Genomic DNA, 72,089 nt, shown 5'->3' on the forward strand with positions numbered 1-72,089 from the left:
GAAATCTCATAATCTTGCTATTAGAAATAATGGGTATGAACCCTAATTTAAATCTCATGAATAATCATTCAAAATCATATGAATTTTAAATAAAAGCTTGGTTTTGGACACAAGGATAGAAGAAGATCCTTGTTCATAAACCCCACATACCTTGATTGATGATTAGATGAAGAAACTTGAATTATTAATTCTTTGAGTTCTTAGATATGGATTCTTGATTATCTTGCCTTGGGAATCCTCAATATTAAGCTTTCTTAAATAATCAATGGAGGATTTTGATTTCTTAGAGAAGAGGCTTTAGAGCTCTAGGGTTTTGCTTTTGAAAAGAATGATGAATAATGGGCACCAAGTGCTTTGAATATGTTTAATCTTCTGTTTTGGATGGATTGAGGCCTTGGGGATTTACCAAAATACCCCCTTTAAACCCCTAAATGGAAATGGAAAAGAAGACTGAAAATCCCAATTTAATGGGCCACCACAACGCGCCATTATCGCGGTAGCTCACTGGAAATTAACGACTAGAAATTAGTGGTCTTCGACGTGGAGCTATTGCGTTGGACCATTGGATTTTGACAATTAGGACCTGTAACTTTAACGTAATGGACCACCATCACGGTGCCCTATAGAAATGCCATTTTTGCCCCTAGTGTGATGCTCGTGTTGGGCTACTGGAAATCGACAATTGAAAAATTGGCCCTCTTCGTCATGCGGGGTTATCGTGAAAGGCCACTGGAATTTGACAATTATGAATTTACCTACCTTCGTGCCGTGCCAAGTGCCCAGGTGGCACACTATCAACTTAAAAATGCTCTAACTCCTCAATCGACTGTCGAAATTGGGCGAATTTGATATCGATGGAAAGCTTATTCAATTTTCCACTCAATGGGAGGTCTAAATATGGAAAATTCCACACTAAATAAATATCATTCATTTTGTAAGCTATTTCTTAACATTCTAGGAATGAATTTAGGCTAGGAAAAGTGCGGGCTATTACAATATCTCTCCTTTAGGAACATTTATCCTCGAATGTGGCTAGATAAGCTAAAAATACTGAGGAATCTGAGGCTATAAGCTATCATGCACAACTGAAATAAAATTGAATAACTTAATCTCAATTAAAATGAGCTACTGAACTTATCTAAAAGTGCATGAATTCTCATAAAGATAACTATATAGCTGAATTTGAAACTAGAAAAGAACTGAACGAAGGAAAACCATTACCTTCGGCTAAATCTGAGTTCGTAGAGAAGAGATGTGGATACTTGGTTCGCATGTCTGCTTCTGTTTCCCAAGTAGCACCCTCAATGAACTGATTTTGCTATAGAACTTTGACCAAGGGAACTTTTTTGTTCCTCAATCTATGCACCTGGCGATAAAGAATTTCTACTGGGACTTCTTCATAAGAAAGGCTATTCTGAATGTCTATACTTTCTAGAGGAACTATAACAGTTGACTCATACATGCACTTCTTCAACAAGGACACATGGAACAAACACATGGAACACTGGATGAACTGAGGATAAATCTGCAGGTAGCTCAAGCTCATACGCTACCTTCCCAACACGGCTTAAAATCCAAAAGGGACCAACATAACAGGGATTAAGTTTCCCCTTCTTTCCAAATCTCTTCACCCCTTTCATGGGTGAAACTTTCAAATACACAAGATTATCAACCTCAAACTCAAGATTTCTTCTTATTACGTCGGCATAAGATTTTTGATGACTCTGAGATGCTTTCAATATCTCTCTCTCTGATCAACTAAACTTTCTTCATGGCCTCAAACACCATGTCTGGCCCAATCAAAGAGGCCTTACCTACTTCGAACCAACCAACTAGCGATCTTTATCTCCGCCTATAAAGAGCCTTAAATGAAGCCATCTGAATACTAGCATGATAATTGTTATTATAAGCGAACTCAATCAATGGCAAATGATCATCCCAAATACCTTTGAAATCAAGAACACATGCCTTCAACATATCCTTCAAAGTCTAAATGGTCCTCTCGGCCTGACCATCAGTCTGCGGATAAAAACCTGAACTAAGGTGAACTTGGGTACCAAGACCCTTCTGGAAGGCTCTCCAAAACTAAGAGGTAAACTGAGTACCCCTATCTGAGATGATGGACAAAAGAACTCCATACAATCTGACTATCTCTCAAATATACAACTTAGCATAGTCTTCAGTCTTATAAGACGTGTGAACTGGCAAGAAATGCGCTGAATTTGTCAATCTATCTACAATAACCCAAATCAAATCATACTGGAGACACGACTGGGGTAAGCCAGTCATAAAATCCATATTCACCTCTTTCCACTTCCAAGTAGAAATACCAAACTCTTGCAATGAACCACTAGGTCTTTGGTGCTCTACCATAATCTATTGACAAGTTAAACACTTGGCTACAAATTCTGCTATATCTTTCTTCATACCACTCCACCAATAGATTTCCTGCAAATCGTGTTACATATTGGTAGCACCTGGATGAATAGAATAACGCGCACCATGTGCTTCCGCCATAATTCATTGTCTTAAATCATCAACACAAGGCACACACAATCTACTTTGGTATCTCAACACACCATCTCCCCTTGGGAGAATACCTCTAGCTTTTGATCTTTAATCGACTCCTTTAATTTGACCAAACTAGAATCCTTATCTTGCTTCTCTTTTACTTTTGAAACTAGAGAAGATTTAGAACTACTCTGAACCCAAACATTCCCTTCAGCGGAATTAACTAACCTCACACCCAATCTAGCTAATCGGTGAACTTCCCAAACAAGCTCTTTCTTATCATTCTCCACATGAGCAACACTGCCCATAGACAGTTTACTAAGGGCGTCTGCTACTACATTGGCCTTGCCCAGCAGATACAACACACTCATATCATAATTCTTCAACAATTCTAACTATCTCCTCTGACAAAGATTCAACTCCCTCTGAGTAAACACATACTGCAAGCTCTTGTGATCCATGAACACATCAACATGCACCCCATACAAATAATGTCTCTAGATTTTCAAAGCAAACACAACAACGGCTAACTCAAGTTCATGGGTTGGGTAATTCTTTTAATAAGGCTTAAGTTGTCTAGAGGCAAAGGCTATGACCTTACCTATCTGTATCAAAACACAACTCAAACCAACTCTGGAGGTATCACAATAAACCACAAAACCATCTGTACCATCAGGTAATGCTAAAATTGGTGTTGAAGTGAGTCGAGTCTTCAACTCCTGAAAACTCTTCTCGCAGGAATCTGACCACTGAAATTTAACTTTCTTTTGGGTCAATCTAGACATAGGAGATGCAATAGACGAGAAGTCCTCAATGAAGCATTTGTAATAACCATATAGACCTAAGAAACTCCTAATGTCTAATGGGGAAATAGGTCTAGGCCAATTTCTTATAGCTTTTGTCTTTTGGGGATCAACTCTAATACCCCTACTGGAAACAATGTGACTAAGGAAAGCTACTGACCTAAGAAAATTTCATACTTATTGAACTTGGCAAACAACTGGTGATCTCTAAAAGTATGCAACACAATTCTAAGATGGTTTGCATGATCATCCTTACTATGAGAGTAGACAAGAGTATCAACAATAAAGTCTATGATAAACATGTCCAGACACTATTTTGAACACTCTATTCATCAAGTCCATGAAGATTGTTGGGGCATTAATTAGCCCGAAGTACATGAGTAGAAACTCAAAGTGACCATAACGGGTTCTGAAAGTTATCTTGGGAATGTCACATTCCCTTACTTTAAGTTGATGATAGCCGGATCTCAGGTCTATCTTTGAGAAATAACTTGCACCTTGGAGTTGATCAAATAAGTCATCAATTCTAAGAAGAGGATATATGTTTTTGACTGCGACTTTATTCAAATGATGATAGTCAAAACACATACGTAAAAGACCATTTTTCTTTCGCACAAATATGATGGGAGCGCCCCATGGAGAAACACTAGGCCTTATAAAACCTTTATCTAAGAGATCTTTGAGTTTATCTTTCAACTCTTTAAGCTTGGTGAGAGCCATACGATATAAAGGTATAGAAATAGGCTGAGTATTTGAAAGAAGGTCATTACTGAATTCTATTTCCCTATCAGGAGGTATCCCTAGCAAATCTTCGGGAAAGATGTCTAGAAACTCATTAACTACTCTAACTGACAAAACTATTGGAGTCTCAAACTTAGCATCTTTAACTCAAACAAGATGATAGGTACACCCTTTGGAAATCAACATTCTGGCTTTAAGATAAGATATGAAATGACTTTTGGGAGACACTTAATTACTTGACCACTCAAACTCTGGCTCACCTGGAAACTGAAACTTCACCACTCGGGTAGACACTAAGAAAGGCTCAGGAATCTTTTCAGAACTTATCTCGAAATTTACAGCAACTAATAGGGTTACATAAGAGAAACTCAACCCAGGGTCTAACAACACATAGACATCAAAATGAAAGATACAAAGCATACAAGTAACAACATTTGGTGAATCCTCCTGCTCCTGATAGGATAGTAAAGCATAGAATTAATTCTGGCACTGGCCGCCACTGGTACTAGATGATACGCCCTGAGGAGGGACTGGGCGATCTACAGGAGCTGGTGTACTAGTAGTCTGAGTCTGGGGAGAAACATCTCTGTTTCCCTGCTTAGCATACGGGCAATCTCTAATACCATAGCCCAACTTACCGCAACCAACACAACCCTTTTGGCCAGCTAAACACTCACCAGGATGACTTTTACCACACCTAGCACATGGAGGATAACTGGACATACCACTCACACTGTTTTAGAATTTGGACATAGAAGACTTACCCCACTGCTCCTGTCTACCTCTGGGAGCAGAAGCACTAGCTGAAGATGGTGCTGGCACAGATGAACGATTCTTAAACTACGAACGATTCCCTTCATGAGACCTATTCTGACCATACTTAAACTGCCCTATTCTAGCCTTCTTATTTTCTCTCTCTCTTCTCTTTAATTTCTCTGCTTCAATCTATTGAGCATGCATTATTAATCTCGCAAGATCTATGTCACCAATGAGCATGAAAATCCTACACTCCTTGACTACCAATCTAGACACTCCTATAACAAACCTACTTAAACTAGCCCTAGGATCAGCCATTGTATCAGGGGCATACTTAGACAACTTATTGAACTTAAGATAGTACTCTTTCACTGTCATCAAGCCCTGCCTCAAATTCATAAACTCTTCTATCTTAGCCTCCCTCATCTCACGTGGGAAGAACCTATCTAGAAAAGCATCCTAAAATACCTGCCAACTCATAGGAATAACATTCTCACCTCTACCATTCTTCCACATCACTACCCAATCATACGCTACATCCTTCAATCTATAGGATGCTAACTCCACACTCTCCTCCTCAGAAACATACATAATCTAGGTGATTTTCTTCACTTTATCTAGATAAAGTTATGGGTCCTCACCTGCCTTTGACCCAAAGAACTCTGGCATATTCATTCTCATGAAGTCTCTTATTCTAGCTGCTGCTAAATCCCCATTCTACTATAGTGGGACTGCATCTTGATTCTGATGATTGCCCTGGACATTGGCAGTCATATCTTGGGCTAATACCTAAAAGGCAACCCTAAACTTAGCATGGGATACATACTCATTCAAAGGATCTGTGGGCTAGGGTGGCTGGTCATCATTTCTGTGGGCGTTAGCTTGATAACGAGGCATATTCAACTGTCATGTAAGAGCATGAGTTAAAAGCAGATAGAGATACTGTAAGCACAAGAGATCATGAAAGAAAGAGATAATTTCCTAAAAATATCTCATAGACTCTTGTTCATAAATGTTGCTCGCTTCACACCCATGACCAAGATTCTATGAAACGTGGCTTGTTTGACTCCTTAGGACTCTTAAAAACCTTATGCTCTGATACCAAGTTTGTAATGCCCCAAAACCTAGTCTCAGAATGTCACACGGTGCTCAAGACTACGAGTAGCCTTAAGCTAACCTTGTCTACATACTACTAAGCCTAAATCTCATAATAATGGAAATATAGACAAAAAATGTCATACTAGAATGCAGAAACTGTGTAAATATAATGTCTGAAATAATATTTAAAATGTTAATACTAAATAATCTGAATCAAAACTAGCAGTCTGACAAGCCTCTACTACTAATAACTAGGGAGTCACTGGGACAAACCCCTTGCTAACTCTAACTGTCTGAAAGAAATGCTAAATCTCATAGACTGATAAGATGCAAAATGAAAATGAGTAAGTCCCCGAACTATGAGGACTCACCAACTGAAGGATGTAGATAGAGATGCTCGAACTACTCACGCTGCTTATATTGAGTACCTGAACCTACATTATGAGACAATGTAGCGCATAGATGTATATGTGGATCGATACTTTGAGGATGTACTGAGTATATGGGGGTGAATGCATAAGTAAAACATCATCTCATAATCATCATTTATAAAACAATGCATGCTAAATAGAAATGACTCACATAAGCTGGAATATCCGAAATCATGAATAGCAATTCAAGCTTTATAAATCTAGTGAGTCAAAACATTTAGTTCTAAAATTTGTACTTGTATTCTCTCTTTAAATCATACTGTCTAAGTGTAGAAAGGACTCACTTCTATGTCTGAAATATGAAAGCTAAAATTTGAAGCTAATATATTTCTATAAAGCATAATCTGAATAAAATTGTGAGCCTTTACACTTAATTTTCTTAAAAGCTTTTCTATTAATCTTTTACTTTAACTAGCAGGGAAAATACTTTAAAAATCTTTCTGTAAGGAAAAATACTTTATCTTTTATCTGAAGGGAGGTTCTCCTAACCAATATAAATCATTATAGCTAACATGGAGTCCAACATCTTGTCCTTTTAAGAAAGAAACTTCATGTTGGAGAGAGGTGTCATACTCTTGCCAGGGAGTATGACCTACTTTCCATGTGATCGATCACAAGCTAAATCTATCATCCATATAGAAATGGGAATAATCTCAAAATTTGTACCTATATTTGACTACGTACTTCTATGGAAGATAGGGCACGCTAATCCCATACTTCCTGCTCATTGATAAATACTACTCCCTCTTAAATCTATATGCTTATACCATTGGAAATCTATTTTTTAAACTAGCATAAGGGTTTATATAAAAAAAAACAGGTGGCACATTGTCAACTTAAAAAATAATCTAACTTATCAACCGAGTGTCGGAATTGGACAAATTTGGTATCGATGAAAAACTTATTCAATTTCCCACACAATAGGAGATATAAATCTGGAAAATTCTATACGAAATAAATATTCTTCATTTTGGAAGCTATTTCTTAACATTCTAGGAACGAATTTAGGCTAGCAAAAGTGCGGAGTATTACAAACCAGTCCATATCGAGAATCATATTCAAATCCACCATATCCAGAATAACAAAATTAGCATGAGTATTAATATCTCTAACAGTCACAATGCAGGATGTGAATACCCGATCCACTACAAAAGAATCACTTGCGGGAGTAGATATATGCAGGGTCACAAATAATAAATCCTAAGATAACTCTAACTATATAACTTTAACTGTGGAACATAATAAGTAGATACATATGATAAGTAGATCCAATCAAATAAAGAAAGGGCTGACTAACAACACACCAAAATCATACCTGTAATAAAAGCATCTGAAGACTCAACCTCGGGTTTAGAAGGTACTACATACAACTGACCACGCCGCCACCTGTTTGGGATTCTAATTGACATCCTATCCTACCTACCTGATAACCTTCTCGAGTACCTTAGAAACCATCCCTACGACCTAGACAACCACCTATATCTGAGGGATAAACTACTCTAATAGGGGAAACATTCTGAGCTAAAGAAACAATCTCCCTACAACTAGGGAAATCTCATGAATAGTGACCGTGAGCTCCACAACTATAATATGTCACCTGAGCTAAACCAAAACCAACAGATTTGACTAACCCGAAATAACTACCATGTCTAGAATGACCAAAAAATGCACCTCTCAAACACTGACCACTGCCCTGACCAGGGTGTTTATTAGTACTAGACTGACCTCCATTAGTAATCTAAAGTGCTGCTTTAACAGGTCAACTAGACTGACTCTGAAGATGATAGGATGGATGTAGAGGATATCTACTACAGAAATGGCTACCTCTGAGTCAAGAATTACTACAGCTTCCATAAAAATTGCCTTGATGTCTAGGCCTCCTATCGTTTCCCCCATGAGCCTCACAATGCTTCTCCTTCATAAGATGAGCATGATCAGAAACCTCAGCCAAATACCTACCCACAACAACCAAACTCTGAGTATACATACAAAGGGGAAGTCTTAACCCCTTGACAAAGCAATGAACTCTACCGTACTCATTATCCAAAATAGAATTCGCATGTGTAGCTAACTCATGAAAATGAGCCTCATACTTTACAACAGTCATGGAGTGCTACTCCAATCTACAGAACTAATCTCTCAAATGATCTCCAAGGTTGAGGGCATATACTTTTGGAAGAACATCTCAGAGAATTGAGTCCATTCCAAAGGAGAAGATTCAACTGGTCTAGATTTCATATAACCTCTCCACCAATGACAAGCAACTAAGTCTAACTGAAATATAGTGTAATCCACACCACGAGTCTCAACAAGCCCCAAATTATAGAACCTATCCTCATAAGCAATCAGAAACTCATATGCATCCTTGCCCTAAGCACCAAAAAATCTAGGCGGAGCCAATCTTAAAAATCTGCCTATCATCTTTTGCTCCTTAGCAGACATAGAAGGTTGGCCAACTACTGGCTTAGCAACTACCCGCTAAGAAACCGCTGGCACAGGAGGAACCCCCACTCTAGGATTCGCATCTACAGGCTGCACCCCTGCCTCAGTACCATTTTGATTTATAAACTGTACACCATCATACGGTTCACCACCAACTAACCCCAAGAGATAAAGTAAATCATCTTTGAGCATTGAAGAAGAAATAAACCCTAGTGGAGCCTGGGTTGGTCCCTGGACTATCGTTGATTGGGGCAGAAGAACCTCTGGCTTAGGAGAGAGAATAACATCTAGTGGAGGACCTCTATCCTAGCCCATAGCTGGGGACACATCTCATGGATGTCCATGAATTCTGGGTCATCCATAAACAGATGAAGGATTCCTAGGCTTGGTCTAGGGACCCTCTTCTCTATAGAGATAGCACGTGTCCTAGCCATCTGTGAAAGAGAGAACTCAAAGAAATATTCAAAACTAGCTTAGACTCTTAGCACACATTTGGCAAAGAAGTAAAGAACTCCTAAGAATTTCCCATAGCCTCTCGAAGATAGGAAACAAATATTATCATTTTGATCAACAAGACTCTATTAGACATTTGCTCTTGTACCAACAATATCAATTAACCTAGGCTCTAATACCAATTTATCACGACCTGATTTACGAGTTATGATAGCACCTACTCTATCCCACTAGTAGGTAAGTCAATTCTTAACCTGTAGTTAAACACAATGGGTTAATTTGATGGAAAATTCCCAACATAGGCAAAAATCAACAACAACTATTAATTATGCATAGTATTTGAAATAGTTAAAAATATCCAATATAAATACCATCCTATAACCTGGTAAAGTCAGTACAAGATCATCTAGTAGTAATAACAAAACCTAAGTATCTAGAATAGTCAATACATCTATCCCGAAACAAACCTCTGAATTATAGAAAGATAGAAGGAAATAGGTGACTCTGACTTTAAGATCTCACCCTATCTCTGAATATTAACACAGCATGAACGTAGACCAACGGTGAAAATTTATACTTAGATCTATACCAAATAGGTACAGAAGTGTAGTATGAGTACCAAAACCACGGGTACTTAGTATACATCATTGGCCGACTTAGATGAATCATGATATGAGAATGATAAGATGCAAGATAACATAACTAAGTCAAGGTATAAATGAACCTGAAGTAACTCTAACATCATTGCGCATAACCAAGTAAATAAACCAGAATAATAGCAAAATGTAACATGAAGCATCAACACAAGCAATTATAACTACAAATTAGCTCTCATCCACCAATTAGTGTTGAAAAGTAAATAACCCATCATAAACCCCCATAAGCCTGAAAGGTAAAAACAAGAAAGAATAACCTACTGCCGGCATTTCTCAACTCTCATAATATAATTGAAATTCGTCCAAATCCTGTCACACTATAAGAATCGATTATCCATATTTATCATTTGTAAATAAGTCAATACTTATCAACTATCCATCATGTAGCAACTAATCCTTATGTATCAATAAATCATTCTTTATCAATTAAACAACACTTATTAATTAACCTTTATATAGCGGGTAATCATCATTTATCAACTAGTCATTATTTACCAGTTAACCAATATTTATAAACTAATCATTATATCACTAGAGTCTATTCATATCATACTATATCATAAATTTTTTTGCATTTTCAACTTGGCTAGACTGTTTATCTCACACTCCAAAGTCATCATATCATAATAAATATATCATCATAGTATAATACGTATAGCCGGACTTGAACCAGTATTGACATTTAATAATATCCTCATAAATATCTTCATAATCATCTTCCGGTCTTGCCAGACATATACTTGAACCAGTATTGATATTTAACAATATCCTCATAAATATCTTCATAATCATCTTTGGGTCTTGCTGGACATATATCATTATAATCACTCTCCGGCCTTGCCGGGCATATATCATCATAATCATTCTCCAGCCTTGTCGGGCATATATCTTTATATTCATCCTCTGACCTTGCCGAGCATATATCATCATAATCATCCTCTGATCTTTTTGGGTATATATGTATCATTATAATAATCCTTCGGCCTTGCTGGGTATATATGTATCATCATCCTATGGCCAATAGAATAATGAATAGAGTACTTAATAGCATAACCATGAACATAATATATTAACATGATCAACAATCATAATCGAGATTGTGAGTTCTAGCATAACTAATAGTATGATTGCCAATATAATTAAAAAAAACATGATCTTTGGCATAATTAATACTAGCATACTTGCTAATATAATCAATAAGCATTCTCTTTAGCATAATCCATAACGTTTTCGTTGATATAGTCATTAAACATGACCTCTAACATAATCAATATGTACTATCAAGCATAGGCAATAACTTACCAATAGCCTAATTAATGTCTTATCATTAGCATACTAGATAGCTTGCCAAGAATTTAATTTAATAGCTAATCCATGGCATAATCTATAGTTTATTCATAGAAATTCATCGATGAGCTAATCACTAGCGTAGTTAATAGCTCATTCATTGTCTTAAGCCATAGCATAATCTATGGCTTAGAAAATATCATAATTAAGGGCTTATTCAATAGCATATTTGGTAGTCCAATCAGCAGTTGTATTAATGGCATGTTAAATAGCTCATTAATAACATAAGCTTAATCAATAACTCATTCATAACATACTCTTTAAGCATTACTTTCAACGTCATCCACCATAACCAACAAATACCAAGGCGTCTTAATATCACCGAAATAACCATCTTCCTAAATGTACACAAGCGTATCAAAGGGTCTTCAATAACTTTTACAAGTCTTGGCCTAAGATGGATCAAAGAGCCCACTTCCAAGTCCTTAAAATCGTTTACCAAGAAGTGTCTACCCCGAACAAGGATATAGTATCTAAATCCACTATTAGATGTTAAACAAGCCACAACTAGCCCTAGGATAGCAATTCCTCCTAATAAAGAGAAATAAGTCAAATCCACCAAAGGTATTGACAATTTGGGTAAGTTTTATTCTAAACTCAAGTGACCAAGTAAATCTCCTCAGTGAGTGAGTAGATAAGGTATTTCCATCCTAAACAAGGTCCTATAAGGTCAATTGCACCTAATATAAGAATAACTAGGATAATCATGCCTAAAGAGATATTCAAAATATCCTAAAAGCTCCAACTAATCAAGATATTGTAATTTAGCACACCAATACCTAAAACCTATTCCAATCTAACACAATATCATAAACATACTACGAAGTAGCTCAATCTAACAAGGGGTAAAACCTAGCCTACCTGGATACTGAAGAAAGCTCACAAGATTCACTTAACCACTATTTTTCCCTTTCGAGAAGCTTTCGCAAGATGTCAATCTATCAAAATCATATTCTCCTCATCAATACGATAGTAATGATACCTATATTATGCTGCGGATCCTAAAATCACCCAAAAATCTCATGTGGGTCCTATTTATGGAAAAATCACATTTTCAAAATCAACCCAAAGTTCTCACATGCTCAAGGAATCAAAACCCTCAAAAATAGGTGAATTTTGAGCTAATTTAAGGTTAAAATCAAGCCCCTAATGTTTTGAGATTATTAAAGAAGAAATGAAAATTTCTACCATTAAAAGGGTGAAATCTTACCACAAATTGGAAGATAATCGTGTAAACAAGTAATAGAAACTCTCAAATTATCCACACGCTTCAATTTTAAGATATCTCTCCAATTAGAATTTTAGCTCCGTTAGAATGGATGAAGAATGAGCAAAATCATGTAAAGAGGGTCTATTTATACACATACCAGGTGCTCGATCTCCCTATCGCGATTCAATATTTGCGATCGTGGTATATTAGGGTTTTCCAAGTGAATCGTGATCGTGATACTTAGCTCCAATATCACAACTCTTCTACCCTACTCAAGATAGTCACTATCGCGATGCACCAGATACAGCAGTAGACTTGGAATTTTTCAAGTCTCCGCCAAGCCCTCAAGATTCATCCGAAATCTCATATACGCAAACGAACTATGTAACTATACCAAATTAGATATTTCAAATTCAATAACACAGTTAAAATTTCTATCCAAGGTTGTTCCAATAAAATGTGGGTCCCACACCCAATTCCAAGATCAATAGATTTAAATGAGCCCTGGTGCCTCGGGACCCAAACCAAAGGTCCACCTAGCCTATAAGTGATATTCTGGAGCTACTGGAACAATCAAAATTTTCATTTGAGGTTATTTTACTAATGTTTTTGCTCGATGGCCATTTCAAACCAGCGAAGACTTCAAAATAGAAAAATAACTCTAAAATCCAAACGAACTGTCTGGTAATTGAAATGTCAGTTTCAGCAAGTCATAGATGACTTGAGCCAACTATAGATAAGATCTAACAGAAAAAATAAATGAAAACGTGAAAAATAACCTGAAGGATCATTGCATGGGTCCTTTCCTTCTCCTTGATTGTTCCTACCTAACAGGCTCTTGAACAGGTGCACATTTGTGCCCAATGGTTTGACACTGATCATAATATACAAGCCTTCATTCATAAGTCACTGGCTTCATGAATGATTTTTCATTTGGATCTAACATTTTAATTTTATTTGGGAAGGGTTTGGTCACATTCACCTCTCCAAACATACACGTAAAGGATACGCTCATTTGCTTTGTTGTATATTCATCTGCATAAACTGGGGAACTAATAGAGCTAGAAATTTGATTTAAAGAATTGATACCCCAATAATTCATGGGTAACTTCGACAATTTGAGCCACAAGAAAATCTCTTGTGGGGAATTCTTCATTAAATCAAAATCAGGAGTCGATGGTTTTATATTTAACGACCGATAGTTTATAGTATAAGGACCAGCATATAAAACTTCTCTTGTATCCTTAATAGATTGAAATTTTACTGTGAAGTACCCTTTCTCATGTAGGTATAGCTCCGGTTTGGTAATGGAGTTCCAGGTTTGTGCTACGTACCTGCTCATAGTGTTATAACCTGGCATTCACTTATTAAGTACACAATTAATGCACTATGCTACTTTTGTGTTTCTCAATCAACTTTCTTATGCTTCAGCTTTGCTACAGTTTCTCTTTCAACAATTTATGGAGATATACCTCAAAGGTAGACCATTTTTTGAAAATCTGTTCTTGACGAACAAATTTACCTTAGGAGTTTCTCTTTGTTCACCTTAAGTGCTCCCTTCATTATGCTCAATATGCTTTGATCCTTTGTGTGCCTCTGCAAGTACAGAGAATATTGTTTCACTGGTTTTGTGATTAGGGCTATTAAGTTGCGATTTATGGATTACTCTTTTTGTATGAGACATTGATCTTATCTTAGAGATTCCATTTCTAGTTCTCCCAATATGGGTCAATTTTGGGGTTACTCCTTTGTGCTCCTCCAGTACACTCGAATGCAATGCTCCCAAGTTCACAGATGTCACTAGAGGTTCTTTTCTGGCTCTTCTACGACCTCACTCAGCTCCTCTACCTTTACTTTCCCTTCACCATGGTCTATGGTTTACTCACTGACGTAGGTTAGCTAACATGAGCTCAGACCCCACTTTTTTTACATTTATTTTTGCTTTTCCAATTAATGTTATATTAATTGAGACTTTTAAGAAAAGATCAACAATTTTGATTATTTTTATGTGATATGTATAATTATTTCCTTCGTTCGTTTTTACTTATCACATTTAGATATGACACACTCATTAAAAAATAATTATTGATATGACTATTTTACCATGTTACTACTATTAATTAATGTTTAGAGAAATATGTTTTGAAAATAGTTTGGAGAATAAACAACTAATGCTATTGATAAAATATAAAAAATTCTTGTCTTTTCTTGATATGTCAAAAGTAACAAATAAAAATAAAAATTCAATTAAAAAAATAATGACAAATAAAAGCAAACCAACAGAGCACTTCATACCATTACAAATATGAACAATTTTGCACATCATCGAAATTACTTTAATTTTCTTTCCGTTGATGAAATTTAGACCTAGATTTTCAATGATTACTTTGTTGACCAATAGGCTATGCTTTTGACAATAAAAAAACTATATTCTATAAGCTCATCTTAATTCTCTTAGGTTAAATTTAATGGATTACTTTGAGGTATAGATACACATTACACTCATTCATACCTTGCGCATTATCAAACCGTGGATTCATCATTCATGGATGTGTGGTAGCTACTTTCAGAAGTTTCTAGGTTATATACATGTGTGTGCGTGCATCTATATATAGCTAAAAGATGACATGCATGTGGGACAAATTAGATATAAAACATAATACAGTGGAAGAAAATTGAGATGGGAAGATTCCACAGATTTAGGTGTCGTTGATGTCTTTCTAGTGGTAGATTGAAAATCCAGTGGTTCCTATATATGTATGTTGTTGGTTTATAATCCATAGATTCTAAAGGGTTCTCTTATTAGAAGCAAATTCATCATATATACTCAGCGTTCCTTGCATAACATGTCTGCATAAGAAATACCACCAAGTAAGATGTCAGTCATCACTTCCCAATTCACAATGACTGCGTGAAATTTTTTGTTTGGTATATTGTGAATTATTTTCTATAACATATAAGCCAACAATTTTAGGACTATCACAGTATTAAACTATTATACCAAGAGCAATTAAATGTGTACTGTGAGGTATATAATGTTGTGCCCTTTTGGTCCAATTTGATTGGCCACTGAACACGTGGAAAGACTCATCATCTTTACACCACCACGTGTGAGCAGAAGAAATTGCTTTTTCTTCAAAAAGTTCCAGATCAATTTATCTACCATTTGCAGATTTCAATTCATTCTCTTTCTAGATCTAAATTGGTGAATTTTTTTCTCTACACTCACGGATTTATGATTAAGACCAACGTTTGTGTTAATGATAAAATTCTTGTTTGTTTTCTTCACAAATTTTATTGGTTGTGTTATTATTTTCACTTCTCTTTTCTCTGATTTTCCTCTCTATTAGATGTATATCTGTTTGAAATTTAGATCTCAAATCTTTGATAATTATTTTATTTTTGATTAATCTACTGTGAAATTCCTGACATGCATGTTCCTAATTGAGTTAAAGATGCTTTTGAACTAATTAAAATTCAAACTTCTGCGTCGGAACATTGATAAAGAACTTCATTAATTTAGTTTGAAGCATGATTCTAAGTATCAAAACGGAGCATGTATATTCAGATTTTTTAAATTTACTGTAGCGCTAACAAATTAAATTACTGCATCTACCAAGGTCGAAAGATAAAGCAATAATCAAAGGTTATTTTGAGCTTTTCTTTCTTAGTTCAAATTGATGTAAAAGTATGTACTTATATTCTATTCACGCCATAAGTTTCAATGATATATTAATCCTCATTATAGACGTATAGAAATAATTATTAGAAGAATTCAACAATTATTACTCCAACTACAAGAAAACATAAAATTATATATAAGTCTCACCGTTTTAGGTTTTCATGATCAGAAAGTAATTAACTTTATTGACTAATTAATCATGATGGTGAAAAAAATAGAGTAATGTGAAAAAAAGGTTTAATATTCTATGACTGCTAGTACGCTTTATACTATACTCAACTTTTATGCAGTCCAAAACTCCTATAGTATATATTGAATCTGGTCTTTATATTTGTGGTCCTGCCCCTAATTTTGTTGTGAATGTTATATATACGAAATGTTTATACAATCTTCTGTAATAGGATCTTTTGAAAAAATACGAGAGTAAAATAATCTCTAACAACTAGGTATTTAACTTTTCTATTTAAAAATATCATTGACTCAATTAAAAATTGTTGCCAATTCGATATTTTTACTATGTACAAATGTAAGATGCTAGCTGTAAGACTAATGACCCTTATTTATTTTTCTTTAATAATGCAGTTTTTTGTGGCTATGAAAAATTATGTTATTTTTAGAAGTAATTAATTCATTCACATTAGCATCTTTACAGTTATATGTGCTGAACCATCAAGCTTTTGGCGAAAATGTATATTTCATTGAGTCGACTAACTCTTGGCGTCATGTATATGTCATTGAGGCTACTAATATATGAATGTTTTGAGTTTTATTCTGGTCTGAATTTGTTTATATTAGTAGCTTTGTCGATTGTTGCCCGAGCTTGAAAAATATTCAGTTTTGTTGGTTGATGATCGGCTGAAAATTATGTAAATTTATATTTTTCTCATTTGCTCAAATAAAGAAAAATACATGTTCTTTTTGTTATTGCTCCACACTTTTCTCCACTATTTTTCAACTGCTTTAAATGTTGTTGTTTCTCCTGTATCAAAATATCTTCTAAAAATGATGTATTATTAGTTACTTAGCTTTTTTATTTACGTATTCTAGACACTAATATCCAAAAAGTTTTATTTTATGTACAGGTAATCACATTATATGCACTAGTTGGTGCATTATGAACTTGATACTGGATATGGACTATGATAATTTTTATTTTGTGCGAATATTGATAAGGTGAAAAAAATGACTTTGATATATCAAATTTTCATGATCCTTATTTGATAATGTAGTATGGTATAATACGTTACAGTTCAAATTGTGCATGGCATTCGTTTCAAATTCAACTACTGAGGCCATTCTAAAGAAGCTCCAATGTCATGCACATAACCCTATCAATACTGTTCTACACAATAAAAGGAGACATCTTTCCACCAAGTGTTAATAAGATGAATATCAGAAAAGGTTAAGCCTCTAACAATAAATGTGGTAGAGATAGAAGCATAAGATGTCAAAATCTTTGAGCTTAGGGCTTAAACAGGAACTACCCACAATAGCAAAAAGGCTAAAAAAGAATCAACCTTCTTAAGTACCTATAGTTGAGCTTTGACAGGACTTTTAAATTAATACGATTGAGAAAATATATAACTTATATTCTCTTCTCATACATTTCTCACTTTATTTGTGTCGTATAATTTCAGTAAGTATCTTATCTTTCTTATTTTTGTGACTTTTGGTGACTGAATCAAAAAAAAATTTTGAATTATCAGCTGGTACAACAACTTTGCTCAGTAGGGAGGCTCATCATAGGAAACTAGAGTGGATGAAGACACAAATATAGTACTCAGATTATTCAACTTTTTTGCTGCATCATAATTTTAGATTTACAGGTAAATGATCTGCCACTTCTATTAAGAGTTCTCATGTCAGAGAGTTGAGCTAAAAGAAGAGTTAAAAGGTTGGACGGGTTGCCAATTATGTCTGATCTATCTATGCATTATTTCAATATTGAATTTTTATCTTTGTTATGAACTAATTAATGTAAAAATAAATAGTAATATGAAAAATTAAGGTAGCAAAATTGAACTGAACTTCTGAAGTGGACTTTGCACTCGAGTGTTTTATAATATGCCCAAGTAATCATCCCGTTTTTCTTTTAAAGATACTCTATCAATAGTAAGTGGACGCGTAAACTCAAGCCAAAAACTTTATTACTTTTTGTAATTTGACCAACCAATTAATCACCTCGACCTTCTAATAGAGTAATAAATTCAGGACAAGCGCACCAAATTGTGTAGATACATTGGTTGATGAAATTTGATTAGAGACTAATTAGGATTAACTTGCACTTTACTTGCTATTATAAGCATGAAAGAAAAATATCAGACTTTTAAAATATACTATTTCAAAATCATTAGCTAATGTGATGTCAGAAGTCTTATAGTATAATGAAAAATTAGTTTTTAAGTAGGGTAAATAGTCCAATCAGAGAGTTAAAGTATTTTACTGCTTTCAACTTTTGTATCAGCTAGCTCTAAAGATTTCAAGTTCAGAAGGTCAGAATATGTCGACATAAATCTACAAGATAATTTTTATGTTCAGTGGACAGAGTTTAGCCAAATTATATGACGTTAATTTGGAGCTTCAAAAGTTCTCCTTAACAATCTCCAAGTGAACCTAACAAGTTTAAATTTGTGTAAACTTCACACAACATGCATGTATATGACAATCTCCTGGCTATTTAATTTTTAGGTTCAATTCCAAATATTCAACCTTTCAGGTATTAGAACTTCAGTAGTGTTACTAATGATACATTGTTGGACTAAGTCAAAAGAAATATTTCACTAACACGTCAATATAGAGAAAGGGTTTCAGATCTACTACACAATTGTGAAGTGTCCAACTACTGTTAGCTATTTTTGGACTCTAAAATTATCTAATTTTCTTACTCCTCTGCTCATTTTGTTCTTCAATGTCTCTGCAGATTTTAATAAAATATAAAATTTTTGTTGTTCAAAATTAGCTAATAACATTATAATTTGTAGTACATAAGCTTACCCCATCAAAAGTTACGTATCTTTTTAGCTGATGTACTAAGCCTTCTGCACGTACACAAAAATTAGAGTTTATATTATATTTTTTAATTCCCCAATTACTATTTTAAGAATATCATGTGTCGTCATATCGTATAATTAGTTTATTTAGCTGTTTACATATTTACCCGTCTAGTTGTTTCAGAGCTTTATATTTTTTCATGTTTTTCTTCAACTTTTCTATGTTTAGATCGTATTGAGTTAGGGATCTATCGAAAAAAATCTCTTTAAGATAAAGGTATGATCTACGTATGTTATTGTTATTGCTATGTTTAGATCCTTTGATTTTATATAGTCTTTGAAGCTTCAAAATCATGTGTCAACACATAAGTAACACTTTCATGTTAATTACTTATGCAGTATTTGATAGAAAAACAAAGTGAGAAAAAGGACAAAACTTTCCTGTTGAGTGAGGCCATCTCTTCTATATTCCTTTTCCAGCAATGTATCATTGTCGCATTGCTTGATAAAATTTTGTTATCTTCTTTTAAAATGCATGAACTTCTCTTAGTTCCAACTTACTTGATAGATTGATACATATTTTTCAAGGTACCTTCATAGCTTCTTATGGCAGAATCTTTGAAATGCAGAAGAATGACTACTAAGCGCGGGGCTTCACCTCCAACACTCCTCAACTGTCAAATTAAGATATGTTCGTTGATGCATTTGAAGATATGTGCAGTTGCTATATTTCTTGGAGTATAATGTCTATCAAAAATAATACATGTTGATGGATTAATTGGACATCATACATCTGTTGTACAGATAACTTTTATATATAAGAGTATGTTCAAAATCTTATATTGCCATAGTTGTGCTCAATTATTTTAGATTCTCAACTTTGTCATTTGAGAATTAATGTGTATTTAAGAGGTAGACAACTCTATGGATTAGATGTTTATACTATAGTTCAAAGAGTCCTTGTAAATATTTACCTACATAATTTTCAGTGGGTACAATCAACTTTGCACTTGGTGGAACGACGATGAATTATTTTTATTCTTAAGAAAGGTTCTCTTTGGTGTAAATTATTTGTTCAACATAGTTTTGCATCAAGATAATTGCAAATGTTTTCAATTGTGTATCTTCATGCATATGCCATTCAATTTGTCAATGTGTTTACAATTGTGTATCTTCATGCATATGTCATTTAATGTGTCAATGTTGGGCCCGTGCTCAAGCACGGGCCATGCCCCTCTACTTTGGATAAAAGGAAAAAATGTTAAGTGATTAAATATATTAGGTAAAATAGCTCGGTGGATCCTTGTACTATGTTTATTTTGTAATGTGGATACTCCTATTTACATGTTTGTCATCTGAAACCTTGAACCCATTAAAAAATAATATTTTAAACTCTTTGACCGTGATCGAACCTATGTGGCACTAAAATGACTGAGTAAGACGAGACGCGTGTAGGCACACGTCAAGGGTGAGAGTGAGGGTCATTTTTTGATCAATTTTACATTAAAATAATTTTAAAAAATTAAAGAAAAAGTCCCCCCCACCCGCCCCCCTCGCCCATCCCCTAACCCCCTACCCCTGCACCAGCCCTCATTCACCTACCGTCTTCCCCCACCCCCGCACCAGCCCCTTTCCTCATCCCTCCACCCTCTCCCCCATCTCTCTAGACATTTAAGAAACCTCTATTAGCACACCATTTAAGTCCATAAAGAAGAGTTGTTACTTCTGCTATGTTGCTCGTACCAAGTCCCAAGTTGATGCAGTAAGCAAACACAAAGTTGTCCAAAAAGTTTCGAATCAGAACACATCCACCGCAAGGACTTTGATTGCAGTTACCATCACTATTGAGTTTTACAAACATATTAGGAGAGGTTTTATCCACTTTAATATGATAGTGGTTCTGTGGTTAATTTCAGCATATTTAATGTCACCTCCTTCCTTATTCCCCATCCAAAATACCACCGACGGCGAATCTACACCTCCATCAACTTCACCCATTTATTCTCAACCACCACCGCCGTTGCAGTCACCGCCGACAATGACAACGATTCAATTTTCATTCAAATTCAATTTTTTCAATTATATCAGCTCTAAAATCTCTCATAAAACACCAAAATTCGCTGAAAAAGAAACAAAATTCATCAAATTCAATTAGAACTCAACTCCAATTTTCATCCAAAATTTAAATTTTTTCAACTATATAAATTCAAAAAACCTCTCATAAAACACCAAATTTCAAACAAATAAACTGAAAAACATAAAAAAATTCAGCATATCCGATCAGATCTCAACATGAACAACCTTAATTTCACCAAAACAATTTCACCAACCGCAATTTTTATCTCTATAATTCAAAAATTGTAAAAAAAATCTGAGTAGAAGAGGCAGAAGAGATACAAAATTGTAGTTGGTTGAAACTCAAAACGGGATTATAGAGAAAACACTGTAGTTGGTGGAATTTTGAGAATTTTTTGTATCACCATGTCAGCGATTGGTGAATTGTTTTTAGCTCGATGGAGGGGTTTGAAAAGAGATAGAAGAGATAGAAAAGATGGAAGAGAGAAAAGGCAGAGGTGGGGGGGGGGGGGGGGGGGGGGGGAGGTTTTTTTTAGAAAAAAAATTCTTTCTTTAATTGGAAAATGGCGTGAAATCTATGTGGAAGCTGATGTGGCAGCAAGTGTGTTATACACACCGAAAAAGGGTTCAAAATATTCATTTTTATTGGGTTCAAGGGTCTAGATAACAAACATGTAAGTAAAAGTATCCACGTTACAAAACAGACATAGTACAAGGGTTCATCGAGCTATTTTGTCTTTATAAGAAAATTAGAATTTTGTGAGAGTGAGCAAGTTGTATATTGATCCATAATCCTAGAAATTATATTTTCAATGATCTTAAAAATTGACAGTCTTAAACTTTTGTCTCCTACTCGCTTTATTGATAAAATTTTAAGGTTAGAAGTGTTATCCGTTGGAGTCCCGCATCAGTTTGTTTAGAGATTCTTGATCTCCCTATATGATTTTAAACAATCATTTTCTCGTGAATTAGTTTTTTGTTAGATGCAAAATCTATTTAAGGAAATCAAGGACTTGTGTATCCACTAATGTGAGACTAAGGAAATCAAGGACTTGTTTAGAGATTCTTGATCTCCCTATATGATTTTAAACAATCATTTTCTCGTGAATTAGTTTTTTGTTAGATGCAAAATCTATTTAAGGAAATCAAGGACTTGTATATCCACTAATGTGAGACTAACATTACCTATGAGGCCAAATTAGTTAAATTTAAAATTTTGCATAAAAATAAACTGGATCAAAAGTTTAAGACGGTTCCCTTTGAATCCGGCTAGCTCTTATTTGAAATTCGTAACTCTTTTCGAAATGAATTATCAATTAAGAAATATAAAGATCCAAAAAATAGGTTGGTGCATGAAAAACTAATTTTGCAGGAGATATATTCAGGGGCGGATTCATGTGTCACCGTGAGGGTGCACAATCTATTATATTAACCTTAATATCAAATTGTGTCTTGGTGCACTGATTCTACGCTCAACTATGTACGTCATTGATGCCCCAACGTCGTGGGTTCGATCCTGACCTTTACAAATACAATATTTTCATTAGAATATTAGATCTGACCCACCACACTATTATTTTAATAATTAATTAAATTAATAAACCATGAAATGTTCTATTCCCAAATCCCAATTCCCAATCCCACTGCCCACACATTTTTCTCCCCCAATTCCCAAATCCCTAAAAACTAAATTATTTTCCTCAAAATTCACTCCAAGCTCCAAGCCAAGGAAAAATTTCACAACTTGAAAATACTCACGCAGCCATCATCAACAGCGGCCAAGTGCCAAAGAAAACATGGTGTCATTTCAACAAACAACAATACAAATCAGAAGTTGATCGTCAGAAGTTAAAGATAATGGTGCACCCCCTATTTTCAAATCCTGGGTTCGCCTCTGGATATATTCCTTTCATTTTAATTTATTTGTACGGTTAATTTTGACTTGATCTAAAATTAAAAAAAATTAATTTTGTGATGTTAAATTAAAGATATATAAAAAGTACTCAAAGTATCATTTAATCTTATAATCTTAAAATATAATACGTGTAAAGTCAAAATTAAAAAATAGTTAAAAAGTTATAGAAAGAAAAAATCTTTTTATCAATTGATAAGAAAAAAAATAAGACAAACAAATTAAAAAGACATTAAATTGTCTCTAAACAATTTGATCGAGGCAGATTTGAAGCTCAAAAATTTATTTAGATCACTCAAAGTGAAATAGATACTAGTAGATACGTTTACATGCGGGAGAATTATTTGTTTAGATCATTTATAATTTTTTCTTTAGTTTTGTATTTCTTTTATAAGAGAATTTTCTTTTTTGTATAAGTGATTATTATTTTTAGATATAAGATATTTAAAAAAAATATTTTATTTATTTATTTTATAAGAGGTTAAGAAGTCCGTCAATTTTGATTCTCATCAATCATAATTAACATTTTATTCTATATATGTATTAGTTGAAGCGTACGCAATTAAATGAGGATTTACCAATAGGACTAGTAGTATAAGTAATAAATATTTTTTTATTCTTAATCAAAAAATTTAAATTTGGGTGTTAAATGTGAAGTCATTTTTTATTAATGAATGAGAATGAAATTTCTCCACACAAATTTAAACATAGTCGAAATCTGATACGAACATATGAAGAAAAAAGGAAAAAGGATCAAAAATATCCCTCTACTTTAGTTTATTGGTTAAATTTACCCTTCGTTATACTATGGGGTTAATTATGCCCCTGCCATTATACTATAGGGTCAATTATACCCTTGTCATTATGAAAGTTAACAAGTAACCCTTAATTGGATGAATTTTTTTGTTTTTCCAATTTCGCTTAAATTATCCGTTCTTCCAATTTTACCCGCCCCATTTCCACCTAAAACCATTCAAAACATAACCCATATACACTCAGCCAACCCCCGTTGTTTTCTCTCTTTCATGAACAGCAGCTTGGGTCTCAAGCCCGTTGCTCCAGCGCTCCACCCCCGATCAACAATTGCTCTTATTCCGTCTCCTTCCTTCCTCGGTTTTATACCATTCAAGTAATCTAGTGAACCAGCCATCTCCGATGATCCACGAAAGTGATTAACCATCATAGCTTATATGATTTTTATGCTTAGGTGTTGCTCTAGCGTATGGCTCAACAATTAGTGCGGTTGCTAAGACATTCTCGATAAAATTGAGCTATGTTCTATCATACTAGATTCCTCAAACACCTGTTTGAGAATCGAGCTTTATTTCTTTACTGTTACAGGTCGGGGCGATCCTTTTTATCATTTGTCATTACACTCTTTTGAGCAAAATCAAAGGATAGAAAAGATTTTCAAATGACTTCCCACTTCTTACGAAATGTTATATAGAAGACGGAGAATGTGATCAAAAATGTATTCAAGAAAATAATAAGTGTAGTGCTTTAGATATCACTGTTTTAAAAAATTATTGTGCAGATTCAAGAAAGATTGCCAATACTTTGGAAGTTGGAGAAGAAGAAATGCTTTGATCATCCCTTTTTTATGTTGCTATTTAGTTAATTTAATTATGTACGTTATGGGTTAGCTAAAAGAAAAACAGTAATTTAAGGGAAATTGTGTAAAAAAATTTAATTTGGGAGAGTTCATTCAATTAAAGGATAATCTTGTTAACTTTCCTAATGTCAAGGTATAATTGACCTATAGTATAACGGTAAAAGCATAATTGATTGCATAATATAGCGAAGGACAAATTTAACCAATAAATTAAAGTAGAGGAATATTTTTGACTCTTCTCCCAAGAAGAAATCAAAGTAGAACACAACTGTGAGAAGGAATTTTCTTGAGAAGCGTGAAGGCAAACTTACTGCAATTTTCTTAATGCTAACATCAGCCATTGCTTGCCTCAACGGCTGCACCTGAATTGGTGATGTTATTCTTTTTCTTTCTGATCATTAGGATCAAGTATATGTCTTATTTAGTGGGTAACTTGGCACACCAAATAACAAAAAAATTCTGAGATACAATTAATTTCTTTATCATATTTGTTACGAGGTACTAATTAATTGAGAGATTGTTTTATTCTATTATTTATGTCAAAATAATAAAATTACTTTCACGTCGATGTACCGAACGACCCCTAACTGCTATGTTCCAAGTTTCAGCTATAATTCATCATCACGTGGAGGCCCATGCTTCTTCTTGACATGGCTGCACAACTGGATAAAGTTTCCTTTTAGACCCCAACCCACCCACCCCTACCCAAAGAAAAAAAAAAAGGTTACATTGGCTGGGTATTTTGAAAAAGGAGGAAAAGAGGATAATATAATTTGAAACAAACTTATATATATTGTGTGGGAAGAGGATAATATAAACTGGACAAACTTTGTATATATGGTGTGAGAAGAGGATAATATAATTTGGAACAAACTTTGTCTATATTGTGCGAGTAGTTACCAATATCACTGCATCATATATAGGGGTGGCAAATAAATGAATTTGAATTAAATTTGGAGGGTCAAAGTAAACTTAATCAATAAAGAATTTTTTACGAAAAAAATAATAGTTTATATTTAGCAAAATTAATAGAACTGTACTATTTAATTTTCAAAACATATACACACAACCTTGAACCACTTTGAGCTTCATCCAAAAACCAAATGACTCTGTCCGTTGTTTTTTCTCACAAGAGTTTTATTTTTTGTGGAACTTCTCTTACGTTGTCTCCGCTACGTATATATAGGTGATATACACATGATATATAATTATATACATATTCACACACACAAAATCTACCAGACATATAGACGATAAACACACAATATATCATAATATACACACTTGTATGCCATTTTATATATCCGTGTTTTGTGTGTATATCATTGTATGTTTAATGATACATGTGATATACAATAAACACGCATTGGATATACACCTATCATTATAAGAAATACAGTGAAATACACCAAATATACATTCATTATCACCTCAAACTACCACCATAAATCATCACCAAGAGAATAATAACAAAGAAAGATAATTCTTCACCATCATTTTGTTGTCAAGAATGTTGGCCGAACATTTTATCTAGTTTTTCCATTCTAAACGATATGATAAAATGTGTATACGTGCTGACAACATGTGGAATGGGCACCTGGGCGATTCTAGTGTGGGCCTCTTCATTATTGAACTTCAAGGCTTTACGAATTGGGCTGCCAAAATTCATTTGCCCAACTATGAGCAAATTTAGGTTTCCCTCTTGAAGCTTCTCGAAGACAATATTATTTCTGGTTATTATTCTTTGTAATTCGGGTAACTTACATAAATCCCTGAATCTTTAAGTGATATTACATAAAATCTCAACTATTTTGTAAATTACAATTTATCCAGGTTTTTTGAAATAATGATACATATGTTATATGGTGATACATATAAAAAAGTGATACATTTGAAACTAACAAGATATTTATTTAAGAAAATAATAGATTCTTTTTTATTCATTGTATTATTTTATTTAAGAAAGGATATCTAATTTTTCTTTTTTTTAATATTTAATTTATGTGTTTTAATATATTCTCTTTTTTTGTCTTTAATTATGAAAGATATGTTTTTTTGGGTCTTTTTCTATTTTTTCGTCTTTAATTTTATTCTGCTTTTTTTAGATTTAATTTTAATTATGTTTCAATTCTGCTTATGAATCACCAATAACATGGGAAGTTTTAATTTCGTCTAAATATTTATTAAGATTAAAATGGGATATAAGATTTAATTTCGTTTTAATTTTAATTTCGTCATATAATCTTATGATCAAGTGTTAGGTATGTAGAATATACCTAGATGTTTTAATTACCTTTCATTAATAACATATGAATCACCCAATAATTGAAATAAACAATTGTATCTACCATATTAATCACCATAATACCATAACACTCAAACCTCCATTAACAACCTCAATTTTTTTTCACTTTCCTCCATTAACAACACCACTCAATAACAACACTTTTCTTTAATTTTTTTCACTTTCCTCCATTAACAACACCACCCAAGAACAATACTTTCCTTTAATTTTTTTCACTTTCCTCTATTAACACCACCACCCAAGAACAACATTTTCCTTTAATTTTTTTCACTTTCCTCTATTAACACCACCCAAGAACAAACATGAAAACACTATTAAATAATTTTCTCCATTGAACACCATCTCAACCTTCAATCCAACTCCCTCAAAATTTAGATAAAAAATAAATTAAATTGATGATTTTATTTTTGAATAACTTATCATCAATGAGATTTCTTTTAATTTTACTTTTGAATTTTTTTGTTAATAAGACAATTGAAAAAAATTAATTTTAACTTGATGAAAGTATTTTTATGTTTGAATAAGAAAGAAGAGGGTGGGGCTGGGGGGGCTGGAAGGGAGAAAGAATGGGGCTGGGGGCTGAAAGGGTGGGGTAGGGTGGGGCTGAAAGGGGAGAAAGAATAGCGGGTGGGTGGGGAGGCTGGAACGGGAGAAAGAACGGGGGGTAGGGTGGGGTGGAGTGGGGTGGGGGGCTAGAAGGAAAGAAGAGTGGGGGGTTGCTGGAATGGAGAAAGAGATTGGGAAGGGGGCTTGAATTTTTTATTTAAATATATAGTAAATATATATTTTTTACTTTTTAAAATAAAAATACATAAAAATAGTATGCGTGTGGGATTTTTTTTTAAATCCTAATTTCTTACGTGTCAATGACCTGACACTGATGTGACACTGATTTGGCACTGACATGACGCGTGTGTAACCCACTCTCCGTTGTGAGAGTGATATTCAGTTTTGAGGGGTGAAACAAATACACTTTAAAGATGTTAAGGGGGGTAAATAAATAGAAGTTAAGTGCTAAAGTGAGTTTGGAGGACAAGTTCAGGGGGAAAAAGATGTATTTTCTCAAATGAATCACCCAATAATTGAAATAAATAATTGCATCTACCATATGAATCACCATAATACAATATATATCACCCGTTAAAATCATACAAAATGTATCTATCGTATGAACCACCATAATACCTATATAATGATATCATATTTATCATTCATAGGAATTATTATTAAAAGAATAAATATGTATAAATAAATAAATAAATTTATATATGTATAAATAGATTTTTTTAAAAAAATGAGAGAGATTTTAGGAGATAAAAAAAAAAGTTGCATGCATTAATAGAGGAGAAAAAATCAGGAAGGAAGATGATTTAAGCATTAATGAAAGAGAAAAAATCAGGAAGGAAGATATTTAATTGTTGATAATTAGGGAGATATTTTAGGGAAGGAAATCTTGAATGAGTTAATGGTGGAATAAAAATAGGATGTGGATTTTTCTTGGTATGTATCAAGATAAAGTTAAAAAATGGAATTTTATGTAAATTTTTAAAAAGTAAGGGATATTAGGTAATATATTCTCTTAAGTATGGGATTTATGTAATTCATATTTGTAATTATCTATAAGTTGTTAGGAAACAATTAATAGAAATAGGACACTTGTCACGGGTAGCTATTCCTAGATTCTATTAGAGTTGTATGTATATACTAGGGGGTGATGTCCGTGTCAGCATGGACCCAAGATTAATTATGTTTCGAGTATTTTAAATTTAAAATATTTGCAAGATTAGGTAAATACATTTGCAAATGAGCCAATATACATTTGATAAGGTAAATAGATTTGATAAGGTAGATAAGGTAAATACATTTGCTAAGGAGCCAAGTATTACAAGATAGACGTGTATATTTATTTAAATAATAACAAAATTCAATACATTGTGTTGAAGCTCGACCGATGTGCAATCTTAGTAGTTATGATCCGCGAATACAAGGTTAAGACCTATTACATTAGGTAGAGGTGAGAAATTCACGTTCATAACAATATAATTGAGTTTGAGTAGCTTGAAATGTTGTATTATCAAAATAATTCTTTTTAACTATTGGTGTAGTCGCTTTTAACACAGGCACAGATCTTACTATTATTTACCTGGGAATAGAACATGAAGGTACAAGGAATGTGAAAGCAAATCTCTTAGCATATCAATCTTGTATCAACCATGCATGGTATAGGACAAACCTTAGAGAAGAAAAATAAGTCTCGAGTGAAATAAATAGCATCAGACTGTCGAGCTTAATATCTTTTTGAGTATGAAATGGCTAGAGCAACTAAAGAAAAATTGGATAACAGATGTAAGTATAAATACGTTTATCTAGTCAAAAGGTGTTGCAGAAAATGGATGAATGGAGTACCAAACAACCAGACTAAGATGATATAGAAGATACGAAGAGATAGTACAAGCACAAGTAGCACCAAGTACAATAGAGAAGATCAAACTCATGTTTATTCAAATCAAATAGATAAGTTTCTTGTTAGTTACGTGGAGTTTACCAAGAATAAGCAAATACACAAAAGCAAACAATTTTTTTTGCATTTCAAATGCATTGCTTTGTCATCTTGCAGCATTTTGTATGTTCATGTCAAGTTAACAAATACAAAACTTTGTCAGACTACTAAGCAACAGTCATTTCAGCTTTTAATTTACATCAATTTTGCAGCCCCGTAATTCTTCTATAGTTTGAAACATAAGCACTGATGAATCATTCAATTCTCTCTTCAAGAAAATATAGTAGTAAGGTGTATTTTAAAACATTGGATCTTACCATGTCCCCAGGTGTTTCCTGAAACCTTAATCTCCTTACAAGCCGGTCCTCCCAATACAAAAATAGGTGTCTCACCAGCTAGCCCTTCAACAACCTTAGGAATGTTGTCTGGACCTTCCCTCCCAAGTTAATAAGTTTGATTCCATCCCCATGATACAACACTTGTTACATCTCCTATTGGTTCTGATGAGGGATCGTTGCAAACTACTACAGAATGCCCTGAACTCGAAGGTATAGAAAGAGGATGGAACTGTATATCAATGGGTTGCATTTTCAAATTTTTTTTTCGCACTTCCTAACTGGCCATACACATTGCTTCCGCCACTAAATAGTGTCCCATCATGTAAAATAAGAAGATAAAAACGACCATCAATACACATTCATGCACATTATAAGTACCTAGACATTAGTAAATGTGACTTGCAGCAAAGGGCAAGAGAGTGATCAAGTCCGCAAGTTACATCTGCAGCTTTTAACTCATCTAGCTCCTCAATTAAACCAAGCTCCCATATTATAGGCATATCCTTTTCCTTCTCAACAACTTTCATGACTGACTTCTCAGCAACTTCAGTTGCAAAAGATTATCCCCTTGATCTTAGTTTAGTACTATTTGATTCCAGTGGAGTCTTCAACTTTCTTCCTATCTTTTCGATTCTACCATCTGCATAGTATCCCCATCCAAATAAATTTCATTCGTAGCTAGTGCAAGAGCATACCCCTAACCCAATGGGACCTATTATTTGCCAACACCAAATGAATTGACAACTACACTTGGAGAAAAAAAGAAAATTTTAAACAGTTCAACACTATTCACCATCTATTAACTTGGTTATTATTAAAGCACATCATATCATTATGTATTCTCAACTAAATTTTTTTTTCCTGTTTCTCTGACAAGTAAAACTTAATTCTACCTTAAGCATGATTGGATAACCACCTTAACAATCTCTTCTCCAGAAAGTGTTTCAATTTTGGAAGGTACTGCAGCGTTGGTGATTCCTTTGCCAAGACCAAGTAGCCACGCTTAAAAGTTCCCCAAACCCATAGAGATCCATCATCAACTATGGCGGAAAAAATAGCATCTGATGCAAATGAGGCTTGAACTCTCACTTTATTCAGTTCTTCTACTTTTTTTGGTTTATTCACGTTTCTCTGAACAAGCTCGGCAAAAAAGATTTTCATGTTAGTAATTCAAACATGAAATAATTCCCACCCAACCTTAAGTAAAAGAAGAAAAGCAAGCCAGGATGAAAAAAAGAAAGTCAAAGAAAACACATGAAATTCATTGTAAAATAGAAGTAAGCAATAAAAGAAAAGGTCGCTTCATTTAGATACCCAACATATGAGAAGAAGAGGTTTAGTTTCCTACCATAACAGAGTCTACAACTAATTCTAGGACCTTTATAATCCAAAGATAACAAAAGAGCATAGACAAACAAATATAGAAAATCAGGATATCACAATGTTAGCAAAAGTTGACTCTGGCAGCTTGTGAATTCTGAAATCTCTTAACAAAAGTAGTTCTGAAAATTTTTTATGACCTGAAAAGTATCTTTTATTTTTGCTATGTTTTACAGAGAACGAAGAAGAGATAATCAAGCATCCATGGAAGATGTGGAGAATTTTAGAAAAAAATAAATTATGGTCTGCAATACTGACATTTGGACTCTAACAACATTCAGCTCTTTAGTGTTTACACTTTGCAGGACTGCATGAGTTATGTAACTATCAAAAAAAATCTATGAAGAAAAACGGAGGACAACAACAACAACAACATCTACCGTCAGAGTTGGGACTGGGATTGTTTCTTCCATAATTGCCTGCAGCAAAGTATTCATCAAAATTTAATCATATTACATGCTAAACACACACAGTTTTTATTTCTCAAAAAAGCAACTTAACAGTTGTTGTGCAGGCATTAATAGTTGCATGATTTGATGATTCAATTAATAGCACCAAGAATACCAAATGAAAAAGAAGCAGAATGAAATTTGATTGAAAAATTAAACCACTCGATTGGAACAGAACAATCAAAATCTCAATTGAAGGCCTATTTTTTTTCTTTGTGGACAATAAGTTAAATCTTATGTGACTCCACCATTCCTATTGAATGGTCACTAATTAGTGGAAAGAAAGAGTCCGAATTGCAAACATAAAATTTAGTGTCCGGATTTCAATTTAGGAAGTGAATATGATACATTAACCAGTATACATATTCATTCCTAAAAACAAACCCAACAAATAAAATAATTCAGAAAATATCAATACCGCAACACGATAAATCACAACATCAGAAGTAAAGAACCAGCAACTAGGTGATCAAATCAAGTTTAATATACAAAAAAACTCATCAAAATCTCCTAGCAGAATCTGCGAATTCATACCAGGCAAATCCTCTGGCTCCCACTTGTACATGTCAGTCTCGACGATTGCATGAAGATAAATTTCGTGACGATAAATCTTCTTCTCCTAGTAGTATAGAACAAGTTATTCCTATTCGTCTATGCAATCTAAAATTAGATTTCCGGGAAACACAATTTTTTTTCAAACACTCAAAAACTTGGTGTTGATAAATCCATCAAAAGATTAATCTTCTTGAAATCCACAAAATAACCTGAACACCCACTTCAAAAATCAATATAGTTTTTTCTTAACCTAAGAATTTGAGTAAAAAAAACTCCAACTTAGAAAACAGAGAAGAGATGGAGGAGTTAAATAAGCTTTCATTCTTCATTTTGTCATCTCCTTCAGTTAATTATTTAAACTTTTTGATGTCCAGCAGCAAAACCCCTATTCCCCTCACCATAAAATTTAACCAATTCAGTGGAGAATTTTTAATTATTTACATACAATTATTGAAAATTTTATCAAATAAAAACTGAATGAATGAAGGAGAATGTAATATGTGTCAGCTAATTAGAGCTTAAGCATACACATGGAAGCACCTCAGCACGTGGGATTCTGCATCTGTGCTTAGGTGGCTTAGCTCAAAATATTGCAATGAACAAAATACCTTTATCTTTGAAAATTTTTACATCAAGCACTCAGGTCGAAACCAGTGCTTCTATATATTAGAAATGTAGACGTTTGTACTGTGAAAACAAATACATAAAAATGAGAATTTCTCTCGATCAATTTATTCCAATTCTATAATCTCTTTTCAACAAATATGTCATAACTCAATTGGTTCAAACTTCAAACTAATTTATTTAGATCAAAATAAATTGAGTCCATAATTCAAATAAAGAATTATAACCCAATTCACCTAACATCCAACATGTCGTAATCTTTCCTCATTTTTTATGTTGGTTTTCTGAAAAAACAAAATGTGAAAGTTGATATATTTTTGAAAAAGTAGTTCAAGTTCTTTAATATTTCATTATACCCAATCTTCAGAGGAAAAATTTCAGAAATAGCAACTTTGTAGCCTTAATTATAACTTTTATAGCAACAGTTTCATAATTATAAAAAATAGCAAATTGTATTTGTATTTAAGTAAAATGTTGCTATATAAATACATATACAAATATATATGTATTACTCATAAATACATATGCACAACTGAAAAATACATATTCTTCTATTACTATGAAGCGGGTAAAATATTGCTACTTTTGCTATAAGTTGTAATTTTAAAAAAGTGTTGCTATTTATTGAAATTATAGTCTTAAGAATGCTAGTTTCTATAGTTTTTCCATCTTCAAATCCTTTGATTTGGGAAAAAGATATAGACTGACCATTTTGAAAAAAAATGGCCATAATTTGAAAATATGGACAGCTATAGCCAGTCGGTCCAATTTATTTCTCTCTTTTAGCCATTGGCCCAGTTGACCACGTGCAATTTCTATAACTAATTGATACACTTTTATACTATATTGATACACTTTTAAAAAAAGAAAGAGGGGATCCTATACCCAATTGATACTCTTTTATACCACATTGATACACTTTTATAACAAGATAAAAGGGAAATCTATACATGCATATACGGTGTTCATATATCCAACTAATACTCTTTTATATTAGATTGATACACTTTTATACCACATTGATACAGTATGTGCAAGCATATACAGTAGCATATATCCAATTGATACTTTTTTATACTAGATTGATACACTTTTATAACATATTGATACAGTATGTGCAAGCATATACAGTAGCTATTTTCTATTAACCGTCAAACTAAGACAAATAACAACTTAAAAAATGATAGAAACGGGAAGTATATTTTTACTCTGTAGTTTGATATCAACAAATCTTCTTTTGTTACACTTTTCTACCGTATAACCTACCTAAAAATTCTTACCTTACTTCGAAATCCTCTATTTGATTTTGAGATTTTTGTTGTAAATGGTGGAAAAATCGGGTTCATCGAATAGAAAACCAAGCAAGAAAGTGGTGAAAGATGATCCTTTATTTGTTTATGAATTTATTGAGGATGATTTATCATTTATTGGTGAAAAACTATATGAATCTAATTGAATGCAGATTCTTAGAGATTTGTGCAAAAGTTTGTGGAATGAAAAAGGTAAAGATGAGTATCAGAAAAGGTAATGGAACAGAGAATTAAGAGTTTGAATGAAAAGGAAATTGTGAATGAAAAGAAAATTGTGAATGAAAAGGAAAAAAAGAGAGGTAAAGTTATATTTTGATTTGGGCGCATTTCTGGTTATATGTAGTTAAGCTTATGTGAGTGGCTATTTATCAGATTTTTAGTTTTAGTTGCTATTTTTGTGAAATTATTTTAGTTTTAGGTGTTATTTTTACTAAAAATTACACAAATACACAACTTATGTTTTCAATATTACAAAAAATCCCAACTCCCTAAACATATTACAAAAATCCCAACATATACACAGAATGCTATGGATATGTCGGTTATGTTATGTATATTGATAGGGAGAGAGAGTAAAGTAATTATAAAAGTGGAAGAGAGTGTAATTATTTTTAAAAGATTGATATTTATGTTATTTATACTTATTTTTATCCTTTCCCCATTTGATTTTGTATATTTGAATTGGTCTTGTATATGGGCCTGCTTGTCGCACTACGTTCTATGAGTCATTTCAAGTTCAGCCCGTTGGATCAAGTCAATAAACATACTATAGCTCAACTCGTCTAATTTAAACTTGGATTCGAACAGATTGATTAAAAAAATGGGTTAAGTTTGCCATCTAATACAAGTCATCGAGGATGCAGCAAATCGTCTGAATTAAGAGATTATAAGGGTCTTGTTCATGTATTTAACCATTTAGATTTAAGTTTGGATACATGCTTTCAAAATTTCCTCCAGTAACTCTTATTTAGTTTTCTTTTCAAGTTTATTGATGGACAAATCAGATAGCATTTCACTCATAAATTAATGTTATGGTACTTTTAGTTTATATACTTGTACATATTAGATTGCACTTAGTATGTAATTAAGCTTGCGTTTTACTAATGATCCATGAAGAAAAAAAAAGCACTGTAGATATCAATAAGCGAATTTAAAAACGAACTTTATTAAAAACTTAAATGTAGTTAACAAGTTAAAATTAGTTGCAGGATAATCCTCTAGACCACCTCAAAACCTTTCACCAAAAAATTGAAAAAAAAAAAAAGAACAGAATGGACCTCTGGATGGAACATATCTCTTTCTTAATTTTGGTCTTGGTAAATGGGGTTGCTAGAGGTTAACTATATTTAAAAATTATTTTTGTTTTGAAATCAAATAATAAAAAATTAAAATAAATGGAACATATAATTGTGGCCTGTGTACTAGCAAGGTCGTCCTACTAAGCAAGCAAGTGATCCTGAGAATTTAGTAAGAATTCCAACTTTGTATGATGGCTCTGCCGGTATCAAATTAAGGTGTCGTAATTTGGTTAGTGCTGTTTGATCACCAGAAGTTCTAAAGAATGCACCATTTCGCATATCGTCATCCAATGATAACCAAGTCCAATGCTTCCACACTGACTCTACTGCCTTTTCCCTGTGTGTCACCTCTTTAATTAAATTATTTTGTTGTGCGATAAAACGGTTACCCTGGCTAATAATTGTTGCTTCACTGCTTCCGCCAATAGCATACCTGTTGGAACGGAACCAATAGTTTAGTAGTTTTAAGTGGATATGACAAGCTTTTTTGATAAAAAATAGTTAAATAATCGTTCCTGTTACCTCATCCAATGGGTGTAATCATTGTTGACAAGATGGAAGAATCCGAGCCTGCACCTAGGCATCCTTTGATCCAACCTCTTACCAAAATGGTTGTAAGCCAAGGTAATATGCATTTTCTTGTCTTCCGCGTATTCATCATTTGCACCAAACAACATTACTTTATCGTGATCAGTGAAGTGACAGTTGGAGATGGTGATACCGGTTGATCCTTGGACGGCATCGATGAGCCCATCTGCGGCACGTGACATGGACACGTGGTCTATCCAGATGTCGCGAGACGCGAAGATGCTGATGGCATCACCTTCATCCCCAGTCCTCATCCCAACATGGTCTACTGAGTCCCTGATCATGCCACCACCAGTAACTCGAATGTTGTGAATGTGAAGGTTACTGATGATAACGTTGTTCACATTTTGCATCTTAATTCCAGCTCCATGTTCGATATGGATATTGAATCCACGGGCATCGATGGTTTTGTAGCTTTGCACCAGCAGTTCCCTCGTCAGCTTTATATGCATGTGTTTGCCGAATACGATCCACAAGGGCTCCTTTTGAATCACCGCATGCCTAAGGGTACCTGTTTCAAAATTAACCCAAACAAACAAAAAGTTACAATGAGATTTGAGATAGTCACACTTGATACACACATACATATATATATGTATATTAGAATATAAACTAGCTAGCTAGTATGTATACCTGGTGGAGGATTCTCCACGTTGTGATCAGAGTTATCTGTAACAACGTAAACCTTTCCACCTTTTCCACCAAGAGCATTGCGGCCAAAACCGAGGGCACATGTAGCATATTTTTCGCGATATTCAGCCCAACGACGGTCACATCTCCAGCATTTGTCAATAAGATTAGAGGACACACATGGTCCTCTATATTTTACGCCTAACCCCCTTCTCGTGGTGTTGTTTGCCACTGCTGCCCCTACACTCACAAATGCGATGAATAACAGGACAACAAGTCCGTTCATTTTTGTTTTGGAGATATTCATAGTTTTTTTCTTTCTTTTTTTAATTATTTTTCTTCTTTTTTCTTTTCTTTTTTTCTTTTTGTGTATTTTTATGGGAAACGAGAGTTTGGTCTTTGGTCTTGATAAAGTTTGTAGGGCTGATGACTAATTTTCGTAGACCAAACCCAAGATATTCCCTATAGCATTATGGCTTCTTACTTCACGACTCTTTTATATTATCAAAGGTTTCCTTATTTATAGATTTTTGTCATCATTTGCATCCATAGCTTGATATAAGAAAACGAAAATTAAGGTGGATCATTTATAAAATTTGTGGAGTGTCTTTAACTTTAAATTTTATGGCTCTCCTTTTCTTCTCTTTTTTCCATTTTTTTCAGTGGGTGGGATAAATACAAATGAAAAGTTAGAAAAAATAGGACAAAGATGTATGTCCTATGAAAATGAATTTTAGTTATTACTGTATGGTATTGACTGATTCTAACATGTTAATAATCATCCACTCAAATGTTTAAGAGTAAAGAGATCAAATACACCTGAATTTATTTTGGAAAGTTGATTACATACTCAAATTATTGTATTGAGTACCGATCTATTACACACTTATACTATATAAAAGTAAATTTATTTCTACCCCAAAATCTAATATGGCAAAAAATTAAAAATAAATAAAGAAAAGTGCATACAGGAGTCAAATTAAAATTAAAAAAAAAAAAACCACTTCTTCTTTGTGCATTCTTCATGGACAACCTTCCCTACTTCTTTTTCTTCTTCATGTTGTTAATCTTCTTTTCTCTAACTTTTTTCTTATCAAAATCACTTCATTTTCTTTCACTAATCAACTTTTTATTTTCATCATTCTCCGTCTCGATCTTGAATGAAATTCGCAATGCTGAAGAATTTGATGACGAGTTGATAAAATTGATGGCGATATGTCTCTTATTTTTTATAATTGACAATAAAGTTGGTGTCAATTTTGGTGATGAATACTGAGTTTACGATTATGAGTGTTATTAATTTCGATGGTGACAATGGTAATGGATCTGGTGGTGAATGATTTAGCAAAGTAATTTGGTGTAAAAATAAAATTTTGTGATGGTTATTGTTGTGAATTTCAACATTGACAATGATGGTGGTTTAATTTTGATAAACATTAAAATATATTAATGTGGTGTGATTTTGATGTGGATTCAGTGGCGGGTGGTTCTTTGTAAGTTTTGGTGGCAAAAATGATTGTGATATGATTTCGATGACGAGATGGTTATGGTGTTGAATTTTGTAGTGGCTCTTTGTAATTTTTAGTAGTAACAATGGTGTGATATGATTTTGATGTTGAATTTATGATGGTTATTTGTAAATTTTTATGGTGGTAGTGGTTGTGGGGTGATTTTGATGGTGAATTGGTTGTTGGTGGTGATGATATGAGTTTGATGACTATGGCAGCAATGGTGGTGGTTTAATGGTAGATTTTGATGATGGATAGGAAAGAAGAAGCAATTAGGGTGACTCGGTATTTTTAAAAAAATATGACATAAAAAATGATGTGGCAGTGACATTGTGATGACATGTACGCGAGTGTGTAACACCTTCCATCATATGACTGGTTCTATGTGTGTTAGAGTGAAAATAAATTCCCTTTTAAATACTACAGATGTATAATAGATCGCTGCAATAGTTTGAATGTGTCATCGAATTTTCAGGAAAAGTTCAGGGTGGATTAGATGACTTTTGATCTGAGGTGGATTTATGCACCTCAGGGTCATTATCTATGCTTGTTTAGCCTTATTTTGAGAACTTCTTGCGTTCTTAATGAGTGGTTAATGATATAATTGAGCATATAAGTGTTAAAATACTTGATTATAATATTTAATGTGTGTTTCAAATAAGTTTAGAATCAATTTGGTCACTTAGAGTTTAGACGAGAAAATTAGTGTTACTAACTTGAGCTATATGTTATTCTAGTTGATCTCGATGGATTCTATTGTGTGTAATGAGTTACTAAGGGTATTATTGTATAATTATGTGTGTAATAACTTGTTTATAGTGTTTAAGGTTCAATTTAAACAAGGCAAGAGTCAAAACTAAGTTAAAGATCAAAAGGACAAAATTAGTATTCTTAGCTTAAGTTTCTAGTTCATCGTATTGAATTGTATATTATTTTGAGCTCTAATTTGTGGTGTTTGATGATATAGGATGATTGGTAGTTTGTCATGATGATATATGGATGATACACAAGCTATAAATCAATTAAAAACAACATTACAAGGCTTGGAATGGATGGACAAACACTTGGGACAAGACTTGACCAAAAATGGACGTTTTGGAGTCATTGGCATGCCACGGACTCTAGGCACCGTGTTAGGGCCGTACCACGGACTTGGGAGCATTATAAATGACTAATTACACTATCCCACTATATTATTTTCTACATACCCTAGGCACCACGACATGAGTGTGGCACGCTTCTATGTCAAAATCAATAGCTTGTGTCCTTCTAAAATAAGACCCTTAAACATTATGTTTGACACCTTGGATGATCTTGAGACTTTGGGAGAGGTTGGAGAATACTTCATTTAGGTTTTTATTCCATTACTTTGGTTTGTTTATGTATTTTAACATGTATTCAATCATTGTGATTACGTTATGTTCATAAGCGACTAAACACCCCTTTCCGAGGTTACCTTTTAGAGGTTAAGGCAAAAAATATGAGTATTATTGTTATTAATTGATTTGATTTGGTTGTTTATAATATTTGGTTGTTCATTTATCCTTGTTATCACTATTTTAAGAATTTACGACCCTTAGAATAAATGCATAATCAGCTTGTGAACCCGAGAGGAGGAACAAAAAGATAGAACGTGCGATAGATAGAATAGGATTGTAATATTCTAATTGAATGAAGTTATAATTTACATTTAAGATAGGAATATACCTAAGTGTCCTATTTGGTTTACTTACTGGATGAAATATGAATGCATTTAACTTAGTTCTCGTATCCCCACTCAATGATGTAGTTGTGGGGCTAAGTTAGATAGGTGATTAGGGGCTCAAAAGACCATAATCATAAAATCAATATCGTGAATCAACAACCAAGATAATTAACCTAACCAATGAAGTTCTATAGCATCGTATGATTGCTCACAGAGCCTTAACCCTGGGTTTATCCCTATTACTGTCCAAAACCTTTACTTTACTGCATTGTTTAGTTTACGCTTAGTTTTAATTTTCAAACTCTTTCGATTATGATAGCATTTGGTTAATTGTAATAGTGAACTGGAATTGGATATTTGTCAATACAAGTCTCTGAGGGATAGATACTTAGCTTGTAAAAGACCACTATATTACTTGGTGAGACCACATATATTTGTGTGTGCGCTTGGGTGCAACAATTTTTTCCAATATTTAAGTTACTATGTAATGATTGGCCAATAAAATAAAATCATGTCATGAGTTAAAATATCCTTCAATGTTGTAAGTGCATTAATTCATATAGTAAAAATTTTATGGGGTGTCCTATTTTGATAGTGCTATTTAAATAATATTTGTTTTTTTTTGCACGAATATCCAATAAGATATATATGACTGAACTTCAGTTAATTCGTAACATATGTTACAGTAATGTATGACTGAACATAGACATACTTCAAAAAATTAAAAGGGTGTTAAATGATTTGTTAGATTTGTTATTATCTTAGCAAATTGATAATTGAGGTTTGTTTAGTACTGATACATAGAACTTATATTTCAAATTTGAGTTAATTTAGGGTAGATTTGGGTATCAAAATTTGAAAAAAATTATTTTAAAAAAAAGTTTTAGATGTGTATATCTAAAACTCCATATAGATCAACCATATATGATTGAAGTATAAAAATATTTTTGAAAATAAAATTCAGACATATATAATTGAATTGTTGATTAATTTTTACATGTAATTCTATTAAAAATATCAAATTTAATCCGTAAATATTTAGCTTGTCCAAATTTTCACAAATTGAGTTCATGACATTTTTTTGGGAGTTAGTTTGGATTTGGATTGTACCCCAAGTGACCCATCTTTTGGATGGGTAACTTTGGGTTACTTGGTGGTTCATCATAGTCAACGTGTTAGTTACATAAAAAATAAGACTTTACTACTTTTGATCTCTGTAAGATCTATTTTGACCCTCATATTATAATAATAATAATAATATATTTTTAATAAGAAATAAATTATCTTTAGTCTTAAAATAGTAATCCACAATCTGAGTTCGTCCTCGATATTATTTTGTTTTATGTCAAAATCCTGTGGGAAAAATGACAGATCAAAAGAGGTTAAGTATGCCTTTGACCAATAATTTGGGGTATAAATATTATATGAAATTGAAATAAAATTTCAAATTCAATTCCATATTTTATATGCCTCAAAGGTAGGGGAACATTTGTGGCTGGTGTGAGAAAGAAATTTCTTAAAATGAGTTTCAACTGGTGTTTGAAATTGTCAACAAGGTAGTGTTGCCAAGATCTGAGAAGAGGACAGTAGCTTCTGCTATGGATCTGTATGTGCTTGAGTGTCTTAGCAAGTTTGAATTGATCATTCTACCAGCCTAATGTTGGAGCATATGTACAAGGTTATCCATGTGAAGGAAGAAAAACATAGTATGCCTTATGGTTATTTCCTAAACAGACTATTTGATCATTTTGAAGTTGTAGGTGAAAATGAGACTCCTGAAACTGCAAAGCAGCTGTTCACTCTAACAACTTTGATTGAGAATGAATGTATAGAAGGGAAGGTGGGGACCATGTCCCAAGTGTCAGAGTTGCTATCAGCCCAGGAAAAAATAATAAAAAGGTGGAGGAGATGAGAGTTGGTTTGGATGCTAGGGATGCAGAGATTATGCACTTAAACATAAAGAGCCAATAGCTTTCCACTGAGGGACCAGGATCTGCTGTAGCACTTAGAGCAGAAAATGCAAAACTCAATACTAAGGTCTCAGCACTTACTGAGGAGGTTCAAGGGTTGAATGTAGAAGTCAAAGACCTCACTAAGCAGCTACTGAATCCACATGTTGCAGAGAGTAATAGGATGGAAATGTTGCTTAAGTCTCTCCCCCCCAAACTTTCATCTACTTGAGCCCCTCCCCCTCCCTTCCAAATGTGCTTTGATATCTATTAGAACCCTGTGTCAGTTTTCTTTATTATTTTCTGTGGATTTTTAGATTTCAAAATCTTATGTTAATTTTAATTACATTGTATGGTACTCACTTTTGTATAATGAATGGAATTTTATCTTGTGTCTATCAACTGTTTCTTCTTCCTTAAGTTGTTCATTCACGTTAGTGTTGCCCCAGTGGCCATGAGTTAATCAAATTGTGCTTATTACTATCTTGTTTTACTGTTCTTACTTTTTATGATTCCAAAAGGGGGAATATTGACTTCACTATAGTAGGGACCAAGTACCATAAGTAATGAAGAGTGAAAGTAATGATAATAGGTGGAATACACACTGATACTATTGAGATGTATGATAAGAGAGAAAGTGAAGGGCTGCTACTGATAGGGGGAATACTGATGTATGTGTAGATACAATTTCTCTAATTCAGGATGACTTTTGATGCTTTGTGGTTATGGTTAGTCATCATAAAAAAGGGGAAAATTATTGTCTCATGTTTTGATGATGACTAGAAGATATTGGAGGATCAGGTCCCTTGCATAATTTACCCAGGTACAGCTGTCATACTCTGTGCAGTCTTGTCTGCTAATGCAATAACTGTGCAAGTGTAAAAACGTATCAAAATGGACACTTGATCCTATAAAAATTCTATCACTTAGTTATAACGACTATAAATATAAAAGATGCCTCCCCTCCAACAGTTTTTACAAATTGAAGAATTCTCTGGTGGTGGCGAAAACTCTCAGAGCTCAAGTTCTAAATCTTTACTATTTATAGTTAGGGTTCCTGAGTCGTGCTTTGTAACTGATTTACTCAAAAATTAAGAGTAAAGATTTTGTTCTACTGTTAAGTTTCTTTGGTAGAGTTAACTAAGTTGTGTTGGTTAGAGTTAACCGATATTGAGAGTGTAATTGACAGAGTTGCCAAGAGGTGGTTGTAATAGAGTTATTACAATTTTGAAGAACTTAGAGTTGATTTCTAATGAAGTTTGTAATCAAGATGAGTTTTGATTATAGTGGAGTTTGAGAGCTTATAATTGCAGGTCGTGGTTTTTCCCCTTCCTTGAGCAAGTAAGTTTTCACGTAAATCTTTGTGTTCGTTTATTTTCTGCATTTTTGTGTGTTCACTTTTTTATTGCTATACTATTCACCTCAGGGACTTGGTCCCTTAGCGGTGGTGTATCCCCCATTTTCAACAATTGGTATTAGAGTAAGGACACTATAAAAGGTTAACACCTAGAGTGAATTCTTGATCATAGATGTACCACCTAATCTGAAAGAAGGACAATTTACTATTAAGCCACCCCATTTCAATGGAAAATATTATGGGTGGTGGAAAACTAGGATGTATGATTTTATTATAGATGAGGATAGTGAGCTGAAGGATGTGATACTTGATGGTCCTCATGTTCCAGTAAGGGAATTCAAAGAAGGAGACAAAGCTAGAATGATTGTAAAAATCAGGAGAGAATATGATGATGAAGATCATAAAAAATTGAGAAGAAGTTCAAGGCCAAGAAATTATTGGTGTGTAGGATAGGATTAGATGAATACAATCGAATATATGCTTGTAAGAATTCTAAAGAGATTTATTAATAGATGAGATCAACTCATAAATGAACAATTTATGTGAAGGAATCAAAGGTGGATATGTTGACCACTCAATATAAAGCTTTCTCTATGAAGGAAAGTGAGACGATTCAAGAATGCACACAAGATTTACCTCAATCACAAATGAGCTGCACTATCTTGGTGAGGTGATTCCTCTTCACAAACAAGTAAGAAAAATTCTAGGAGTCCTTCCTAAGTCACGGGAGAGCAAAGTTGATGTCATTACTGAGGCTAGAAATTTGAAGACACTTTCCATGGATGAATTGATTGGGAACTTGAAATCCATGAGTTAAAGAAATAACAAGGTCAAGAAAAGAAGGAGATTAAAAGAGAAAAGTCACTAGCCTTAAAATCCGCAAAGTATGAGTCCAGTGATGAAGATGCTGATGTTACCTACTGAGCTAAAAGGATTGTCAAAGCTATGAAGAAAAGTGGTCAGTTTCAGAAAAAAAAAAAGCAGTAGCAGAAAAGAAGGCATTATTAAAGTCTACAAAAAATGTGGGAAACCTAGACATTTTATCAAAAATCATTCTTTGCATAAAATGGATTATCAAGAGTACTTGAAATTATGAGAAGATAAAGAAAAAAGGAAAGATCAGGTCCCTGAGAAGTCAAGAAGAAAAGTTGTTGCCGATTTTACAGTGAAGCAAGCTCTAGCTGTCAGGGGAGATGACTCATGTTAATCTGATGAATCAGAAAAACTGAAGATGCTTCTATGTTAGCTGTTAAGGATAGTGAAGTCTCTTACAACTCTCTTTTTGCTCTCATGGAAAAATTAGATGATGAATAATAGAATGAGGTAACTCTTTTTGATATTAAGTTGAACTTAAATGATTATTCCCCTAAGAAGATAAAGAAAATTTCAAATGTCTTACTTGATTATGTATGCGAGCTTAGTATTGAGAGAGAATTACTTGAATATAAGGCAGAAAAGCTAGAACATGAAAAAATGGCCTTAACCATCCAGTTATCTAAAGTAAGAGAACAATCTTTAAAACTAAAATTAGAAAACAAGGATTTGATGGATCAACTGAAGAAGATAGTTGAATCTGATGGGAAGGGCAAAAAGAAAGCTTCAAATTGATCTTGAAGAAAAGTAGAAGAATTCTCGAAAGCTTCTTATGGCTGCACTTTATAAGAATGAAGAATTAGAAAGGGACCTGTTCTTTCTAAAAAAAAATCGTAACAAATCCCTGAAATAGATCATATCTTCACAGATCCTTGCTAATATAACCAATCAGGGAATCAATAATGGTAGAGGTATTAGACCTCAGTATAACACTCATACTCTTAAGTCCCAAGGCAAACATGTTTTGTTGCTAAAAATAGAGCCAATAATCCTTTCTTCACTCATTATAGCAGGGATAGTCACTTGAAGGAAGAATGCCACGGATGGCTTAGAGTTAGAATGAACACTGCTAGATATGTTCAACTGAAGCAGTCCTTCCACAAGGGATCAATTTCTTTAACTAATTTTTAAGAAGAATAAATTGCCTAGCTGGACCAAGAAAGATGTGATTACTCTCTTGTCTATCTTTTGGGAACTCAGACTCAAGTGGGTTCCCAAATCTAACAAATGACCTCTATATGCAGGTGAGAGTAAGAGAAGGTAGTCAAAGTTAGTTCATGGATAGTGGATGCTCTAAGCATATGACTGGTAGAGCTGACTATTTTCTCTCACTCAAGGTACTTCAAGGTGGAGTTGTCTATGTCCCAAATTTGTGATAAAGGAAATAAAGTGAAGTTCATATCTGATATGTGCACTGTGTCAAATTTGAAGTCTGGAAAATTCATACTCAAAGCTAAAAGGTGAAAGAACATGTATGTGGCTGCTCTATACTCAATAACTTACTGGGAATTGACTTGCTTAAGTACTCAAGGTGAAAATGTTGACTTGTGGTAAAGAAGGTTGGGACATGTAAGTTCCTCTTTACTAAATAAATTGATCTTAAAGGGCCTAGTTTGTGGTGTTCCAAAGCTACAACTTTCATACAACAAGGTTTGTAATGCTTATGTCAAAGAAAAATAAACCAGATCTTCCTTTAAGCAGAAGAAGCAGGTAAGAACTTCTAGACCCCTTGAATTGTTGCACATGGACCTATGTGAACCTATTAAAGTCCAAAGTAGAGATGGGGGAAAGATTTATGTTTCTTATTGTGGATGACTATTCTAGATTTACCTGAACCTTGTTCCTAAGAAATAAGGATAAAACTTATAACGTACTAGTGATCTTTCCCAAGCAAATTTAGATAAAACTGAACTGGAAAATTATAGGATTTAGATTTGATCATAGAATTGACTTTGAAAACTTAAAGTTGAAGGATTCTGGGTTGAAAATAGAATCAGTCACAACTTTTCTACTCCTACCAGGACTCTCTTAGAGATTGCCAGGACCATGTTGATTAATAGTGGCCTTCCAAAAGGTTTTTGGGCTGAAGCTGTCAATACAGCTTGTTATGTGACCAATAAATGCCTGATTAGATCTCTCTTGAACAAAACTCCATATGAACTTGTTTTCAATGAAAATCCTAAACTTGATTATTTTAGACCCTTTGGGTGTAAGTGTTCTATTATAGACAATGGAAAGAATGAGCTTGGGAAATTTGATTCCAAAAAGTGATGAAGCTATATTTTTAGGATACTCCACAACAAGTAAAACATACAAAGCCTATAACAAAATGACTTTGTGTATGGAAGAAAGTGTATATGTGGTCTTTGATGAATCAGGAAAGCTAAAAGATTCTACTGGAGGGGAAAATTTTAACATGAAAGAACTCATTCCTATTAAAAAGGATGGTACAACAAAAGTTGAGGTTAAAGAATAGAATAATACAGTTGTAGATGAAGAAGGTGATGGTAAATCAGGTCCTTAGTTGCAAAATCATGATTTAGAAGAGTAACATCAATAAGAACCTACTCAAAATTCTCAGGGACTTGGTCCCAGCAGACCTCGGTTAAGAAGATCGAATTGGAAGCACAAATCCTCTCAACCCCTTGAAAATCTAACCTCTTCCATGGAATTTGGAATGCAAACAAGAGTTCAAGCTAGAAATTTTATGGATTTTTCAGTTTTCTTATCGCAGATTGAGCCCAAGAATGTAAAGAAAGCCCTAAAAGATGCTGATCGGATTAATGCTATGCAATAATAACTTCAACAATTTAAAAGAAGCAAAGTCTGGCAAATGGTCCCCAAGCCTGTTGATAGAATAATCATTGAGACAAAATGAGTGTATAGAAACAAGCAAAATGAACATGGCACTATCAACAGATATAAAGCAAGGCTTGTTATTCAGGGATATAATCAAGAAAAGGGTATTGACTATGATGAAACCTTTGGTCCTGTTGTAAGGATAGAAGTTATTAGGATTCTTATTTTTTTTGCAGCCTATATAGGCTTTAAACTCTTTCAAATGGATGTCAAAAGTGCATTCTTAAATGGTAATTTAAAGGAAGAAGATTATGTCAAACAACCTCCAAGTTTTGAGGATGTAGATTTTCCACATCATGTGTTTAAACTGGATAAGACTTTTTATGGATTAAAGCAGACACCTAGAGCTTGATATGAGAGACTATCAAAGTTTCTTATGGAAAATGGCTTTAAAAGAGGAAAAATTAACAATACCCTTTTTCTAAAGTCTAGAGGGAACAATTTGCTGGTTGTGCAAATCTATATTGATGGCATAATCTTTAGAGCAACCTTTGAGTCTTTATGTGAAGAATTAGCCAAATTAATAGGAAGTGAGTTTAAAATAAGAATAATGGGTGAATTGAGCTTCTTCCTAGGCCTGGAAATTAAACAGACCTCACAAGGGACAATGATTTGTTAAGAAAAGTACATCAAAGAGCTATTGAAGAAATATAAGATGGGAGATGTCAAGCCAATTGACACTCCAATTGCAACCAGTTCGAAGATGGATAATGATGAACCTGGTCCCTCAATCAATGGGACCATGTATAGAGGGATTATTGGATCCTTATTATAGTCACTGCAAGCAGACCAAATATTGTGTTTAGTTATATATGTGCTGGATTTCAGGCATGTCCAAAAGAGTGTCATCTAAAAGTAGCTAAGAGAATTCTCATGTATCTCAAAGGGATAGGGGACCTGATCCTGTTCTATCCATCTGGAGAAAATTTTGATCTAATAGGTTATCCTGATGTTGATTATGTTGGGTGCTTAGTGGATATAAAAGTACCTTAGGAATGACTCATTTCTAGGTTCCTCTCTAATCTCTTGAGGATTTAAAAAACAAAATTAAGTTTCTCTATCTACTACTGAAGCTGAATATGTGCTTGTCGTTTCCTGTTGTGCTCAATTATTATGGATCAAACAATAACTGAAGGATTTTGGAATTGTATCTGATACTATTCCATTGATGTGTGACAATACAAGTGCTCTAAACATGGCTAAAAACCCAGTGCATCATAAAAGAACAAAGCATATTAATGTGAGGCATTATTTCCTGAGAGACTGTTGAAAAGGGGGGCCATTTGCATGAAGTTTTATAAGACTAAAGATCAGGTAGCTGATATCTTTACAAAGGCTTTTCACAAGGATAAATTTATAAAGAATAGGCTGAGATTGGGGTTGATCAAGATGAATTAACCTACTTGGTGGATCAGTTTTCCTCTATTCATTGGCTATGATTAGGAGACAGGTATCCTTGATGAAATATGTGCTTTTTGGTCTAATTTAGTACCATACCTTTGCAAGTATACACGCATGGTGAGCCACTTTATAGGGGAACAAATGAGACAAACACATCATAAAAGAATTCACTCAAGCAAGGGAGGGATCTGGTCCCCTTCCACGAGTTAGTATTATTCATGTACACTTTAAGATTTGCATAAAGTCTTGTCTGAAAAGTCATGTCCTTTCTTGTCTGTCTGTAAACTGTCAAATTGCTAAAAAAAAAATAAAAAGTCGCACCTATAGAGACCTAACACATCCTATACTTTTTAATTCCAAATGTTGCACCTTTCTTTTTTCTTTAAAATCAAATTAACCCATTTTTCTCACATATTTCATTTCTAAAATTAGCACCAAAATTTTCTACACTAAAGCAAATCCTTTCCTTCTCATAAAATCATTATTTTTTTCAAACCTTATTCAAAGAATTCAAATAGTTGACAAATCCTTCCTTCAAGACCTACAAAAGACTCTGAAATTGTTCGAACTCTTTCACCCAGTCTGAAAATCCTACCACAGTAACTGACACGACCCAAACCAGGGCCTAGCCGTGTCGGACATCTCAAGTCCAACCCGAATCGAAGATCACCCCCAATACACAACTATAACCACCCTACACCCTATGTCAGATGAATTTCAAACATATAACAACATGAAACAAATATAATTTAAAAACATTTGATGAAGTGCATAACCATGACCAACCAAATATCCATCCGGAGTCAACCCCTATACCAATATTAATACCAAGGCTGACACCAATACCGGCACCGCCCATGCCTATACAGTCCGGCAAATCCTCTAACCAAAATCAAAGAACATCCAGTTGGGACATTCCCTCAACCATAACCAAAGCCAAAATCCAAGAAACAAAAATAATGTAGAGAAGTCCATAACATGAAATAGAGTTTTCCAGAGTATCGAAGCTCACCACTTTAGTCTGACACAAAGTTATCCCCAAAGTCTAAGTCACTGATAAGGAGGAACGGTAGTATGGACGATTCCTGCATTGCATGGGGATACAACGCTCGAAGACGGTTAGCAGAGTGAACACTACCGTATACTAAGGAATAAGGTTAAAATAATATAATCATTCAAAACCAAGTCAAATAACCATATGCAATCACTACATACATACATATATATATATATATATATTGTGTCGGAAAAGGGAACCGGGTTTAACATGCAAATTAAACCTTAACCTGGGTTGTATAGCTTGGCCATCCTAAAACCACCCATGGGCTATATGGTTTTAGCTCCCCATGCTGAAAGGGCCCCAATGTGTGTTAGCCGCATGACCAAAAAAAAGAACCTGGGATGACTAGTACAACCCCCAAAATATAAAGTGTGACATAATGCACACGACCACCAAGGCCACCCTCACACCGATAAACGTGAGTTTTCAATGTCGGTCCCCTCGGGACCTCCACCTTCCACAACTTTGCTACTCAACCCCCTTTAAGCCCAATTAAGCCTTTTCACATAACCAAACTATTTACCAAGGAGTCTTTTAATTAGGCATTAACCATTGGTATCGTCATACCAAAATTAGAGCTTGTAGGTTTATCCATTTATGCCATACCAAAGCCATTAAACTAAATTGTCTCCAAAATTTCCAATTAAATAAAAATCATGTCCACCTAGACCTTTTCCAAATCATTTAAAACCAACCAAACCAATTTAAGTTTCATTACCTTTTATGCAATGCAAAGATTTCAAGAATAGTCAAACGATGTGACAAAATCATTCTCATTTGCAATTAAATAACATGTTGAGGGCATACAAGTTTCAAAACCATAACCAAGTAATTTGGGGGATTTCAAATTACCCCTAAAGCCATTTAACTTTACCATGCATTTCACAATATCAAAATCATATTAAAAGCATGAAAGAAATATCATTAAATATTAGAAACATTGTTCAACCATGAACATCCAAAAAAACCCAACCATTAAGTCAAAATCATAATAATATCATGAAAACCAAATATTAAAATACTTGATTTTTGTTGAACTAACAATGAGGGAGAAGTATATGCCTTAGACACCAAGGAAGATGGAGAGAATCACTCTTGAAAGCCCTTAATTGATTGCCTTGAAGAAACCCTAGCCTCTTGCTTGAATGAAGAGTTTGAGAGATTTTTAAGAGTGTTTGATTGAGAATAATAGGTTAATAAAGTCCCAAAAGGTGTTTTATGTCATGGTATCCAAAGGAGTTAACAGGGAAAATGTCCAGAATACCCCCAACTTAAAAACTGAAAAATTACCGTATATGGGTACGAGTTGACCCTCCAAGTCATCACCACAACATACGAATGGTGCCATCCAGTCATAACCAAAACATAAAGTTGGACACCACACACTATCCACTATACGATTCCATTGCACTAACTCGTGACTAGGCCATACGACTCATGTGGTCCAGTCATACCCAAAATAGAATCTAGAGAGATTGACATTGGACAACATACAACCTCCCACCATGAATCGCAACCTATCCTCATGGCTCTTAGTAAGCCACTCATACTAAGAGTCAAGTCAAGTCACTAAGTTTCTGATTAAATGAAGGACCGACCTAACGACTCATCACCAAACTACAGAAACCCAGCCACCATTTACTGAAAACCTTATAGTTGGGCCACCTGACCTGTACCTACACCATACTACTCATATGGTGAGTCATTACAAGGACAGTGAGCTCAAAGCTCAGGAAATTTTCAAAGGCCAGAACCCAGGGTGTTTCAATTCTTCCTCACTTGGATCATTCATCCCCGAATGATGGAACAAGGTAATATAAGCATGATTAAACCCCCAAATGTCTCTACTCTTACCTTTAACAAAGATAGAAAACAATGATGATAGGATAAACACGTACCTTGAGCACGATTTTTTGGAATAAAAAATAGTAATGGATACTTGGACTTTATGTCCTCTCCCGCTTCACATGTAGCCTCTTCAACCTTATGGTTCTTCCATAGACCCTTTACCAAAGCTACGTCCTTGGTCCATAACCTACGAACCTGGCAATCTAAAATCTCAATTGGGATCTTCTTATAAGACAGGGAATCCAAAATACCAATATCCTTGATAGGTATAATATGCAATGGAGCGCCACACATTTCTTCAACATAGAAACATAGAATATTAGGGAATGGAGCTCAAGCTAAAAGGAAACTCCAACTCATATACAACATTACCAACCCTTCTCAAAACTAAGTATGGTCCAACATATCGGGGACTGAGCTTCCCCTTCTTTCCAAATTGTATCACTCCTTTTATGGGAGACACCTTCAAGAATACCCTATCCCCAACCTTAAACTCTAACTTCCTACACCGCACATCTACATAGGACTTTTGGCGGCTTTGGGATGCTTTAAGACTATCCCAAATCACCTTCACCTTCTCCATAGATTGGTGAAACAAATCTGAGCCAAACATATCTGCCTCACTAATATCGAACCACCCAATAGGAAACCTACACCTCCTACCATACAAGGCCTTAAATAAGTCATCCCAATGCTTGAGTGGTAATTATTATTATACACAAACTCTACAAGAGGTAAAATGTCAACCCAACTACCACCATAGTCGATCACGTAAGCTCAAAACATATCCTTCAACGTCTAAATAGTTTTTATTCTTGCCCATCTAACTGTAGGTGAAAAGCAGTACTAAGACTCACTTTAGTCTCCAACAATCTCTTAAATGAATGCCAAAAGTGAGATGAAAATTGTGTACCACAATCAGAGATGATAGAAATACGTAGCCCATGCAACTTACAATCTCTTGGAGGTACAACTTTGCATAATCCTCAGTTGAGAACTATCTACGATGACCCAAATTGAATCAAATTGATTCTAAGACTGAGGAAGATGGTAACAAAATCTATGTGGATCACTTCCTACTTCCTCACTGGCAACTAAATTTCTTGATACAATCCTCTGGGCCTCATGTGCTCAACTTTCATTTGTTGGAACACCATGAACCTGGTCACAAAACTAGCTGCATCCCTCTTCATGTTGTTCCACCGATACATCTCCTTAAGGTTATGATACATTTTTGTTGAACCAGGATGAATAACATAGTGCGAATCATGTGTCTCAGCCAAGATCCTCTCATATAAACCATCTATATTAGGAACACATAATCTTTCTTGGTACTGCAAGGTACTGTCACCACTAATCTCAAAGGCCATCACCTTCTACCCACCTATATCACCGTTGATCCTCATCAACACAGGATCTAAAATCTACTTCTCCTTGATTTTAGCACCAAGAGACAACCGCACCACCTTCTGCATAAATATGCCACCATCCTTGGAGTCTAAGAGATGAACTCCAAGGTTAGCCAAATGGTGAATATCCTTTACCAAATCCTGTTTCTCTTTATCTACTTGGGCTAGACTTCCTATGGATAATCTGCTAAGGGCATCAGCAACCTTGTTAGTCTTACCTGGGTGGTAGTAAAAACTTATGTAATAATCCTTGAGCAACTCAAGCCATCTCCTCTGCCTGAGGTTAAGCTCTTTCTGAGTAAACACATATTGCAGGATCTTATCATTAGAAAAGATATCCATATAAACCCTATACAAATAATGATGCCATATTTTTAACGCGAACACCACATATAACAATTCCATGTCATGGGCCAGATAGTTCTTCTCATGCACCTTCAACTTTCTAGAGGTATACACTATCACCTTGTCATGTTGCATTATAATGCAACCAAGTCCTATACGAGATGCATCATAATAAACCACAAACCTTTTAGTGCCTTTAGGTAAAGTCAAAATTGAAGCCGAAATTAGCTTATCATTCAGCTTTTTAAAACTACCCTCTTAAGCATCAGACCCTAATAACTTCACCTTCTTTTGAGTTAGCTTAGTCAACGGGGCATCTATAGTCCAAAACTCTCCATGAACTTCTTGTAGTATCTAGCGAAATCCGAAAAGCTCTGAATATCGATTGGAGTCATGGTTCTAGGTCACTTCTTAACTGCTGTGGCATTCTGTGGGTCCACCATAATCCCTTCACTAGAAATGATAGGACCCAAAAAAGTGACAACATTCAAACAAAATTCACATTTCAAAAATTTGGCATACAACTGTTGCTCTTTCAGGGTTTGCAACATAATGCGGAGGTGATTGCAAGATCCACCTCACTCTTAGTGTACATCAGAATGTCATCTATGAACACAATGATGAACAAATCCAAAAACTAATAAAAGACTCTATTCATCAAATCCATGAATGTTGCTGGGGCATTAGTCAACATAAAAGACAACTAGGAACTCGAAATGCCCATATCAGGAATGAAAAGCAATCTTAGGGAAATCTACCTCCCTAATCTTTAACTGATGATACCTAGATCGAAGATCAATTTTGGAGTAAAACTTAGCACTTTGTAACTGGTCAAACAAATCATTTATCCTTGAAAGAGGGTACTTGTTTTTTACCATCACCTTGTTCAACTGTTGGTAATCAATATATATCCAAAGGAAACAACCTTCTTACGCATGAATAAAACTAGTAGCACACCACGGAGACACACTAGGACGTATGAAACCCTTATCTAAAAGATCCTTTAGTTGCCCCTTCAGCTTCTTGAACTCAGCCGTAGTTATTCTATATGGGGGAATAGAAATAGGACGAGTGTTCGAAACAATATCAATCCCAAACTCAATCTCCCTATTAGGAGGAACACCAGGATGGTTATCAAGGAAAACCTCAAGAAATTTATTCATCACCGGGACAGAATGTAAAGAAGGACCCTACAAGTTAGAATATTTAACTCAAACCAGATGATAGAGACACCCCTCAGAGATTAATCTCCAAGCTCTAAGATATGATAAGAACTTCCCCTTAGTAGTTAAGGAGTCACCCTCCTACTCAATAACCGACTCATTAGGAATTTAAAGATGACCTTACGGGTCCGACAGTCTAGGATGCATAGCATTAGTGCAACCATCCATCCCAATATAACATTAAAATCAACCATATCTAACTCAAACAGATCCATCAAAGTCTCCAAACCACCCACAGACACCATACATCCCCTATAGATTCTTTTAGCAACCATAGACCCATCGGGGTAGAAATAAAAAAAAAGTTTGAAATGTACTTAGGTCTTAAACCAAAATGAACAGCCACAAATGGGGTCACATAAGAGAGAGTGGACCCCAAATTAAGTAAATAGTATACATCATGGGAAAAGATTTTCTACATACCAGTCATGACATCTGGCGATGCCTCAAATCCTAACGAGTAGAGAGTGTATAAAGACAGTTTCGACCAGTATCGGAGCCAGATGATGCACCTTTGGTACCAGAGCTAATGAAGAGGCAACCAAAACCTTGTTTTCCTCTGAAGCAACCTTGGCCACTGGACAATTTCTAATCATGTACCCTGGCTGACCACAGCTGAAGCACTTGTCCTTTTCTCTTCATAGTAACCCGAAGCAATCTCCCACAAAATTTGCAGGGGGATATGATGGAGCTGACTGGGCCTCACTAGCATAATATTAGGCACTCTGTGCCCTAAAGTTGTTGTCGCCATAAAAAAGCCTATCAGCCAATGGCTTTGGGTATGGACCACTAGCTATCAAGTAAGATCCAGAGTTTCCCCACTTTTTCTTGGCCCATTTTTGGCCATCCCTGCCACTCTGCTGTTGGCCACCATCCTTCTCAGAAAATCTAAACTTCTTGCTTTGCCTCTCTTCTATTTTAGCCTACTTCTACTTCTCTTCCTTACCTTCTGCATGTATATAACCAACCTAGAGATATTCATGTCCTAGTTCAACAGTGTAGCCTTACTCTCCAAAATTATATCTCGGGACAACCTAGAAGTAAACTTTCTCATTTTAGCCCTCATGCTAGAAACTAACTCTGGAGCATACCGATATAGCTGGTGAAACTTCAAGGCATACTCCTTGATTGACATCTTGCCTTGCTTCAGATTAACAAACTCTTTCACCTTTACTTTTCTCAACTCTTGAGGAAAGAAGCAGTCCAGGAAAACACCAGAGAAATTATCCAATAGGGCTGACTTAGCATCGCCACCCCTTGACTACTCTCATTCCTTAAAATATTGGTATGCTACCTCTTTTAATTGGTAGGTAGCAAATTTCATACCCTCTATGTTTGTAACATACATAACGCAAAAGATATTTTCCATCTCATTAAGAAAAGTCTAAGGATCTTCCTCAACCTAAAAACCAGTGAACACAGAAGGGCTCAACCTCATAAACTGGCCAACCCTTGTGGCCTCAGAAGATGGAGTAACAGAAACACCACGCTTAGCCTATGAAGATACCAACTGGGCCAACATATAGATAGACTGATGAAACTCAACATTCGTAACATCAGCCTGAGGATATCGAGAAGGACTGGAGGGAATCGGTGGAACTCTAGGAGGACAATAAGGAACTAGACCCCTAGACCGAGTGTGGACCCCATAAGCAAAATGGGTCCCATTAATATTACCCCTAAGTGGGACAGAGGAGTTTTCTTGAGCTTCAGATCATTGAGGACGCATGATCTGAAAAACAAACAAATAGGTATTAGAGAAGATTTTACGACCTTAGACTCTACAACTTGAAAAGATTTTACGACCTTAGACTCTACAACTTGAAAACAGAACAGAAGAAAGAAAATATTCCTAAATGCCTCATAGTCTCTCCCTTATGAGTGTGGCACACTACCTCCCTTAAAAGAGACTATACTAGACATGGCTTTGTGGACTCCTAATTAACCTGAACCTAGGTATCTGATACCAATCTGACATAACCCAAATTAGGGCCTAGTCATGTCGGGCATCTCAAGTCTAACTTAGATCGGAGACCACCCCTAATACCCAACCATAACTGCCTTGCACCCTATGTCGGATGAATTCTGAATAAATAATAAGAAGAAAACAATATAATTTAAAAATATTTAATGAAGTCCATAACCATAACCAACCAAATATCCAATCAAATATGTAAACGGTGTCAATCCCAATACCAATACCAATACCAAGGCTGACATCAATACCGACACCGTCCATGACCATAGTAGTACGATAAATCCTCTAACTAAAATTAAAGAACATTCGATCGAGAAATTCCCCGATCATAGACAAAGCCAAAATAAGAAACAAAAATAATGTAAAGAAGTCCATAGCATTAAATGGAGTCTTTCAGAGTATGGAAGCTCACCACTTCAGTCTGATACAAAGTTGTCCCCGAAGTCCATGTTATGGAGAAGAAAGAATGGTAATATGGTTGGCTCCTGCATCGCATGGGATATAGCGCCCAAAGATGGTTAGCGGAGTGAATGCTAGCATAGAAATAAGGATAAAATAATGTCATCATTCAAAACCAAGTCAAATAACCATATCCAATAACATAAATACATATACATATACGTATATATATATCATGCCGGGAAAGGGAACTACTTTTAGCATGCAATTAAAAGCTTAACCTGGGTTGTGTAACTTGGTTGTCCTAAAACCACTCACGGGCTATATGGGTTCACCTCCCCTACTGAAATGGTCCCAATGCGTATTAGCTACATGACCGAAGTAAATAAACTAGGATGACTAGTATATCCCCCAAAATATAAAGTTTAACATAATGCACACAGAAACCAAGGCCACCCTCACGCCGGTAAACATGAGTTTTCAATATCGGTCCCTCTAGGACCTCCACCTTCTACGGCTTTGCAACTCAACCCCTTCTAAGACCAATTAAACCTTTTCATATGATCAATTTATTTACCAAGGAGTTTTTTTATTAGGAATTAACCATTGGTATCGTCATACCAAAATTAGAGTTTTCAAGTCTATCCATTTATGTCATACCAAAGCCATTAAGCCAATTTGACTCCAAAGTTCCTAATTAAACTAAAACCATGGAAACCAAGACCTTTTGCAAACCATTTAAAACCAACCAAACCAATTTAAGTTCCATTACCTTTTATGCAATACAACAATTTCAAGAATAGTCAAACTATGTGAAAAAATCATTCTCATTGGTATTTTAACAAACATGTTGAGGACATAAAAGTTTTAAAATCATAACCAAGTAATTTGGGGGATTCCAAAGTACCCCTAAATCCATTTACCATTACCATGCATTTCACAATATTGAAATTATATTAACAACATGAAAGAAACATTATTAAACCATTAGAAACATTATTCAACCATGAACATCTAAAAAAACCCAACCATTAAGTCAAAATCATAACAACATCATGAAAACAAACATTAAAACCCGTGTTTTTTGTTAAACTAACAATGAGGGAGGAGTAACATGCCTTAGATACCAAGGAAGATGGAGAGAATCACTCTTGAAATCCCCTAATTAATTGCCTTAAAGAAACCCCAACGTCTTTCTTAAATAAAGTATTTGAGAGATTTTTAATATGTTTGATTGAGAATAATAGATTAGTGAAATTCCAAAATATGTTTTATGTCATGGTATCCAAAGGAGTTAAAAGGAGAAATGTCCAGAATACCCCTAACTTAAAACTAAAAAATTATTGCAGGTGGGTACGAGTTGACCCTCCAACTCATCACCATAATGTATGATTGGTACCATACAGTCGTCACCAAAATAGAAAGTTAGAAATCACACACTGTCCACCATATGACTCCATTTCCCTAACTCATGACCAGACCATACGACTCATGTGGTCCAATCGTACCCAAGATAAAATCTAAAGGGATTAACACTAGACAATATACAACCTCCCACCATGACTCATAACCTGTATACACGGCTCTTAGTGAGCCACTCATACTCAGAGCCAAGTCAAGTCTCGAAGTTTATAATTAAATAAAGGGTCGACTTAACGACTCATCACAAAACCAAATGACTGATACCACCAAACCATAACCACCTAAGAAACCCAACCACTATTCACTGGACATCTTACGAATTGGGCCACCTGACCCATACCAACACTATACGGCGTGTATGGTGAGTTGTTACAATGATAGTGAGCTCAAATTTTAGGAAATTTTCAAGGGCTAGAACCCAGGGTGTTTCAGTAACCTCTTCCCCATCAATGTCTATGACTGAAAAAGAGACTCCTTAAAGCCCCTTTCAATGCACTCAGTCTATTTCACCCTTTATACCCTCTCCTGAAATACCAGTGGCTGACTCTTCTTCCTCACCAACTTCCATGGATGAGTCCACCAAGGGAGAAACCCCTAAGGTAGTGGAACCCTTTTTTAAGACTGTTATAATGGTTGACCAAACTAAAGCCTTTGGGTTACCAGTAGAAGTCGAGTTCCCTCAAAATCCCATTCCTTTAAAAGTTTCAGAAAAAATTGACCCCTTCAAAACTCTAAACAAACCTAGTTCTCCTACCCCTTCTAAGTCAAATTCTATTTTTGCTCAATATTTTAATGAAGAACTCTATATGAAAAAGTCTAATCCATCCAGTAGTGAGTTGTTTGGAGATGATTAGATTGATAAGAACCTTATTTTGTTGTCAAATGACCCTAGGGGGAGTGTTATAGGGTTGGAGAAATAAGTTGTTGGTGATGAAAATATTCCCCCTCTTCCATAAGTGATATATCTCCAAAGGTTGATGAGGGCATTGGGTCATTTGTTCCACCCCTTAATGAAGATGAGGAGGTTAATGAGGATGGAATACTTTTATGATGGTCAGTACTAAAACAAAAGAGATATCAAAGAAAAGGAGAAAGTAAAAGAGACAGTGATGTTGGATGTATTTATGCACTCTAGTGTTACTATTCTAGCCTTTTTAGTCTTGCTTTGAGGATAACTTGGGTGATTTATGTGTCATATTGATATAAACAAGCATATAAGTGTCAAAGTACGGGAGTATAATGTTCAGAGTGAATTCCAAACTAGTTTGTACTTAAATGAATTATTTAGAGTTCAATTGTGGAAGCTAGCGTTACTAGCTTGAGCTAGGTGCTTGTCTAGTCAATCTCGTTAGATTCTATTGAGTTTAAAGTGTTTCAAATGGTTTTAATGTGTAATGATGAGTGGAATAACTTGTTGGTAGTGTGCAAGGTTTAATTTTATTAAATTAAGAGTCAGAACATAAAGTTGACGATCAACATGAACTAACCTAGTTTTAGCTTGTGTTTTTGATTCGTCGTCATGGATATTGTTTTGTTATGATCTCTAATGTGTGGTGTGTAATTTTTTAGTAGGATTTATGAGCTTAGTATGGTGATATATAGATGATATAAAGGCTGGAAATCCATGGGAAAGACACCACAATACAAGGGACTAAGATGGGATGACCAATACTTAACCAAAATTACGGAAGCGAATTCCAGTGGGGGGAGGCGATGATCCTGCGGCTCCCTAGCCATAGAGGGGATATAAAGCCCGCGAAACCTCACCTGGAGTGACACTCTACATAGGGTCAACCTTTCCTGAAGCGGTGCTCAACCCATGGCGGCGCCCCCTCTAGTCGCGTGCTCAATTGCAACATAGAATCCAACTCCTACACGGCTAAGGCTTGGCTAACTATATATACACACATTGTACATGTTTTTACACATCCTTGGACATATTTTTGAGATTGAGGGGCTCCTACAACTTCATATTTTAGGTTTTTCTTATTTTAATTTAGTCCATTCATGTTCTTAGTTGTTAATTAAAATCTTGTGATTACGATTATGACTATGCTTGGCTAAATGCCCTCTTTTCGGGATTAAATCCAAGAACATGAGTACTAGTGTTTTGAATTAAGTTTTTTTTTTAATTTTGTTTATCATTATTGGTTATTTTTTTATACTAGATTTAACTATTTTGAGGCTTGATAACCCTTAGAATATATCTATTATCAACCTTGTGAACTCGGGAGAGGGAATAGGGAGATAGAACATGGGAATAAACAAAGCATGGTTTGTATTCTTTTATGAAATAAGGAATTCAAATTAGTGTCTAGGATAAGGATGTACTTAGATGTCTTACTTGATTCACACGTAAGATGATAACTTAAAGAACATAAGTGGACAATTATATCCTCATGCAATGATATAGTTGTAGGGTCTAACTTAGGTAAAGGATTAGAGGTCGGGAGACCATGATCATGAAATTAACCCTAAGAATCAATAACCAAGATAAGCAAGTTAACGAATGAAGTTCAATAACATAGTATGATTGTTCAAAGTGCTTAAACCCTGGGTTTTCTCCTATTGATTGTTTTAAGTCTTTATTTTACGCATTCTTTCCTTTACTTTACTTTACAATATTATGAACTCTTTTTGGTTACCTTTGGATCAAATTAATCTTAGAAGTTAAACTAGAATTAAATCGTTGTTAGATCAATTCCCTATAAGATCGAGACTTGGCTTCTTGAAGGTCACTTGACTACTTGATAAGACCACGTACAATTGGTGTGAACTTGGGCGCTACCAAGTTTTTGCCATCGTTATCGGGGACTTGAAATTTGGTAACTATTTATTTTAGTTTTGTTTTTTAGATTTATTTGGTATTTTTATGCTTGGTCTTGCTTTTGTTATTACAGGAAATAGGTTTTTAGGTGGATAAGCTGGCAAGGGATCGAGAGTTAGTTCAACCCATCCCTGAACCTAAGCAACACTTTCATCAATAAAGGAGAGAAGTAATCCTTCTCCCCCATCTTTCTCAAATCACAGAAGATCAAGAGAATCCTATTCTAATGGCTAAATAACAAGCAGCCCATAGGACAGTTAGAGAAGTGGCAATCCCACTTCCAACCAATTTGACCTCCCTATTTCAGAAGTCGGCAGTTGGAGCTAATTTTGAGCTTAAACAAAATATGGTACAACTTTTGATTAGCAATGGACAGTTCATAGGTCTTTCACATGAAGATCCACCTGTCCACTTGTGACACGAGCCAAATGGCCAACTTAGTTTTTGATGACATCTTTGAAGGCCAACACATAGAGACTTAAGACTTGGTCACCTCTAGTATACAAGAACAAGCATGGAGGACAGGCTTTGAGCATTCCATTAAGTAAGGCCATATGTGGAAGATTTATTGGAGCATTAAAGAATTGAGGACTCACGTTTTTGCACCACATTTAATGGATCACGATTTTTGGAGCATTGAAGAGCCTTAAAACACTCCAAAAACCGCCACTCTACTTAAGAGTTTTTTGTTCATTTCATGCCCATTCCTTACACTCCATAGGTTCTCCTTTTATTAAGGGCATTAAGGTTATTTTGTCTTTATTTTGTAATAACTATTAGTAGGCTCTTTAGGGTTTATTTCATACTTAGTTGTTTATTGATGTAAGACATAAAATACTTGTAACACCTAAGACTTTTTCATGAGAGTGTATCACCTTAAAAGCTATCCCCACCGTAACTAGGGCTACCAAAGTGTAGAATCACTTGAGTTGCATTTTGGCTTGAGACGTTGGTGCTAGAGGAGGTAAAGTCCCTCTTCTGTCTTCGTAGGAGTTAGGTGATTGCATTGTGTAGGTGTTAAGGGTCCTTATATTTTATATATCTTAGGGTTCTTAGGATTTATATCTTCATTTGTCTAACTATCTATCCATTTATCTATTTCAAATCGTGTGTTTTGTGTTTGTGTTCTTGTTGCCATTTGTACCTAGTTCTAGTGAACTGTTTGTGACATTTTTGTGGCTGTTTTGTGACTTTGTTGGTTGACCTTGTATCATTTGGTATTATATCAAGGATTCATTTTGTTCCAATAAAATCAATCTTGGGCTTGTTAACTCAAATATCATAAAAAAAAATATGTTAGAAAATCAAAAATCAAAAAAGAAACATTCTGTCCCATTTTTGGTGTCTAGGCCAAAATTTGTATCTTAGATTTAGGAGATTTTTATGTGTTTTGGTTGTTTCTAGTGTTATCCCCTTCTCCACTAACACTAAAAGAGTCAAGATCCAAATTTTAAGCCATTTCTGAGTTGATCTTGAACTTTGATGGTTGCTTTTTTTTTTAGGATTGATAGCTTGAAAGTGTATTGTTGATATTTGTTGTTGAGGATGTGGGTTTGAAAATGTGGTGTTGTTGTTGTGGAGCTCAACGAGAGCAAAAAGAAGCAAAAATCATTCAATTTAGAGCTCATTTGGGTTGGTTTCCATTCTTGAATGTTCTTGTTGTTCTTCATGTATTGTTGAGCAAAAATATTCAAAAGGGAGTGGTTTGATCTAAAAAGGTGAAGAAAGGAGTGTGATTTTGTGTTTGTCTTTAAAGACACAATCCCAAGACATTCAAAAAGGAAAGGGGACAAAAGGGCTTTCAAAAGTTTTGTTTACCAAAAGGGAGTAAGAGCTTATTCCAAGATTAACAAAAGAGGAAAAGGCCAACAACCTTTCAAAAAGGTGTCTTTCCTAAAAGGTGAAAGGATGTCAAACCTTTTTGAACTTGAAAAAGAGGCTCCAAATCTTGTTGTTTCCTTCCCAAAGCTGATTTTCACCATTCCAAATTAAAATTTGACCAATTCAAAGTGCAAACTGCCACATCACCAAATTGCCATGTCATCAATGCCACATCATCACCCTCCAAAAAACAACATTAGGCTCAAAATTTCTGATTCTTAGTTTCTTATTGTTGATTCCTAGTTTTGTTTGTTGACTCTAATAACTAATCCATAAGCTAGTACTCCTCTACTAATTGTAAGTTAGTTTTTGTGTTTGTTTCTTTGTGTTAGCATTATTTTTATGCTTTTATTGTTTTTGAATCATAGTAATTCTTGGTTCAAGTTCGGACATTACTTTCTTGAGTCTTCAAGAAAAGAATCCAGTCCGACCAAAGAGTAGACTCACCCTTTGACTCATCACAAACTACAAGCCGACTTGCAACACTTGTGAAACTAAGTGTGAGATGATTAAAGTGTGTGAGAGTGTGGTGAGGATTTTGTGAACTAATTGTTTTCTTTTTTTTCTTTTGTTTTGTAAGTTTGTTTTGTTTTAGGTACAATTACAATGAAACCCGCGGCTTCAACCTCTCAACCTATGGACAACAATGTCACCAATGCCAATTTGGCCCTCCTTGACACTATCTCTCAAGACTTGGCTATAATAAATGAAAGATTGATCGTAGGGTAGGTCAAAAGAACCAAGTGGGCTTCCCGAACACACGTCAAGAGGAAGGCTGTAGCTCATGTGAGCTATAAGGTAAAAACGCTATCCCCTACAATCCTATGAACTAGAATATTGTGTTGTGGTTAATAGTAGCCAAATAGGTGTGGATGCGGTTTTGCCTAAGGTAGAGCTGCTTGAGACTTCCTTTTGTGATACCCTTGGTATTGTTAGGTTACATGAGGACCAAACTCTTGTTGTAGGTACGCAAGCACTAGTTGATCCTTTAGATGATAAAATTAATTCTTCTCATGAGAATAATTTGTGTCCATCTAGTGCTATCACTTATAACTTTACTAAGGTTCCATTACAAAGTGATGAGAGTATTCACACACTAGTTGACCCTTGTGAAAACAAAGGTAAGTCTACATTGGTATGTGAGTTGCCAACAACTAGTAAGGGTGTGCAAAATGATCAATAGGGTGACGATGATCTTGATTTGCTTGAATGTGTAGAAAACCTGAGTTGTGATTGTCCTTGTGAAGATGGTTTTGATTATGGTCCCTTTGTTGCCCGTGGTAGTTTGTGTCCAAGTAAGGATTTCTCCTTTGAAAGAGAAAGTTATATGTGCTTAGAAATTCCATCTACTTCTTCTTTATATGTTTCTTATATTAGGCATACTCCTAGTGGAGATTATGAAACTAGTAGTAAGTAAGTGCATAAGAACCCTTTATTTGAAGTTGACTTGTGGAACACCTTTATCAACCCTCTTTTTTTTCATGATATTTCTAATAGTGATAAAGAGGGTATGCTTAACTTTGAGAATGGCACCCTAGGGGAGAGTGAGAGTGGTTAAGACCTAAGTTCCTGGTTACATCTTCTATTTGACCCCGATAACTTCTTAGGGTGTGAAGGACGGATAGTTGTTGGTCGGTCCACTTGTTTGACTGACATTGCTATATGTGTTGCGTGGACTTTACTTTCAATTAAGGTGCCATACCTTGATGATGATTTCTTTCGCCAACTCCTTTGTAATATTTTTACTAAGTTCCTCGTTATTAAAACAAAGGATATATGGTTATATCTCAAGTGTGTACCTCCTTGGAATATTGATGTTGTTTATTGCACTAACTCTAACCCTAATGTCATGAGGATGTGGTGCTTATTTGTCTTCTCTTTGCTCTTATAAGGTTTGGATTCGAGGTCGAATCCTTTTCAAGAAGGGGAGGATAATATGATCCAAATGGACAACTTAGCTTTTGATGACATCTTTGGAGGCCAACACATAGAGACTCAAGACTTGGTCACCTCGAGTATATAAGAACAAGTATGGATGACCGGTTTTAAGCATGCCATTAAGCAAGGTCGTGTGTGGAAGATTTCTTGGAGCATTAAAGACTTAAGGACTCTCATTTTTGGACCACACTAAATGGCTCACGATTTTTTGGAGCATTGAAGAACCTTAAAATACTCCAAAACCGCCACTCTACTTAAGTGTATTTTGGTCATTTTGTGCCCTTTCTTTACACTTCATAGGAGCTCCTTTCATTAAGGGCATTAGGGTCATTTTGTCTTCATTTTGTAATAACTATAAGTAGGCTCTTTAGGGTTTTATTTCTTACTTAGTTGTTTATTGATGTAAGACATAAAATACTTGTAACACCTAAGACTTTCTCTTGAAAGTGTATCACCTTAGAGTAGGGCTTGGAAAATACATCCCCGCCGTAACTAGGGATGCCTAAGTGTAGAATCACTTGAGTTGCATTTTGGATTGAGACGTTGGTGCTAGAGGAGGTAAATTTCCTATTCTGTCTTCGTAGGAGTTAGGTGATTGTCTTGTGTAGGTGTTAAGGGTCCTTAGATTTGATATATCTTAGGGTTCGTAGGATTTACATCTTTATTTGTCTAACTATCTATCCATTTATCTATTTCAAATCGTGTGTTTTGTGTTTGTGTTCTTATTGCCATTTGTGCCTAGTTCTAGTGGATTGTTTGTGGCATTTTTGTGGTTGTTTTGTAACTTTGTTGGTTGATCTTGTATCAACTTGCAAAATTTTCTAGAAATTAGTGATACATTCATCCCTACGGGCGTGAATGCAAACTATATAAGGATGATGTTGTTCCCCTTTTCACAGATTGGGGAAGCAAAAAAAGTGATTGAATGCAAAACCGGCAAATTCAATCACCTTATGGGATGACATGGCTAGAAAATTCCATATTCGATTCTTCCCATCTGGTAAGACTGTGACACTTCATAGTGAGATAGTATGCTTCAAACATAAGCAAGACAAGAATCTTTATTATGCTTGGGAACGGTTCAGGGCTCTTCTTAGGGACTTCCCACACTATCAACAGTCCAATGAGGTACTTGCTCATACTTTTGTAGAGGCTCTTAATCATAATACAAAGATTTTTCTAGATTCAACTGTAGGTGGTCAAGCTCTTGAGATGACTTATGATGAGTTGTACAGTGTATTGAACCGCATCGCACAAGGTAATCCAGAGTGGCATGGTGATTCTAGGAGTGCTACCAAGAAAGTTGCAGGTTTGTTAAAGGTGGACCAATACACTGTATTATCAGCTCAGGTTTCAGCATAGTAAAATATGATAAACACTCAATTCAGCAGCCTGAAATTAGGAGCTCCACAACCTGTGGCCACAGTCAATGCAATCTAGTAAGCTGCAGGTTGGTGTGAAGTCTGTGGTAATAGTAGCCATTTAGCAGCCATGTATGCTTCAAATCCAAAATTGGTGATGTATGTGGGAAATTCTCAAAGGCCAAATTATGGTAATACTTACAAAATGAAGTGGCAGACTCAGCCGTGGAGCACACAACAACAACAGATTCAGCAACCACAAGCACTAGTTAATCAGTTAACTAGCAACATGGAAGAGATGCTAAAGAAAGTTCTAACCAATCAAACACAGTTGGATGCAGATGTTAAAAACTAGCAAGCTGACCAGAGAATCTTAGAGTTACAGTTGGGGCAGTTACAGTAAGCATTGAATACTAGGCCTTAAGGTGATTTGCCAGAAGATATTGAAATCCAAAACAATTTATGGCAATCACCTTAAGGAATGGTAAAGAGCTTCATGGAGAACTTCCCAAGGTAACTAAGGAGGTAGATGCAAATTTGACTCCCCCACAAGTATTCGAAAAAGTTACTAAAAAACTGAGTAAGTCTGAGTACTCAAAAGAAAAAGCTGTTGAAGAAGTGAATAAGATTCCCCTACTTTCCTTCCCTTAGAGGCAGATAAAAACAAAGGAGGATGCAATGTTAAAGAAGTTCTTTGACACGTTTAGAGAACTTCACATTAACTTACCTTTGTTAGATGTTTTGCAAAAATGGTATGCCCAAGTACACTAAGTACTTAAGGGATGCGGCTGCAAATAAGGTTAAATTATAGGATGTGGAGGCAACAACACATACTGAGGAGTGTAGTTTAGTGGTCACTCAAAAGATGCCTAAAAAGGTTAAGGACCCAGGTAAGTTTACTCTCCCCATTCAGATTGGCAATAGCGAGCTAGTGCAGGTACTAAGGGATTTAGGGGCAAGTATCAACTTGATGCCCCTATCTTTGTTCAATACATTGGGTTTAGGGAAACCTAGATCGAGTTTTGTACTACTGCAGCTAGCAAATGGGGCCATAGCCCTTCCAGAAGGAGTGATAGAGGATGCACTCATAAAGTTGGGTAAATTTATTATTTCTGCTGACTTTATTATTCTAGATTTTCAGGCAGACGAGCAGGTACCAATCATCTTGGGGCATCCACCTTTAGCGATGAGTGGAGCTTTAATTGATGTGAGAGCGGGTACATTCATAATATGGTTGGAAGATGAAAAGGTGGTTTTCAAGGTTTATAAACCACTTAACACACTATCTCACTATAAAAACTTATACATGATTACTATTATTAAAGGGGATGAGTTTAGGGTGGTTAATCCGTCAAAGACCTCTTCATACTATCTCATTGAGCTACCTAAGCCACTATCACCATAGTCCGGCAGAATGCAGGTTGATGAGACTGAAAAGGCTAAAGTTGAAAGATTTGCTACCATTGAGAATTCACACCCAAGAGGGGTAAAAATAATAAAAATATGGAGACCAAATGTGAGAAGGAAAAGAAAATAGAATGAAAAAGTTGATAAGTTGGATCGTGCCACGACACTAAATCAGGCGCCGCTTGGGAGGCAACCCAAGTTAAGTAAGTATGTTTTCTTTTTAGTTTTTTGTTTTTATTTCACATAGTTTTTGTTTTTGTTCATTCACATGTTTATGAAAAGCCTGAGTACCGGAAACCTAAGCTAAGGAGCATGGCATAGACTGAGTGTGGGGTTCACAAACCTTCTTGATATGGAAAAGATGCTATTAGATAGGCCTAGAGGTCTCAGGGAGTATTTATATCTCTTACTTTTAAGTTCACTTTAGGGACAAAGTAAATTTTTAAGTGTGGGGTGGAGAAATTCTCAATTTTGGGCTCAATTTTAAAAAAAAAATTGGTTAGGAATAAGTGAGATATTCTTGTTGGTGATATTTTTGATTACATGATGCAAGTGTTTTAATTTTAAAAGCATGTCAATTGTGTGAATAACTACATTTGAGACTCTTAGGCTCAAGTTTGTGACTCTTGTACTTGTTTGCTTAATTTTAATTCATGATATTGTTTGGTTGAGAGTCTATGATGATCCCATGTGAGTTGAGCATGTGCCATGTGCGTGTGAGGTTTTTGTATATTCCTTGTTGTATATGATGTCTAGAACTTTTCGGGTGTGTGTGCAAAGCAAAATAAAAAGTGTGGGTTTAGGAGATCATATAGGCATTTCCTTGATACCCTTGTTTTATACCTTCTTTTTAACCTACCTTTGGGCATAATCCTAGTTAACCACCATTGAGCCTTTAGCTTTTTCTTTGTTATCCTCATATGTAGCCTAATCCCATCTTTTATGGACCTTAATTTGCTCCAAAAGCTCCTAAGCGCTTTAATGTAAAATTGAGTAACTAAGGAGTTTGAGAAATAAGAGGATAAAAAGGTGAAACTGATGCCCCAGAGTCTAGTTATTGGCATGTGCAATTATTGTGGTTGGGAGTAGCGAAAACTGTTTGAAAAAATCCAAAATTTAGCCTGGATGTGTTATAATAAACCTGTTTTGGCCCTGATCCTTCTTGGACATTGTGCACCTCAACTAAGGCAAATATCTTAAGTTAAGGGTGGCTATCATAGGGGTGCGTAGCGTAATATATATGCGAAAAAAAAAAAGAAAAATTGAAAGAGTAGTATACTCCCGCCATATTGTTGTTAATTGACTTAATGAGGTAGGATGAGAACAAAAGATATGGGTAGATAAAAGTGGGGTAAATTGGTTGTTGAAGAGTTGTCTTAATTGCATAATGTGTTTCATTAAAGCGCCTAGGGAAGATAGTCACTATTATTCCGAAATAATTCCTACCCGTCCCTTAGCCTACATTACAACCCAAAAAGACCTAATTGATCCAAAGCTCATCATTCTGATATTAGTGGAGCACTACACTAAGGGCAAGCCTATGGTTCACTATGTGTAATTTGGGAATTCCTTGTGAGAGTGAGCGTAATTTGATATTTGTACCCATTGTCACACCTTTTTTTTCATGAAAAAAAGATATGATTTTAAGTTTGAAAAGGATTTTATTATTAAAGTGATAAAATAAAGAATTGTTTCAAAAAGGATTCTTTTATATTCAAAACTCAGAGTCGCCACTTGGCATAGATCTGGTGTGCCAAGTCACCTTTGGAAATCCTTTTTAAAAACTATTTTGACTCTTTTAAACTGGTCCGCGAATAGAGATTCTGGCTAAGGAATTCTATTGATTGCGGGGAAGGTGTTAGGCACCCCTCAATCCTATGGTTCAACCACAGTCACTTCGTAGAGTATATAGGCTAGTATGACGCTATAAATGTATAAAACCACATAAAATACACAAAACAATCAATCAAACCAACAAAACAAAAAAAAAATCCAAAAATATAGCGTCCAATCTAATTTATCAGTCCCAAAAATAGAAAAATGCGGAAATGTAAATCCTATTCTAAACTAATCCTAGACTATGATCTACCCGATGCCTCGGGCCTTCATCACGAACGTCCTCCAGGTACAAGATACTTTGGGGAATTCCCCGGTGAATAAATAAAAATGGTCTTGGGGCATTCCCCGGCTAAATGAATACATTAAATTCAAATGCGATAGAACAAAAATCATTCAACAAACACTCTACACATTTAACAATCCACAATTCTTAAATTTGCCTACCCGACCTAATGTTTGCCTACTAATTCACCCTAAAACACGATATTATCAATTTTAACGATGTCAATGTTCATTTCGAATTAAACCTACAAACAATGAATTGAGTTAAACACTATTCCCTTTTGATTTCTCTCAATTCTCAATCCCACCCCAATCTAATTTTAAATCAAGATTCATACATAACAATTTATGCTACTATTTCCAACAATCCATAACCACTGTAAACTCAATATTTATCATTTACATCACACACAATTTGTAACCAAAGGAATCAATAACCAATCAACACAAGCAATTATCCATCACCAACGAAGACCAAACAATACACAAATATTCAATTCAAAACACAAAATATCGTAAACATTGAAATAAAAGAGGGAAAGAATAGAGTTGGACCTCAATAGATGACTTTATTCCAAACAACTTGCGATCGATCGGAGCTCACGAACCAACAGAACCTCAACGTCGAACTCAGCCGCTCAACATAAATTTTTTGACGATAGTATCCACCAAAGTAGTGGAGTTAAGGCTGATCGATTGTCGGTGGATTGATCGAAAGCTGGAATGGGGTTGGATTTGGAGATTATTCAGCAGTTTTGGTCGGTGTTGGTGGTTGGTTGGTGTTTTTGGCGTGTTTTTAACACGTTCTGGCGACGGTTTAGTCGAAACCAAAATTGGTTTTGTCCTCATTTTTTGATGATTAAATCATCGAAAAAACTAACTTTCTTAGTCGTGCTCTCTATTATTTCGATCTCTCTCTCTCAGACCTGATCTCTCTCTATTTTCTCCATCTCAATTCATTTTGTTTCCTTATTATTTTTCACCTCTTTCTTCACTGTGTATCTCTCAGTGGAGTGACCAAAAATGGAAAAAAATGGAGCTTGTGTGTGTATGTATTTAGCTGTCTCTGTGTGTGAGAATGGTGAGGTCTCTCTCTTTTTTCGTATTTTGTATGCGTATGTATATCCCTTTTTGTGTCCATCTATAAGCTATCAGTGTGTGTACCTATATTCTCGTAATTCTTTTATGGCATGATATTGAGGAAAAACATGAGAGGGGAGAACCTAGGGGGTACGTAGGTAGATGTATGAGGGTGGGTATATGGGGTAGGGTGTGAGGAGGATACTTTTAATTGAAGAGGTTCTTATATTTTGTTATGGATTGTTTGAAAGTTAGTTATTATTTTTTGTCATTTTTGTAGAAAAACTACCAACTAAAGGGGGTGTATGGTAAAAGTGATTTAGGGAGGGACAAAATTATGGGTCTACATCATGCCCCTTTTGGGGTGTAAACACAAAGTATTTTCAGACAAAAATGTAGACAACGAGACAGAATTTTGTCCGGACTGTTATTCAATAGAAAGAAACATAAGGAAGGAGGGAAATTAAGTTTTGATTTTGAGCATCCTACCCATTCCAAGTTATGAGGGAATCAAGTCACAGGTATCTCAAAGGGTTGGAAGGAGAGGGACTGTACCGAGTTTGAGAGTCGAGAGAGCTCCTATCAAGATTCCAGTCCGTGGCTCTGTTATTACATCAAAAATAAAAATTATAATTTAAAAAGATAACTAAAATTACAAAAATCCTATCTATGCAGCTTTTTTTGGACTCTTGATTTGAGTTTCATTACCCTATTCTTCAGGCAGGCTCCTCACTTGCAATTTCTTCAACTTGTTGCTTGGCTTTCAATTTCTTCACCTTGTTGCCTGACTTTCAACTTCTTCACTTTGTTTCTTGACTTTCAATTTCTTCACCTTGTTTCTTGACTTTTCATTTATTTGCCATGTTCTTCAAGCGGGCTCCTGAAATCACATCAAAACTAGAAGGAAAATTATCCCAAACAAAGATTATTATAAAGAGACTCCACTTGCTAGAAAATTAAAGTTCCAAACAACAAGAATTAAATTTTGCCCCAGTTTATTATCAGAGGACTTTTGTGAAAGCCACATCCTAACTACTTGAAAAAACTAAACAAAGAAATACATCTTCTATTGGTTAATTAGAATAATTGGACTAGAGAGTGCATTTTCTAGGAGTCAAAGGGAATGACTCGACTAGAAAGTACATCTTCTAGGAATCAAGGGATTGGCTCGACTAGGAAGTACATCTTCTAAGAATCAAGGAGAATGACTCGACCAGGAAGTACATCTTTTAGGAATAAAAAAGACAGACTCGACTAGAAAGTACATCTTCTAGGAATCAAGGGGAATGACTCGACTAGGAAGTACATCTTCTAGGAATCACGGGGAATGACTCGACCAGGAAGCACATCTTCTAGGAATCAAGGGAAATGACTCGACCAGAAAGTACATCTTCTAGGAATCAAGGGGAATGACTCGATCAGAAAGTACATCTTCTAGGAA

General features: G+C 34.9%; 1 protein-coding gene and 1 pseudogene across 1 annotated transcript; both read right to left on the reverse strand.

Annotated features, from left to right (window-relative positions):
- Positions 1-4,532: 4,532 nt before the first annotated feature.
- On the reverse strand, positions 4,533-31,024 carry LOC107863105 (annotated as a pseudogene).
- A 4,298-nt stretch (positions 31,025-35,322) lies between these two features.
- On the reverse strand, positions 35,323-37,200 carry LOC107858789 (pectate lyase). The gene is made up of 3 exons (XM_016703573.2): positions 36,701-37,200; positions 36,002-36,578; positions 35,323-35,912 (listed from the first exon to the last, which is right to left on the reverse strand). The coding sequence occupies exons 1-3, from the start codon at positions 37,002-37,004 to the stop codon at positions 35,603-35,605; spliced, it is 1,191 nt and encodes a 396-aa protein (XP_016559059.1). The 5' UTR covers positions 37,005-37,200; the 3' UTR covers positions 35,323-35,602.
- Between the last annotated feature and the right edge of the window lie 34,889 nt (positions 37,201-72,089).

Source organism: Capsicum annuum, chromosome 2, assembly GCF_002878395.1.
Source record: "Capsicum annuum cultivar UCD-10X-F1 chromosome 2, UCD10Xv1.1, whole genome shotgun sequence".
Taxonomy (NCBI): Eukaryota; Viridiplantae; Streptophyta; class Magnoliopsida; order Solanales; family Solanaceae; genus Capsicum; species Capsicum annuum.

Excerpts from the sequence above, each read along its gene's own strand:
- LOC107858789 (XM_016703573.2), bottom strand. The coding sequence starts at position 37,004 with ATGAATATCTCCAAAACAAAAATGAACGGACTTGTTGTCCTGTTATTC. Across the intron at positions 36,579-36,700 it reads CGTGGAGAATCCTCCACCAG|GTACCCTTAGGCATGCGGTG; the intron begins GTATACATACTA and ends ATTTTGAAACAG. Across the intron at positions 35,913-36,001 it reads GATTACACCCATTGGATGAG|GTATGCTATTGGCGGAAGCA; the intron begins GTAACAGGAACG and ends CCGTTCCAACAG.